The sequence below is a fragment of the Sceloporus undulatus genome, unplaced genomic scaffold (assembly GCF_019175285.1).
Source record: "Sceloporus undulatus isolate JIND9_A2432 ecotype Alabama unplaced genomic scaffold, SceUnd_v1.1 scaffold_12, whole genome shotgun sequence".
In the NCBI taxonomy this organism is placed as follows: domain Eukaryota; kingdom Metazoa; phylum Chordata; class Lepidosauria; order Squamata; family Phrynosomatidae; genus Sceloporus; species Sceloporus undulatus.
In genome coordinates, this window is record NW_024802934.1 from 6526174 (window position 1) to 6598262 (window position 72089).

Consider the following 72089-nt stretch of genomic DNA (forward strand, 5'->3'; position numbering starts at 1 on the left):
TGACACGAATTCAACTGTCATGGCTCAATGCTATGGAATTCTGGGAATTGTAGTTTTGTGAGACATTTAGCCTTCTCTATCAGAGAGCTCTGGTGCCACAACAAACTACAATTCCCAGATTTCCATAGCATTGACCCATGGTACTTAAAGTGGTGTCAAACTGGATTATTTCTGCAGTGTAGATGCAGCCTCAGAATCATCGTGTCTTCAACTATTTCTGTCATGTTAAATTTCAAGTGTCAAATCTTTTTTTTTCTAGAGCGGCTCCCTCTTTAAGTAAGTACATATAATTAGTGGTTAAACAAGCACATACTGTATTTCTCTTCAGTTGCACATACTGAATTCTGGCTAGTGTGAAAGGTGGGACAGTTTCTTCAGTTTGTTCTGATAAGAAGCTCTTTGCTCAACTCTGCCTTAGAAATGACAAAGAAACAAGAATTAAATGCTGGAGGGAGGGAAAGGTAGCAAACCATACATCTCTTCCATGCATTGAAGTTATCAGAAAGTACCCTGTTGTTAGTTGATTCAGCATTTGAAATTCAGCTGGTGAGCTGAAGTAATTGTTCATTGTAACATCTTCTTTTCCAAGTAGGTGTCCTTCAGCCAAGCTTTTACAAGTGTTGGTAATATAAAAAGTATTTAAAAAAAAAAGTGCTGTAAAGACACTCCTTTTTTGAAAGAACTATTATAGGTCATTCTAGTTCTAGTGGAGCCCGCATAATGCAGTGGTTTGAGGTTTGGACTAGTAATCTGAGAGATCAGAGTTCCAACAGGGTTCAAATCCCTGCCCAGCCATGGAAACCTGTTGGGTGACCCTGGGCAAGTCACACTCTCTCAGTATTAGATGAAGATAATGCAAAACTCCTCTGAATAAATTTTCAAAAACAAAACAAAACAAAACAAAGCAGGATATACTCACCACAAGTCAGAGTTGATTTGAGGTCACATAACAATAACTTGTTTTACTGAAGACACATTGATTGGAATCAGCCTGTGCTCTTGACTTGTGAAGATTTTTACTGTCTAAGTGTAGCATGGCAACTTTACCACAGTATGGGTAAAACAAATATAAAAACATTTGTTGATTATGGACTTTTCACACTACTACACAATCTTGAGAACCAATTTTGTTGAACTGGGGGATATAACAATAGGGTTAAAATCTTTACATTTTCCAAGAAAAAGTATGACACATCTCCTACTATAAATCACTATCATTAATTAATGCCTCATAGTTTTTAAGGCTGGATTAAAGCAATTAAATGAGCAACCACAATTAACCTTTGAAATGCCCAATTCTGACAGCTAATTAGTTCACAACATGTATACATTTGGGTTAAGTTGGAATTTATTCAGTGTACAGTGTCCACTTGCTGGATCAGATGTCTGTTTTGGAATTGTTTGTTATAATTGTGCACCTGGTGCTAATTAGAGCATTTGGGCACTCTGCTAAGAGATGCTTTTAGATAATGGACAAAGAACACCGAGTAAAAAAGAGGATTGCTTATTAGTTAGTTAAATCACTGTTACATGCTATCTTCTTAATCTAAATAAACATCCTTTTTCCAACCTCTGCCTTTTACAAATACCAAGGCATTCTGTTATGCAGTTCTAACAATTATATGATCATTTTTTTGCATCGTGCAGGAGGCAAGTAGTCTGTAATTCTGTATGCTGCTGAAGAGGTATTATTAGGTACAGCACATCTACCAACTTTGTATGTTTTTTGTTTTTGTTCTTAAACTGAGTGTCTGCCTAATGCAGGTAAATATAATGGAAACATTCAACAGAATATTCCAGACAGCAAAATGCACAAAATTATAAGTGCAGTCAGCCTTTTAGTGTCATCCATTTCCTTCTTTTTTGCTTTTATGGGTCACTCTCCAATTAAACTAGTGTGTATATAATGTTCTCTAATATTAGTATTAGCAGCAGCCTGATTCTGTGGCTTGCCTGCAAATGTCTGTAGATGTACTATGTAGATGTGCTAGCATTTTAGTCAGGCTGAGTTCATTGGAATTCTTCTATTTGGTATATTGTGGTCTGTCTCACTAAATACTTTAGTCCTGTATTTTTTGTATTAATATTCCACTTTTATGCCAAACACTGATGCAAATGAAAGTCCCTTTTGCCCTTTTTCAGATACATTCCTGGAACATAGAATGACTTTTGACCCTACCTCTGATTCCCCCTACCTCTGATACCACTAATGACAACTAAGAAACCTTGAGTAACTTGGCACATTTCTCGAAAGATGCACTAGCAGTCTTGCTGTCTTCCTGTCTCTCCCCATCACTATGATGGCTTTCCTGTACTTAGATTACAGTTCCCAGAATATCTCAGCCATCATGGCCACCTGGACAGAACTCAGGGACAGATGAAACATCTTAACCTCTGCTTGGTACTGGAATGGACAATCAGTCACCTATTTGATTATTATATTGATTATTCCTTTATTTATTGTTGTCATGGCAATGATGCTTGATTTGAAACAAAGTTGGAATAAGAAGAGAAGAGGTACATTGTTTTCAATTGCATGTGGCTTGTTTGTTACTGTAAAGAAAATTCATTTGTGGCTTGTAGAAAAGGCTCTCTACATAAACTGGGGGGGGGGAATAGAAGGAGAGTAGACATCTAGAATGTGTTTTGAATGCTCAGAAATCTTGTTAAAGCTTAAGCCAGTTTACAGTATATGGGTGGTGTCCAAACTCCAGACTCTGAATTAACATCACATGAATTTGTATCTCTTTGATGCAATACTCCCTTTCTTCTTACTGGGTATTGTTAGACTACTCTTAAAATGTGTCCTTCCCTTGCCTTCCCCATCCTCAAATACCCTAGATGCTTCATTAAAGTTTCAAGAAGACATTAAAAAAAAAATCCCAGTGCAGGGAAAGTGATAAAACCATTGTATCAATTTGCTACTTGATATTGAAATAATGGGATTCCTACTAGGTTTAACAAGTGACTAATACATATTTTCCTGTACTCATTGTTCTAATGCATTTTTAAGAAATTTTGTGTCCTATATAAAAATAATGTTTCTGACCAAACTGTTTACTTTAGGGAGATGTTATTGTTGTTTAACTGTTTCCCCCCCTCATCTCAAGATGATCTAAACATAAGCAGATTTCACCATTATGATAGAATTTTGTTATTGTTGTTAACTGCCTTTGACTCATGGTGACCCTGTGCATGAGAAATCTCCTATCCTTCACATCAGTTGGGTCTTGTAAATTTATATCTATGACTGCCCTAATTTAGGAGATTATCGCACTTCATTTTTTGCCCGATCTGGGCACAAACTGGGAATGGGCTTGAATGGGTGAAAAAGGGTGTTATCACACAGCAAAATGCCGCTGATACTGGCAGGAGACTACAAGTCGTCCCACTGCCACACTTTGAAATTTCCATACTTCAAAATTGGCAGGCTACTGGGTATTGTTAGACTACTTTTTAAAAATGTGTCCCCCCCCCCCGCCCCGATCAGGCAAAAAATGAAGTGCGATAATCTCCTTAGTCTATCCATGTAGGGTGTGGTCTTTCTTTCTACTTCCTCTCTCTTTCCTAGCATTATTCTCTTTTCTAAGGAGTCATGCCTTCTTATGATGTGGCAAAGCACCACAGCCTCTGTTTGATCATCTTGACTTCCAGGGAGATTTGTGGCTCAAGGAAACATTTGTTCACTATGGTATCCTTAGCACTCTTCTTCAATGTCCAGCTCTCACATCTGTACATGGTGATGGAGAATACAATGGCTTGGATCATTCTAACTTTAGTACTCAGTTGTATATCTTTACGCTTTAGGATCCTGTATAGTTCTTTCATCACTGCCCCTTCCATTCCCTGTCTTCTGCTATCCTGAATGCAGTCTTCTTTCAGATTGATGTTTGATTCAAGATACAGGAACTCTAACTATTTTGATTTCCTCATTGTTTAGATTGAATGTATGTCATTATTATGGACATTATTTTTATTTTCTTTATGTTCAGCATTAAGCTTGAGAGGATTACAGAAGGAAAAAGAATATTCTGCATAAGTGAAAAATGGTACAACTTCATTTGCAATTCATGGTCCTCTTTTTTATTCCTTTATATTCTTCATTTTATATGAAAAATACCTTTTAGCACCCCCCTCCATTCTTCTGATTCAGATACTTTAATAGTTTTAATGAATGGATGTCCAACAGTTATTGTTAAAGGTCCTTAAGCACTATAAGGTTTTGCTTGTATTGAATATGCTCCATTTATTCCTAACTGTAATTATGCCATTAACCAAAGTGTCAGGGCTTCCATTATTAACTTTGGTTAATGAGAGTTGATAGCATAGCCACAGAAGGTCAGGCCTGAAATAAAATGCCATAAATGATATCAGAAGAGGTTGCTTTTCTATGACTTTATTTTATTTTATATTTTATTGTCATAGGAAACCTGGGCCAGCTTTTCATAATACGTATTAAGTCACCAGGAGCCTTTGGTGTACTGTTCTCTGCTTACTGGAAATGTGAAATGTAATCCATGAGCTCTGCTAATTCTTAGTTTTAAAAAATTCAAAATCCAAACATATAGTTTCAAAAACATAAAATAATAAAAAACAAAAACAAAAATAACTACAAAAACTTACCAACAAAAATACCAAATATACATACAAAATAATCTCTATGTTACTTGCATGTCTTCCCAACAACTGAAAACCTTTAACTCAAATTATAATAAACTCTCAAAACACCATATCAAAATTATACTTCTGCTATAAACCAACTTATTCTTTCTTTTTTCTTTCTGTTATTTTTATCTTATCTTATAAAATCCAAAATTTATAGACTCCCCCATTGTTATCTCAAAGAAAATAGACAAACATATCTCAATCTCTCTTGACATTAACAAAACATTTTTCTCTCAGGGGGTGTTCCCACTTGGCAGATAAAACGGATTATATTGGCACGATTCTGATTCGGATTACGTTCCGGGAATAATTCGAATTTTTTCCATCATTTCTATTACCAAAAGGGGCAAATTACCTCGATTCATTTAGACCCTGTTTTCATTCCCATTTATTTTAAATCACTTTATTTTAAAGCGGATTAACTTGCTCACCATTCCCATTTGTGTTCACAAGCTGCCTAGGCTTCAGACGTCACAAGTCTAGGGTTTTTTGTTTTTTTTAGGGCAGCCAATGAAAATTGGCTGCATCCAAGGCTCTTCTGTTGTGTCTCCCCAGACTAGAAGGAGGCTTGGAAAATTGGATCAAGGAGGAGAAGGCAGCGGACTTCATTTATTGGGGAGAGAATCTTTGGGGAAGAGAGAAGATAAGGCTCAATCCCCCCCTCATATCCCTGGGTGTCCAGGCTCTCCTTTCCCCAAAATCGCTTTGCCTCCCCCACTGCTCCCTGGGCTGTCTGGGGGGCGATCAAACAGGGATGTCCTGCAAAGCCCATCCCATAGTTCCTCTGGAAGGAGCCTCCTTTCCCCAAAATCGCTTTGCCTCCCCCACTGCTCCCTGGGCTGTCTGGGGGGCAATCAAACAGGGATGTCCTGCAAAGCCCATCTGCTGCTCAGGCGCTCAGGCAAAGATTGAAAAAAAAAAAGAATAGTTACAAATTGTGGTTTAATGGCTTTCCTCATTATGAGGAGCAGAGGGGAAGTTGCAATCCACCGGCCATGCGAATTGAAGAAAATGGTGCTGGTGATGCAGAAAGAGAACAAAGAGGGTGACACCCCCAGGCTATCCCCTTGAGCGCTGCTCCTCCCATCTCCAGGTTCCCGCATCAGACACCCTTGTCATTCCTATTCGGATACAGAGAATCATACCCTGCTTTCAAAAATAACCTGCATTATAACCTACTATTTTTTAAAAACGGTTTATAGGCATCTAATTCAAATTATATGATAGAATTCGATTTTGAATTGAATCGCAGTGGAAACAATTCCGGGGCATTGAGGAACTAATTTGGGCATCAGTGGGAACGACACCTCTTAATTCGCTTCATGATCCGCTTTATAGGCAAGTGGGAACACCCTCTCAATAATGTTGTTAGTCCATTTCACCATACATCTTCACCACCCAATCCTCTAATGTTGGAATAACAGCTTCTTTCCATCTCTGAGCAGGCGCAGTTCTTTCCTCATATTTCCTTTCGATTTGTCTTTCTGTCATTCCCAATAAGTAAAATTTAGGTCTTTTTTGGAACTTTATTTTTAAAATGTCCTCCAACATTAATTGATTGTTAAGCAACCATGAACTAAAGAGACCAGACAGAAGTAATCAGGTTAAAACAAGGGCCACTTTATTGAACAAAAACTTATTTGAAAGGTTAAGGCCTGGTGTGTGTGTTGTTTTCCTTTAAGTAGTTTGCAACTTATGGTCATCATAAGGCAAACCTATTACAGAGTTTTCTTGCCATGTTTCTTCAGAATAGGCTGGTTATTGTCATCCTCTGAGGCTGAGAGTGTGTTACTTGCCTAAGGCCACACAGTTGGTTTTCATGGCTGAGTGGGCATTCAAACCCTGCTCTCCAGAGTCATAATCCAATGCTCAAGCCACTACATTACACCATGCTGGCCTAGTAATAGTAATAATAATATAAAAATAAAAAGGGGGCGAGGAGCAAGCTGATGCAGATCCAGCTGAGGACCAGATGTCAACCTATGACACTTACTCACCACGCTAAAGCAAGGAGGACATGTCCTGCAAATGGCAGGGTTTTAAATAGCCCCCTCCATTGCTCCCTGCACATGGTGTACCTTGGCACTCTATGCCAAATGCAGAGCATTGTAGTCTTCATCATGGAGGCAAATAGTACTCTCGCATCAGTGGGGGCTGCCATGTGGCTTCAGGAAGCAAATCTGATTCCAAAATTTCTGAATGTTATGGCATAATCCCCACATATAATAAAATATCCCTAATTGATTACACTTCCAGCATTTGTTAGTAACATTTTTGTACATCTTTCCAAGTATTTCTTGTGTTTCTTTCAATATTAGAATCAAGAGATAAAATAAAAAAATAAGATTTTTATATGTGATATAAAAGATACAAAGTATAACCACCATATAGAGGTATATACTAAACAGAAAAAACAAACATAGTTGCCAAAAAAAAAAAAACCCTATTTAATTAGGGGGAAATCATTCATTATAAGCTTCTAGGTAAGAGAGGGGGCATAAGGAGATTGCAAATATATATACATATAGATAGACAGATATACATATATGAATATACTGACAATAAGCAATAGACGATAATATAGGTTAAACTGAAAGATAGTACAAAGACAGGCAATCTCAATATTAGGAAGTCAAGAATGCAATTGTGAACAATAATCAAACGCATAAAGATATCAGGCATTCTTTGTTTATTTCTTTCCTTTTTGTACTGTTTTGTACTGTACATGCTTACCAGACCTATATGTATAAACTGAAAAAATAAATAATAACATAAAAAAGAAAAAAGAAAGTATTTCTGGTGTTCAATATCACCTATACATCGTTTTATAGAAATTTTCTTTCAGATCATAACTCATAAAAAATTCAAAGTCTTTGTCCATATATTGAGTACCACCATTTCATAGAATCATAGACTCACAGAGTTGGAAGAGACTTCAAAGGTCATTCAGTCCAACCTCCTGCCATGCAGGAATTCACAATCAAAGCATCTCTGACAGATGGCCATCCAGGCTCTGTTCAAAGAAGAAGACTCCATCACTCTCCGAGGGAGTGTGTTCCACTGGCAAACAGCTCTTACTGTCAGGAGGTTCTTTCTAATGTTGAGGTGGAATCTCTTTTCCTAAAGTTTGCATCCATTGCTCTGTGTCTTTGGAGCAGTAGAAAACAAACTTGCTCAATATGACAACCCTTCAAATATTTAAATACGGCTATCATATCACCTCTTAAATTCTTCTTCTCCAGACTGAATATACCCAGCTCCCTAAGTTGCTCCTCATAGGGCATGATTTCTATACCTTTCACCACTTTGGTTGCTCTCCTCTGCACACACTCCAGTTTGTCAACATCCTTTTTGAATTGTGCTGCCTAGAACTGGTGTAGTGTTCCAGGTGAGGCCTGACAAAAGCAGAATTTGGTGCTCATTTTATCATACGTTCTTCTACTTGTTCGTCTTCCATTTCTATTCTTAACAACATTTTGTACATTTTTGCGATTAAACAATCAACATCTGAACAAAGTTGCATCTCTAATTCTGATTTCATCAGTTCAAAATCATACAATTTTTTGTCCATCTTAAATCTCTCAACAAAGTTCTGCACGAGCACCTCATTGGAAGCACGGAACTTTGGGGACACTGCAAAGATGTTAAATTTAATATCTCATTTGTTGTATTGTTCCTAAATAAATGCACTGGGGTTTAATGCAGTACAGGCATTTAACCACTGCGCCACCAGGGCTCCTGATGATGGAGAATACAATTGCTTGGATGATTCTCAATTTAGTGTACAGTTATATATCATTATACTTCAGGATCCTGTGTAGTTCTTTTTAATGACTGTCCTTCCATTCCTAGTCTTCTTATTTCTTAACTGCAGTTTCCATTCCGATCAATGTTTGCTCTTAGGTCTAGAAAGTCTTTATTTCAGTTTCCTCAATTATCCTCTATAGCAATGCCTTGAGTTGGTCTGTTTAGGAAAATATTTTCTTCTTTCTTTCAAATCAGTGAGGAAACAGTGAGAGCAACATATTGACCACAATAAGCAAAGAGAAGGGTGTAAGGAAAAGAACATTATAGACTTTGAGGGCATGGAAGTAAAAACATTCAGAAAGAAGAAAAGAGCACTGAATATATTGCAAAGCCAAGAAGCACCTACCTAATGAACATTCGTAGTGTTCTGAGTTTATGTGATTGTTTTGTTGGTCAGAACAGTTGTTAGCTGGTAGAAATGTAAGCATCTTTTCCTCTAGCTACTACATCTGTTGTGGGGAAATTTCATTTCCCCAGAACTTATGAAGCAATATTTTATTACTGAGAACAACCTGCTATCTTAATAGTTCACCTTTGAATGTGCTTCCTGCTCTTGACAATCTTTTTCTTCCAGGTTTTGACTGAACAGAAAAGTGCAAACAAGCTGATGAAACAAATGAATCAAGACAAAGTAACTTTAAATAATGAAAATGAACATCTTTCAGAATGGGAATGCATGAAATATATGTGGTAAATAGCCTTCTTTTTCTATCTGTTCTGAGACAGAACTTTGTGAAGCAGATTGCTTCATGTTTTTGTGCATGTTTGTTGAGGACAGTGTATTTATGAAGGAAGCATTCAGCCAGAGAATTAGCTGATTAGTGCAAATTAATATACAAAACGAAGCTCTTCTCATTCAGGGTCATACTGTTGAACTGATAATCAAAGATTCAGTAGGGAGAATCTCTCTTCTATTTATCTCCTAAAAATAAAGTTGCCTTGACATGAGAGTCCATGAAACTATAGCTAGTGACACTGTTGCCAACTTTGTCATTTGGTTTTGCTTTGCCCTCACTTAAATAATCCATTCTCTTCTTGTCAATATGCAAAACTCTTCCTGTTCTGGAAGTAGATGAAGTTTTACTCCATGTCAGCTTGTGCTTCCTCTGATCCATCAGCTGCCTTTTTTGTTCAATTGCCTTTATATACTTTGTCTTGGCCAATCTATATGGCATGCGTCTTTTCTCTTCTTTTCAGACCTGTGTCCCTTACCTGTTCCAACCTTAACAATAAGTACTTTTTAAAACCAACCTCATTTCATTTATTGGTGTTTTTGGTTCATCTCCCAGTCTCTGCTGTCCTTTTACTTCATGCTTTCTTCTTTGCTATCCATGCTCTCAGGTTTATTTTTCTCACTCCACTGATTATTCTGCATCCTATTTTTAACTCCTTTATCTGGGCAGGGCTGTTTCAAGGAACTTTATTGGCTGATTTGTTGTTGTTGTGTGTCTCCAACTCATTTCTGACTTATGCTGACCCCAAGATGAACCTAACACAGGGTTTTCTTGGCAGGCTTTTCACAGGGATTCTCAGTGGTTTGCCACTGCCATCCTCTGAGGCTAAGAGAGTGTGGTTTCCAGGTCACTCAGTGGGTTTTCATGGCTGAGCTGGGATTCCAACCCTGGTCTCCAGAGTCATAGTCCAAGGCTCAAACAACTACACCACAGTAGCTTTGTTGTCCTGAGGTAGACAACAAAATGGCACCTTCAACTATTCCATGCACAATGGTTGACTGGGCTGACAGTTGAACTTCTCTTCAGTGCTGATCAGTGCTGATCCAAGGCAGGGGCATCACTAGGATTGGTGTCACCCAGTGCAGTAACTCATGGTGTCACCCCCCTCCATTGACCTCCCCCCCATTTCACACTATATAGAATCCTTACTAATGCTTTTTTCTTCTAATGTTACTCATAAATCATAATTCCCATATACCTCTGAATGTAATGCTAATAGTTCTGACATAAACATCTAGCAAAATTAAAATTATACCTTCAAATTACAGTATCATATGCACAACCCAAATGTATTTAGAAATACACACTGAAGATTTGGTTAAAATGTAATCTTGTTAAAGAAAATATAAAAATAATAAAAAATTGAAGGCCACTCCTTTCTCCTACCATTGAACTCCCCCCCCCACACCCACCATTTCTTAAAGCATTTTAAAGGGAAGCAGATGAATGCCACAGCCTGTTTCTCTCAATATGTAGGTATTTGAGGAGCAGTGGTGTCACCTCCCTTAGGGTATCACCTGGTGTGGTCCACACATCCCACATACCCCTAGAGATGCCACTGGTCCAAGACTCAACCAGCCACATCATGGAGACATGATGGTTGACTAGGCTGACAGCTGAACTTCTATTCAGTGCTGGTCATGTGAAAGTATCCTCCATGTTACTTTAACTGACACATTGTGAACCATTTAGAGAGGTCGTTTAGAAATGTAGCTGCTATTGCTACCTGCTATTTAGGGGTGCATCTACACTGTAAAAATAATTAAGTTTGGCACCACTTTAAGTTCCATGTGTACAGCCTACAGAATCCTGGGAATTGTAATTTTGTGAGACACCAGCATTCTTTGTCAGAGAAGGCTAAAGAACTTGTAAAACTACAAATCACAGGATCCCATAGGATGGAGCTATAGTACTTAAAGAGGTATCAAACTGCATTATTTTTACAGTGTAGATGCACCTTAAAGCAGCAAGCTAGCATAACGGTGCAGAGAAAACCAAGTGGCCTACAGGCCATGTAGACTATGGCAGATTATAAACAATACACACTATGCGCATACTAGGGTTAGGAAGGGCCATATTAGGGTTAGGAAGGTTCTTACCTTCCTCACGGCCTTTCCTCCCAGTATGCGCGGAGCGCGTCGTAAATGGCGGTGCCCATCCACATGGGTGCCGCCATTTTGATGTCTTGGACGCTGTGCGTCCAGACGTGTCGCAGCAGAAGTGACACCGCGAGGGCACGCTCCGCCCCTCACGGCGGCAATTCCGCGTTTCAAAAAGGAGCGGTCTGGCCACTGGGGCTTCCCTATGCAGCGAATGGCGGTGGTGGGAAAACGGCCCCTTGAGGGCCGTTTGTAACCCGCCAAAGGCTCTTTCTCCCAATGCCTCTTGCCATCTCCCAGGATATTCATTTGTTTGCCTCATTGTGTCTCATGGGGAAATTGGTCCTGATTCTGTGATTTCTTTCAGTTCTATAGTTTGTCAAGTTACTCTATCCTGTCCCTAATCTGTGATGGTTCTATTGTTTTAACTCCAAAATAATTGCCCTTTCCCCCTTCCCTTAATAGAAGCTGGGTTACAAAGACTAAAAATGTCATCAGTTTTATTCAGTCAGTCAGTCAGTCAGTCAGTCAGTCAGTCAGTCAGTCAAGTTTTAGCCTACTTTCTCACAAAGTATTAAGAAACAGTGGCAACAAATTAATGCAAGTTAAAACAGCTTGTCCAAATAAGCTGGTTATTGCTTAATGATGGGAAGAGAGGGAATTTTGCTGATGCTACCAGGGAAGTTATCTCAGACTGTTGATGCTCTCCTTAAAAACATCCTGTCCTTATAGTAGCTTCTTAACTCCTCAATGATGAATGGGACAAAGATCAAGGCCTTGGAGGCCATTCTCAAAGCTTGGGTGGGTTCATAGGGCTTTGTTCTCTGAGTAGATGGGTCATAAGCATTCTAGCCAAGCAGCAGCTCAGACAACTGGAGATCAGAGGATTCGCTGTCATGATACAACATGAACAAATTGAATGATATAATGCTTCCCTGAATGCCATACACATGCCTTGAATTTTGCATTGAGATAGAGAGGATAGGAACATGAATGGATTCTAAATAGCCCAATCCTTAGGTTGCTTATAGAAAGCAAAGCTCTTCCTTTCATTTCTATGCATTCGGTGCCATGACTCAAGGACACAATTTTGTTTTATGAGAATCTCATTCTAATTGCCAAAGAAAAACTGCAACTTAATAAATAAAAACATTTCTGTTACTGGCCCTGCTGCTATTACTGTCTTTCCATATTTATGTAGAACTAGCAGTGTGCCGACTCATATTCATTTCTTTACTTATTGAGTCTCTTCTTGAGTAGCTCGAAGGGATACAGAGATTTGAAATTTCTCTTATAATGTTGCCCTGTGGCAGCACAGGTGTTCTAAAAAACAAACCAAAACAAAAAACCCAGCTTCCTCCCAAGGCATGTGGAATTTGAAGCCCTAAGACAACTATCTGATTTTGCAAAAGTATGGGTGCTTCCTCCAAGCAAGAGGAGTAGAAACAATTGTTACAGAAAGCATAAAAACAAATACAAGTAAAGGTGGAGAAGGAATCCAATTAACTATTCCTTCTGATTGTTCCCGGAATAACCTCCTCTTAGAAAATACACACACAGATTTCAGAAAAAGAAGCAAAGCTAAGATATCCTCTGATGTAAAGTGCAAAGCAGATAGGACAAGCTGATCTTTCATGTTGGTGCAGTAAAATGCCTGGGAGGTTATATCGTGCAGCAAATCAAGATGCTGCAATTCTACATTGCATAAAGCAGTGATAGAAATACATGGTTCTTCACTTGTTTAACTGCAGTTTCAAACATTCTTCACCACACCTATTCTTGTTAGAGCTGATGAGACTTGTATTCCAACAACATCTAGTGGGCTGCAATAATCACGTCCGTAATATTAAGGTTCAACAGTGAAGAGGGCTTATGGGGTCATTACTCATTCTCGTGATGTAGTCAGAGAACCAGATTGGACAAGATTTTCTTAGCAGTCTTCTCCTGAGTGGTCCCAGAGGAGTATTGCCCCTCCCCACCCAATTTTGCTCCACCAATGAAAATTCTATCAGTCCCCAAATTTCCAGCATTGCAGAAAGTTGGACACACAAAAAAAATCAATCATACCTAAGCTGCTTCTATTTGCTGTGTTCCCATTCCCTTGGTAATTTTGCCTGACCCTTTTCTTTAGGTGCCTAAACTGAATTTCTAAATGCTCAAGTGAAGTTTTAATGTACTGCAATGCTAGGAATTTGGGGGCTGAAGGAAAATTTCATGAGTGGTGGAATTCTTATACGGGAGGGACAATACGCTCACATTGCTTCCTCAAGCCCCTACCCACTACCCCTCTGGGTCTATGTATTGTCTCCAGAGTTCCAGTGTCACTGTTCATTCAGGACTCCTTTTTGGACTCCATCTGTACATTCACCCATATGAAGAAGGCAAAATGCATAGAATAGCAATAGCAAGTATATTTCTATATAGCTTATCAGTGCACTTGGCCATTCCCTAAGTTGTTTACAATGCATAAGCTAATTTCCCCCATAAGCCGGGGACTTCTTATTTTTGCTTACCCAGCAGACCTAATGTCTTCTTATTTTTGCTTACCCAGAAATTTCAAGGCAAGTGAAAAGGTAGTGCAGTGAGGAAGAACAGCAACAAATGGGGCATCCTGACATCGGTGGCCCGTGCCACCCTCAGAGCCTACTATAGAGCCATGGCGAAGCTTCAGGTCTTCATCAAGGCAGTCAATCTACGAGCCCACTGGCCTATCCAGTCTCAAATCATTCTCAGATTTCTGGTGTGGCTGAGGGAGACGGGCACATCACCCCGGACGATGTCGGTCCACTTGGCCGGGATCTCCTTTTTCTCCAAAGCGGAAGTGCATCCGGATCCCTGTGCCTCCTTCCAAGCCAAGAGGACGCTGGAAGGGTGGAGAAGAGTGCATCGATCCATCCTGGATGGGAGGAGACCCATCTGTTTCGTGCTCCTTGGCAAGATAGTGGGGCAATTACCTTCTGTTTGTGTTTCTCCCCTGGAGGCAGACTAGTTCAAAGCTGCTTTCATCACGGCTTTCTTTGGGACCTTCAGGGTGGGTGAGCTGGTACCTGCCTCCAGGGCTGATGGATCGGGGCGGGCCTTACAAATTGGGGATGTGTCTTTTGCTCGAAATGTTGTCTATTTAGTTATTCGCAGGTCCAAGTGCAACCAACTCGGCAAAGGATCAACCGTGGAGCTGTGGAGGCTGCGTGGCTCCCACCTGTGCCCACTAAAGACACTTCAGCGGTTCCTGGTTGCACGCCCCAACAAAGGAACACCCCTGTTTATTCATACTGATGGAAAACCATTAATGCGCTACCAGCTGGTATCGGTACTACGGATGGCCTTGAGGAGCCTCAGCCTACCGCCACACGAGTTCGGGGGTCACTCATTCCGGACTGGGGCTGCTACATCCGCCACGCAATGTGGTCTGTCAGTGGACACTATAAAAAGACTGAGGAGGTGGAAATCCTGGGCTTTTGCGGGCTACATTCGCCCAAACAAGGACGCTTGCACCTCCGGGTGTTCTGGTTAGTAGGGTTGGCGGAAGGCATTGCCTTCGGTGGCGGTTGCATAGGTCTTGGATCTGGTGGGCGTGGTTTCCAGGGCTGCGTAGCACTGGATCGGGAGCGATGTGGTGTTGCCATTGCGGGGGCATCACCAGCACAGCGTCCCCCGGTGACAAGGGATAGTTATGCGTTGATGCGCATTGACGGAGATGCGATCAAGCGCTTGAGCGACCATTGGAGCGGGAGCAGTAACTGATAATCCCTTGTCATCCCAAAGCTTGGCCGTGACCAAGCACCTTGGTTCATCCACTCAGTACTGGGCTGATGGATGACAGATCCAGACCTCATGCATTGGAGCCAACCCTACATTGGTGTTTTGCTTGCCTGTGTTATGCTAATAAAGTTGTGGCCTTTTCTTCCAAAAAATATGCTGTCCTTATTTGTCCGCGGTGGTGTCCCTCTCAGGCAACAAGGCTGAACCCTCCTGGGCTTAGAAGGTGCCCTCTGCTGATCCAGAGGGTAAAGATACTGTCAGTACCGGTAATATGTAACCTGAACTCCATAGCAGGAATTAATATGATTCACTTACCAATTGACTTACAAGGAAAAGGGCCAATGAGGAAAGAACAAAGTAAGAAAAGGGCTATTTCAGACATATAGATGTGAAAATAGTTCCTATCCATTTTCACTTATTGTTTTCAGAATTTCACCATTAATCTGATTCCATCTCATCTGTTTTATGTTGTAAAATATTTTTTCTCAAACTTTTTCATTTTTTTGTACACTTTTTTTCTGGACTAGCTTTGTCAAATGGGAGTCACTGCCTTAACAACAACCACACACACACACACACACACACACACACACACACACCCACATTTTCCGACATCAGGGTAAAGCATGCTTTGGTACACTTTCAAATGTATGCATTTTTAGCTGTGTACATTTTTCAAATTTATATACACTGTGAATATTTACACTGTTGAATTTTTCTTCACTAAACACATTAGCAGCACTAGATATTTGAAGCAAGAAATACTTCATTGTATTGCCAGTTCCAGGAAGTGGAAAATAGGAATTTAGATATGAAACATCCGCAAAACAAATATATTTTCTGTTCTTATTTAGACATTAACTGCCCATTGCATATGAGGAAACACTGTGTTTCAGGAAATATATTTATATTATGAAGGTAAGGTTTTATCCAGACTTCCCTAGATGTCAGGTTAAAAGTGATTTCTGTGATCCCATTTGTTGAAAGAAAGTGTAATGGTGTAACCAGAAAGCTGCAGTCAGTTCCATTGGCATCCAAAGTCACACACATATTTTTCATGTATCCCTGGTGACAAGAGAGAATCATTTTGTGGGAAGATTGTGAATATGTGAATCATCTCAAACAAATACTTTCCTTAAGGGATCACTTCATCATACATGTTAGTGATCCAATGGGAATGAAATACCGATATGTATTCATTTCTCAAGCTTATTGTAATTGTCATGATAGATAAAGCTGGAAGGAATTTCTTGTTATAGGCTCCATTTTCAGACACTTGCTTTTTTACCCTCAGAAAACAAACTCTTGCCTTGAGATATTTCTTGTCACTACATGTTAAACTCACTCATAAGTGTTCTTTTAATTTTCCTTAGGGGCAGATCTCCCTGCTGTTGTAGCATACTTAGTACAACTGTGTGCTACTCTGACAGCACAAAGCTGCTTAATGCTCATTTTAAACTCTCCCTTGTGGATCTGTCTCATGGGGAGGGATCATGGGGTGCAGGAGTAGCTGCAACTTTCCTTACAGATTACTTTCTTTACTGTCAAAGCCGGTGTTGTAGGGTAGGACCACAATTGTGCAGGAAATCCAAAACCATAAGTCTTCATGGAATCTCAGGAGAACTTCTTCCACTTCATTGTAGGGAGGCAAATTTCACATCACTGGAAACCCTCACTCATTGATTAATCCTTATAAACAGTCAAAGGTAATCTATTGGCAAGTGAAATCATTGTGTTTGTATAACTTTAAATGATGAGGATGAAAAGGCACTTACAGTGGAAGCAAGCAACATGTTTTCACATGCCCACTGGGCCAAAAACTACAAACCAACTGGGCCCACTGATGCCCAACTCAGAAACTGCAGCTAGTACAAAATGAATCAGATAGACAACTGATCAGAACATCACATAAAAACATATAGCCACAGTATTAAAAGAATTGGACTGGCCACCAATACACTATCAATCTGAATTCAAGGTGCTAGTGTTATCCTTTAAATTCAAAGGATCTTTCATGCTATAAGGAGCACTACTCCCTATAAATACCAGTCTGAGGATGAATTGTGTGAGAACTTGGAAAGGATCTTTTTTGTTGGGGTAGTCCAGTTATGGAATGTCCTCATCTCATGAGTCCAGTTGACACCAACATCAGCTTCATTCAACACCAAATTAAAATATAGTTCTTCACTAAAGTCTTTGTGGTCCTGTGATTTTATCCATCTTGTACAATTACACAGTAGATTTTAGCATGTTTTTAATGTGTCACATAGCTTAATATATTTCAAGACTATAAATTATCTTTTCCTGTTTCATATTTTCAATTGCTCTAAATTGTTTAAACTAAGCTTATTTTATACTGCCTTGGCATCTTTGAGTAAAGAACAAGATATAAATGTTTTAATAATAAAGAAACCATATATTTCAATATTCTTTCTATTTCTAATCCCTCAACATTATTTACACTTCAGGAAGGTGTTCCAGGGATTTTTTCTGCAGAAATACACAGGTTTCCTGAATATAGAACAGTGTTTTCTCCACACAAGACATGTTTTCTGTACAAAAATATGTTCTCTGAATAGCAAAACCACATGTGTTTTTGAGTATATAAACACTTATCAATACACAAACAATCATAGCAGCCTTGTGGTTGTCTCTATCCTTGTGTAACCAAAAGTCTTTCTAGAGAAATTTCATTTAGCTCAAATTATTTATTGGGGTCAGCTACAAGGACTCACGAGACCAATTCCCTTATGTATACCGAGAGAAAAAGGGTGCCAAAGGAATCATGCAGATGCAGAATTCTATAAATGAAGTTTTTCTTTTATTGGGGGAAAATCACTCACACATTCATACAAGGCTCAGGAAATCAGGGGGTAGTGTGGAATACTTTCAGAGGCTGAACTAATGGCTATACTTACACAAAATGAGGCTTGCTTCTGAATCCAACTGATTGGTATGGCATAGGACACTACCACTCCGGTGAGCTGAGATGAATGGGCGTGTTGGAGCTAGTCAGAATTCAAAGAGACAGAATGTCTCCATGCAGTCCAAACTAGCACATTTAGCAAGGGTTTGGGTTTTTTTTAATAGGTCAAAACCTAGCCTCTGTGCAAAAGTGAGTCCACATCTGTAGGGGAAGTCATGGTCTGGTGGTATTCAAAGTGAGAATGGGTGTCTGATTAAGCCTTATAGGGCCCATCAGGTGAGACATCCTCCTGATAATGGAGATTTTAATGTCCCATTTGCAACTCCCAAACTATCTGCTTAGTCTACAAGGACCCAGGCATTGTTCCTCAATGATCCCATTAGTCTGACTTCATCTGAGTATAATGTGAACATGTCCCCTCACTTTGGGGATTGTGGCAGACTGAATTGCAGGGTCCATCTGGGGTCATGTAGAAAATTACACACAAAATTTCAGTCTGTCTAGGAGAATTTTATTTAGCTTAATATATTGGGTTAGCTTCAAGGACCCTCAAGACCATTTCACTTATGTATACCAAGAAAAAAGGGCATCAAGGAATATTGCAGAGGCAGAATTCTCTGAATGAAGTGTTTCTTTTATTAAGGGGGAAAATCACACAACAGTCCATATTCACTCACATGTACATGCAAAGACTAAGAAAATCGGAAGTTAGCTCGGAATAGCAATACTTACTCAAGATGAGGCTTGACTCTGGATCCAATTGTAAGGGGGATGACATTGGATATGGCCATTTGGGGAGCAAAGGGAGAACGGACATACCGTGACTGGTCACAGTTCACAGTGACAGAGTGTCCCTGTGCATTCCAACTAGCCCACTGATGAAGAATTTTGGGGATCTTTTATCAGCAAAAACTTGCCTGAAGGCAGAAGTGTTTGTCCTACATCAAATGAAATCAAATCTGCATCCTATTATGATTATATTATGATTAATATTATTAATTAATTAATATTTATTTATTAATTATGATTAATATTGTTAATTAATATTAAATAATTATAATTAATATTATCAATTAATAATTAATTAATATTTCATTCAAACCTATCTGCAGCCTGAAAAGGTTTAGTGTATTTTAATTTTGGCCCTCACCGCCAAGTTGTGCAGGTCTGCCTTAGCGTCTCCATAGTTTAGAAATGACTTGAGGGCAAAACTACACACAACAACAAGATGTTATGCTGTTAGAAATTAAAACTAACTCTTAAAATAGGGAAACAATTTTATTGAAAAACTCAATTACATTTGATAATCGTTAAGCGATATAGATGGAATAATTTAGGGGCTGTGTAGAGACCATAAAAATCTTCTAAACTCCATTTACCAGTAAACAGCTGCTGTAAATTACAGGAGCCTATTTCCTCCATTGATCAAGAAGCAGCTGCCTCATGTTCCCATCCACCCTGTTAATCCCAGCCCTGCTAGCAGTCTCTGGCATGAGGAGGTCCTTTTTCTGCCTGTTGGCCCAGAGATGGCTCACAGAAGGAGGGTGGGAATATCAGACAACTGTTTTTCGAGCAGTAGAGGAATGGACTCCTGTTGATCCTAGTGGCTGCTTACCTGTAAGTGGTATTGGGGCTTCATGCTGGAATTCACCATGTAGCAATGTCATTACTGATGCAGGGGTGATGTCCCAAGGTGGAGAAGAAACATATGGTCACAATTTTGGAAGAAAAAAAAAAAGGCTACAGCTTTATTGTTTACATCAGAGAGCAAACTGGGTTGGCTCTTAACATAGGTCAGGATACCGGCATTGACCACCCTGCCTGCTAATCAATGAACCCCAGCCTGGCCCAGTGCTGGATCCCAAGGATGACAGAGGTTACCACTGGCTGGTGTCCAAGGTGCCCCCTGTCACTGGGAAATGCTGGTGAGGCATCCATCCCCATTTGGCAACCCTTTTCGATGCCATATACTCCTGGGTCCTGTAAGAGAACTACTTACATTACCAGTGCCACAGCACTGGTGAATGATTGCCTTGGATCCCAACCCATGCTGCCACCCCCACCATGCTGTGATGAACAAAGCCCTACCCAATCCATGGAAAAGGAGAGTGCTCCCAATAGAAGAAGGTCCTAGCAGGACTGAAGGTGTGGAGGCCCAGGCATGGCTTAAAAAGGCATCTCCTCACTGGAAGGAAGGGTCTGATTGGCAGCTGTTGCTGCCAATGACTGGAAGGGGCAGGGAGTCATTCATTGGCTGCTGATACAAACCCCAGGCCATGTCAAAGCATGGTGCAGTCTGTGACGAAGACCCCCAGAAGGGCCCAGAACAGCGGTCATTGCTCTACGTCCCCCCAATCCTCAAATGGCACACATGGTAAGTCGTGCAGCCACATTTATGGTGCTACATAGTATGCAATGGTTGGATATTATTCTAATGATAGTAAATATGTTTAACTATTTTACGTGTGGATGCTTTTAGACCTTTCCCTCAGCATGACATTAGGGACTTAAGAATGTCTCCTAAGGGGAATAAAACTGATTTGTTTGTTTGTTTGTTTTAAATGACTGCCTATTCGCTTCCGGGCGCAATACAAGGTGTTGGTAATTACCTATAAAGCCCTAAATGGCTTGGGCCCAGGGTACCTGGAGGACCGCCTCTCTCCGTACAATCCGCCTCGCGCACTTCGATCTTCAGGGCAGCTATTGTTAAGTGTTCCAGAGGCGAAATATAATTCCACCTCTAGGAGGGCTTTTTCCATCTCAGCCCCCAACCTCTGGAATGCGCTGCCCTTCGAGCTCCGCTCAGCCACCTCCCTACCTCAATTCAGGAAGGGGTTAAAAACCCATCTTTTTGAGCAAGCTTACCCTGACCAGTAACTCTTCCCCCCCCCCATGTCAGCATCATGCTGCCGACATGTTATTTTTTTATTATTTTTATTGAACTGTTTTTAATGTATTTTATTTGGTTTTGTGTAATTGTATTGTAATTTCTTGTTGTTCACCGCCCTGATTTTTTAGAAGGGCGGTATATAAATAAAATTTTATTATTATTATTATTATTATTATTATTATTATTATTATTATTAAATATACATTATAGCTATTCAAGGGGACCACCAACATCAACATTGTAGTAAGAACTGTGAGATTCATCTCAATTATTATTAAGCTTTATTTATATAGCACTGTAAATTTACACAGCACTGTACATACAATCTTTTAATTAGACGGTTCCCTGCCCTCAGGCTTACAATCTAAGAAGACATGACACAAAAGGGGAAGGTTCTCTTTGAATTTTATATTTATGTTAAAACATGTGTTAAGTACAGTCACTGAATTGTCGAAGATCTTGTAATTTTTTATGCAATTTAAACAGAACACACAAAGGAAATAATACATTGTTAGAAATTATTTGTTGTTGTCTGTGCTTTTATGGAAGGGAAATGGTACTATGGCCATGGATTGGAGGTCTACTGACATATTAGAATGGACCCTGCCTAACTATTATTGAATAGTGGGTTATATGGTAATATGTCTTTTTATGGCACTGTGGTCCTGTGTGCACTGGTGTGAGGCAGTCTAAAGTACCCTGGCTCTAGAGCTGCCTCAACCCTTCTCCGTTGCAAAATCCCTCTGTTCCATTGCTGTGTGGCTGATTGCACACATGCTCCACTGAGCCACCCAGTGCATCTGCTGCTGCCACTAGTCAGAATGAGGCACCCATTTCACATTTCACTAAGAGGATGTAGCCAGATGCTTCTGCCTGTAGATTTACAATTAAATAGTAAAGGAAAAACTAGGGAAAGGGAGCGTATAAGAAGAGAAAAGATAATTTTAATTGTACAGCTGTGGGATAGAAGTGGACATCAAGGACCACATGATTCTCACAAAATTTGCCCCTGCTCATACTAAAGTTTTGATGTAGGTCTAGACATATAAAGACATTTACTGACAGATCCCAGAAACTGCCTGCATTTTTCTCCGTAACTCAAGAAAGTGCAAATGACTCTTGGGGTCATTCAAAAGTTGTCATTGTACTTTGATAGCATACATCTTCAAGATGGTTTTCTTGTCATCCTTCCTCAACAGTATCAAGTGTTCAAAACAGTACTTTCCCACATGAACAAAAGTTCAATAACTATTAAAAGAAGAATAAAAAGCTTTTTGTGGTTTTTAAAAAATGGTTTTAAGGATAAAAAGGTTTAATGTCTGAAAACCAGACTTTACATCATCTTGTCGTCAGCTGATTCATGAAGACTGGAGTATTGCTGTTCACGAGCTGCACTACAATGAACTTCCTCTAGAATGCCAAGGTCAGAAATGAGGTCCTAGCTTAGTTGTAGGGTTTTTTTAAAAAAAAAAACCTATAGCATTTTTCTTCTGTTTAAAGATTCATGAGGAAAAAAAGTATTAGGGAGGTGGGATAAATTAATTTAGTTTTCACTTTTAATACAAACCAATCTTTTTTGCATTTCACAGACTGCTTTAGTACATAAAGAAAAAAAAGTCACAATTCTTTTTTGTACTTCTTTAAATTCTGTTGCTAATTCTGCTCTTAAATTAAAAATGCATACAAAAATAAATATATTATAAAATAGTATACAAAAGACAAATATTCAAGAAAACTGCTTACAAAAAATAATATAAGAGGAAAACTAGACAGTGTATAGAAATGTTAATGAAGACCTTTTAAAGATTTGCAGATTCATTCGGAAACAGGATGATATGAAATTACACTTGAGAATATGCACATTATAGGAAGTGATTGAGACAGATTCATCTGTTCCTAACAAGGTTTAAAAAAATGCACTAACCATCTTTCTATCAGTAAAATCAAAACAAAATCCCAGACAATAGAATCATGAGGAGTATTGCTTGAGGCACACTGGTGTGACATTGGCAAACACTTTTTGTACACTTTAAGGAAAGATGAGAGACACTATGCCACCCACCTGCAACATTACGGAAACAAAGAGTGGTAAACAATCATACTTCCTTTTGCAGTAAGTGGCAATGGCAAATGTACAGTGTAGCAATGTGACAGATTGCTGTGATTATCACCAATTAGTTTCAACATCCTTCTGTGTATGTTTTATTATGATACTTTCCCAAGATGTCATTTCAGTGGCATTTCCAGAAAACAGGTTTTAAATGCATATTTTGTGATTTATTTATTTTTTAAAAAGTCATGGGTATATTTAAGTAGCTTTCATAAAAATCACTTGGTGCTATAAACTGTATGTCTTGATCAAGTGGAAAGGCTTTTACAGTAAGATCAAAGCTGCTTATTGCAGAAGGCAATAACCTCTTGGAATCATAGAAATGGAACATTCTCCAAGAGTCATTTAGTCCAGCCCCTAGTAATTCCACAACTCACAATTAAAACAAGTTTGATAGGAAGTTTGCAGCAGTCTTGACAGACGGCTATTCAACCTGTCCTTAAAAGCCTCTGAAGGTGAATCTCCCACTGTTGAATAACTCTTACTTTTGTAATTTCAATCCATTGGTCTGGGCTCTGCCTTCTGGAGCAGCAGAAAGCAAGTTCACTTCCTCTTTCATGTGTACATATGTGCTTTTAAGTTGCCTGTCGACTTATGGCAACACTGAATTCCATGTGGTTTTCTTAGGCATTGAATAATCAGAGGTGATTTTGCCTTCCTTCCTCTAAAATATAGTCCACAGCACTTGCTATTCATTGGCAGTCTCACATCCAGAGCTGACCCTGATTAGCAACAAGAAAGGGTTGAACATCCCCTCCAAATTTTGTAAAACCCTGCAAGACACTTTCACTGGATATGATAATCAACAGACAAGCTAACAGAAACTTAATTTTATATGTATTTTGAATCACCATTGCAATTTTGTTCAGAACTTTCGCAAGATGTATATATAGAGTTGTTTCTGTAAACTCACCACCATTTCCCTTTTTCAGTGGCACCATCACATTCGAGTGTAGTGTGGCTGCTGTGATCCTTTGGGTTTCCCATTTCAGGCAACAATGTTTCCAGGTATATCTCCGGTTCTTCATACCTGGCCAATGTAAAGGAGATGTTAGATCCCTCTCCCTTCTGCTTCCTTTAAAAACAGGAACAATGTTTCCAATTCTGTTTCAGAACAGAATGGACAGAGTACAATAATATACCACCACCCTTCTGTACAAACTGTAGCCTTTTACCCTGTGACCCATTGCAATACGTGCTGCTGTTTATGTGTGTTTGGTGAGTGAAGAGATGCAACTGGAACACTTTGTTTTTTTTTGCATAACAATCCTTGATTTAGGCAACTCTCCAACAAAGCAGAGGAAACAGGCTTTCTTTAACCACATTTACAGTATTGCTGGCCACACAAAGATCTGTAGATTAGTGGTATCCTCCTGACACTTTTCTGAATTCTTGAGTCCTTCTCTATGCATTCATAAAGATGGCCCTAAATCACCTCCATGGTAATTCTCTTGTGTTTAGCAGTGCTGGGAAGAAAGTCAGATTCATGGTGCTGATATTAGTTCTAGTTAAATGCGGAAGTTATATGCTGTCTGTCAGATAGGTAGACTGCATTGATATTAGGTAAGTGCCAACAGTTCAGTATTTTAAGTACTTGCTTAAGACATATTTTCCTACATAGTAGTTCAGGGATGGGGAACTTTGCTCCTTCTGGTGTTTTGGACTTCTGTTTTCAGAAGCCTCAGATGGCATGGCAAATTTTAAGGAATTATGGGAATTGTGGTCCAACAATCTGGAAAGCCAAAGATTTCCCACTTCTATTATATTATGATGCAATATGTGACTGAGATTGTTTTTTCTTTAATCTGTATATTTACTGTTGTCTCTTTAATATACTGTAATGATTTTCCATTGAGTGTTTCATAAACAAATGAAACTAATAAAAATATTCAAAGAGAATAAAAAGAGACTACACAGCCCAATGTAACTCACTAATCAAAATTTTGAAGATTCTAGTTCAAGCTTCCAAGTCTCTGACAATATTCTCCTTTCCCATCCTTCTTTCCCTTCTACCTGTCCCTCATGTTCTTAGCAGAGGATAACCATGAAGTTGAGAGTTTATGTCATTTTCATCATTCTCCTGTATTTTGCAGTAGCTTTCCAGTGTGAAATCAAAAGGAGGATAGAAGCCTCATCTGTCATATTCAGCAAATATGAACTTGTGTGTGACATTAAAGCAATCTTGAAAGCTGATAATCCCTGGTGCTAGGATAGCTGTGGAGAAGCCAGGTTAATCCCAAAATATTGATGCTGCTACTGGTGCTAAAACCCATCAGCTCTTATTCTTTATGCTGGATGTGACCGGATATGAACTTTAAAGCCATCTTTGTAGGCAAAAGTTATTTTGATCTCAAGATGTTTTAGTTTAATATTGAGGTTTGTATTTTGATTTATTTTCTTGAGGTCTTTTGGGCAAATGCAACTTATTAACTAGCACTGAAGTTAATATAAAGCAACAAATGCCACAGATCTTCTTTTCTGATGGTTAAGTTATCCTAAAGGAATTTATAATTTCTTATTTGAAAAATGGAGCTCATTTGTCGCTTTGAGTGTTTAGCTTCTCACTCACCAATTCTGGCACACTCTCTCTCACATAAAAATGCAAGATGCTTTGGCTGAAAGTTGGAAATGGTAATAAATCACAAATATGAGGAAACTAAAGAATGCACCCAATTTTGAAACCTCTGTTTGAAAGGATTAACATATATTTGAAAGGTTGCAAAAGATGTTCCAGTCTTCATACGTCTTTAAGGCCCTGACTGAATGTTGGAGAACTGTCCCAGAGAGGATTGGCTGACCCTTGGTCCAACATCAGGTCTCCAGGCTGATATTCCTTTCATGGAATATTACAGGCTGGCATGGAAGAGTTATGGATCCCACTTTTCAAAGCTATATCAAACTGCATGATATAGTGTTACTCCAAGATACTTGGGAAAGGGGGGAATTGGAGTTAGACGGGTTCACAAGTTATTCACTTAAAGCAGAAGCTAGTGCTAGAGGAGGCCATACTAAAGGAGGACTCGGGATCTTAGTCTACCAAACTCCGAGCCACTCATGTTAATTTCACTTTATTTGTTAATACTGCAGTATGATTGGTTATTAAGTTTCAAACTAGTTCTATATTATTGATTAATGTTTATCTATCACCACTCCAGGATAAACATCAAAACAAGTACAGATGGGTTGAATTACAAAAAATTATTAGTAAAATGCCATCCTTATATCCCAATGCATCTATAATATTGGCAGGAGGTTTCAATGCCAGTACTCATCAAAACGATGAAGCTCTCTATAACCATTTCAGTGAATTTCCACCTGAAGTAGAAAAGGCCCACTGAATTCCTGAGAGGCAGTCCAAAGACCCGGTTTGTAATATCTCAGGGCTTTATCTCTCTAAGATGATAAATAGTTTAGATTTAGTTCTACTTAATGGTGGAATGGAGGGAGATAAGACTGAAGAATGTACATTTTTGACTGGATGTGGAGCTTCTACTATTCATTATTTATTGCATCATATGAGCTGTTAAACCTGGCATTTAGTTTTAAAATTGTGGCACGTACAGAGAGTGACCATTTCCTTTTAATAGCATCTTTTTCTGTTCAGAATCAGGTTGTTCATGCAGATTACAAACCATTGCTGACTATGGGATTGGACATAGGAGCACCTAGAGTAAGATGGTCAACCAGGGTAGAAAATATGGTAACTGCATTGCTTAACACAGAAAATAATCTCAGATTGCAGGAGTCTCTCATGTTAGCAGGAGCTCCTGAAGAGATTCTAAAATTATACCAGGAAATGTTGCAAACATACAAAGGTGCCTGATACGTAATAACCCCTTAAAACAGAATCTAGTTTTTCAGAGATCTAAATCATGGTTTGACCAAGAGTGACTGGATATGAAGAATCTATTGATAAGTGAATATAAAAGATATAGGGAAATGAACCTGCCATCCTTACCATCAGACTGTTTTTTGTTTAAAAAAGGATATAAAAATTAATTCAAGTCAAAAAGGAGTTGGCGATGAAAACAAATTGGGAGAAAATAATCAATGCAGCAATGTCACATGATTCAGTCACTTTCTGGAAGATTGTGTCCAGGGGGTTAGATAATAAAGTAGGGTTAACAGAATCATATATTCCTGTTAAAATCTGGGAATCTTACTTTACTAGGTTGTATATGGTAAGACACACTGGACATTGGAATTCACAAATATCATTGCAGAGGCTCATTTCTAAGATCAAAGAGCACCAGGGTTTGATAACATCCCCCCAGAAATGCTTTAAAAAAACAGGAATTGGTGGGTCCCAATTCTTGCAATACTTTTTACATGCATTGACCGATTTGTATTAATACTGAAAGACTGGGGACTTGCCATTATTAATCCAATATATAAAAAAGGTGCAAGATCAGATCCAGCAAAATATTGACCAATTAGTCTATTAAGTCTTATTAGCAAATTGTATGCACACCATTTACTTGAAAAAACTATTAACTGGGATGGAAGATGTAAACCTTTTGAAAGATGAGCAAGCAGGTTTTAGACCAGGTCACTCTACAGGAGATAATGGTATAATTTTACAACACCTTGTTGACAAATATTCAACCAAGCCCAAGGGGGCTCTTTACACATCATTTATTGACTTTATGTCTGCCTTTGACATGATTCCCTGAGACAGACTATGGCAGAAACTAGAAACAACCAATATCGATAAACGTCTGCTGTTTCTGATTAGTAGTCTTTATATGGATACATGTCTGAAAGTCAGATGTAATAGGTTAGGACATCTTACTAAGGCCATTCCATTATCCACGGGTGTCAAACAGGGTTGTGTGTTAGCCCCCTCTTTTTTAACATCTATCTTAATTCTCTGGTTGAAAGTTTGTCTGGCTTAAATTTCCATCCGCCCAAATTAGCAGGTAGACCCTTGTCAACTCTCCTTTACGCAGATGACGTAGTGCTTCTCTCTCTAACTCATATTGGTATGCAGCGATTACTAAAACCTCTGGGTAATTACTGCCAACCCGAAGAGCTAGAAATCAATTATAACAAATCTAAAGTCTTGGTGTTTACTAAGAAACGGAGCATACACAATTGGCAAATAAATGATCAATCAATTGAACAAGTAAGATCCTATAAGTCCCTAGGAGTGATTTTTCAGTCCTTAGGTTCTTGGAAAGCTCAGTCTATAAATGGACATAGCAAATGTGCAAAAAGTATCAAATCACATCCTTTTTTTCACTAAAGGAGGCCATCTGGGTTTTTAATATGAAGGCCCTGGCACAGATGTTATATAAGGTGCAGTGGTGTGCTTATACTAATTTTGACTCAATGGAAACTATGCAGACAAAATTTTTGAGATCCATTCTTGTACTTCCAAGGTGTGTGCCTAATGCAATCCTATATTTGGAGACAGGTCAAATGACAGTTGAATCACAGGCATAGGTACTTAAGTTTAACTTTTGGCTCACAATGCTGTTCACCCCAGTAGGATTAGTCCCTTTGATATTGTCTGACGGGTTTCTCTCCAGATGAAATAAGACTCTGAATGAGAAACTAGTTAAATTGGGTTTTTCACACACCACCATTTTGGCAATGGGATATGAGAAAGCAAAATGGGAAATACATCAATGAATTATAGATAATGAGTTGCAACAACATGTAAAAGCAGCCACAGTATGCCCTGATTTCAGGGACAATGGCAATGTTTTTGTTAGCTAACCATTTGAGTCTTCTAACCCTTCCAAAACATAGGATAGCATTCACTTTAGCAAAATTTAATGTTCTACCTTCAGCCTTATTGGAAGGGAGATACAATAATATTCCCAATGATCTACGCATATACCCCTGTGGAACTGGTACAGTGGAGACTATAGGTCATGTATTGTTGTATTGTCCTTTTTAATATGGCTATCGCCATATTTTTATTCATCCAATTCTTATTTGTTTTCCTGGAAGAACTGATGTATTTTATGTATCTTATTTGCTGGCAGACCAGTGCCCAGTAATAACAACAAGGGTGGCCAGTTTTTACGCAGCAGCAATGGTCTGTCGGTGTAAGATGGTTTCTTAAAAGTTCATAATATTTTTTAGTCTTTATTTTAGTCTAATTTATTTTAGTTAAAATTTCATAATGATTTAATAAATTTATAATGATTTTACACTTTTAAATTTTATGGTTCTTTTAATATAATTTTATAAGTGAAATTTTAACTATTTACTTTTACAATTTGATTTATTGTGATGTTTGTTGATTGACTGATGTTTGTTGATTGATGTTTGTGATGTTTGATCATAATAAATCTATATATTTATGTCAAACCAGAGCTCATATGGTTGTCAGTCAAGTGGAACTTTATATGAGAAAAACTGAGTGATCATACTGCTTTGATGGGATATCTCTCTGGAGATAAAACTCTCAATGGTTCTGATTTTTACTAACATGATGTGCCTGGATGATGTGACTAAGGGGAAGGCCTCTATATGGATAGTCTTCCCATACAAGAAACACTCGGTGACCTAAACTGGGCGTGTGAACTTGTGCTGCCTTCTCCACTGTAACTGCACAGAATTGTAAACTGAAATCCTAAACATTCCTAACCATTATTTCTGCTGTCTATCACTACTGAAGTTGTGCACTATCAACATCTAGAGGGCCACATGATACCCATTCCTGATCTAAATCTAATGGTTAGTGCCAACTAGACGAGAGATTATGGGGCTAACCAGACCTGAAAGGCTGGCCTGTCGGCAGAGTCAGTGTGCAGTGTCTTGATGATTTAGGCCCTAACTCCATCCCAGGGCACCATGATGGCATGCGCCACTCCACATGGTGTGCACCATCATGACACACATCTGGTGCTGCATCCAGATGACACAGAGCTGAAGGGGCACCATACAGCTGCATTGCTGTGGCTATGATGCCCTTTGGAGGGCACAAAAAAGGAGCCATTTTTGTGGCTCTTTTTTGCATCCTCCAGAAGCCGGATTGGGGCTGTGGTGTGAGGTTGCCATTACCCCGATTCAGTCAGGAAAGGGGTGGTCTGTATAGCCCCTAAGTTAAGGGGAACAGTTGCAGGATTTCTATGTAAAGAAATAAGTCTACATTCATTTGAACGGATAGTGTATTTCTACCATCAGTTTCACCTTGCTAATACATTTCTTTTATTCCTTTTCCCAATGGTAGCCAGGATTGCTTTTACCAGTTTTTACTAGTCGCTGGCTTTCTGAGAAGCTATGAATCTGTCATCAGTCATACATGCCCTAGTTATTTTCATATTGTACTACTCTGGCTGAGATCCTACATCACCAAGGATACTGTAAAAAATTCAGCAGATCCAACTACATTATAGCTCCTTTCTCAACACTCTCAGGCCACACTGTTTCACTGCAACCCCTCTCTCCATGGCCATTCAGTGGATGGTGAAGAGGAGGTATCAGAAAAGTATCTAAATAATGATGGTATTGTTTGCTGAAAACCACTAGAGTCCTCCAGAGGTCTTGGTGGATGATAGAATCATTGTACACCTGACTACAGGGACATAGCCAGTTACTTCTCTGGTGCTGCCATCCTCCACCAGTCACTGACTGATGATAAGGGGTATCATCAATGCAAAACTCATTGTATCAGTAACACACTGAATCCTGTAGTGGTTTTGCTCGTTGCTGAGGGAGGAAGAGAATGTCAGCCTCTAGGGGGAAAAAAGAGATGCAGGCATACTTTTGACTTATACTTGCATATGTCACTAACAGAATGGATGAATGTTGTCTCCATCTTCAAAAAGGAAAAAAGAAGAAAAAATGGGGGGGGGGGGGGAAAAGGAATAAAATGATTATCACCCAGTCAGTCTAATAGGATTCTATAGCAGATCGTTAAACAGATACTCTATAAGCACTGTGGCCCGGAATAGACGGGCATTTCGTGACGCCCTCGTCATGTGCAATGTTTGGCTCAGGGCAGCGCACCCACACACCCCTCAAACCTAGCACATGATGAGGGTGTAACAATGGTGGTGCCCTGTATACATGGGTGCCACCATTGTTACATAAGCGTCGCGTGGCATCTGCATGGTGCCACACGGCACTTATGTAATGAGTGCACCAGTGGTGCACTTGTTATGCCACTGCTGTGGCATGAAAAGAACCCACTTTTTGAGGGTTCTTTTTCCGCCATTGGGAAGCCACATGGTTTGGTGGCTGTGGCTTCCCTCCGGTGAAAAAACAGGCTCTGCCAGGCTGCCCTTTTAGGGTGGTCTGTACCATGCCTTAGAAACCAATTAATCATCTACTGACAAAGCACACATATCTTTTGCATTCCCATCATTGGGAGGATATTGGTAGTGTCAGATTGTACCACAAGAGGATTCCCTTAGAGATGTATTCCTCATTCATCTGGCTTGCAAATTACCCTCCTATCAACTCTCCTATCTAGATTCTTTATTCATAGATTCAAGCATCCACAAAATACAACAGAATTAGCTGAGAAAAATGACATGCTAAGACAAAATTGTCTTCTTTCACCATTTTGGAGCAAGCCTCTGCAAAGATAAAAAGGACAATAAATGTCATCTGCTCCAACTCTTGGAAGTATACTTATGTTAGAATCAATTGTTTAAAGGCTGAGTGGTCCAGTAGGGATTAAATGGTTTAAAGGTTTACAAGAAAGTTCTAGATTTCTACTCAGATCTGCTCCCTAATATTCCAGATGTTTTTCTTCCCCATGAAAAAGGCTTATATTTATATACTTCATTCTCAAAGCTCTTTAGAATTTCTTTTGGATTATGATTGATCATATAAAAACAGATAAATACAAATGTTTACTATCTGCAGAGAAATGTGGATGCTCCTTGATAATACTTTAAATGGAAAAAAGGAAAAAAAGAGGGGGGGGGGAATTTAAAAAAGAAACAACAAAACAAGCACTTGTCTTCCACCTGGCAGTAGCTTTTCCAGCTTTTTTCAATCCAGTTGAAGCTGAGGGAAGATATCATGTGGTAACCTTTCCCATGGGCCCTTTTCAGACCAAGGAGCTCAGGCAGTAATAGAAATAGACATGTAATAGAAGAAGAACACACAAGCACACACACTATCTTTGGCCTCCTCAGAACAATAAAATAAGTTCAAAACCCCTGTTCGCTTCCACTGGAAACCTTTTGACTGCAGTGTCTTTTTTGAAAATAGATGACAATGGAGGAAGAAGGAGAAAGAGGACGAACAACAATGAATTGGCATGGTGCTAAAAAAAAAAAGCTCTGGAAAAATGTAGCCCCAAGGTTATATTATTTGCTGCAGTACTTGATACACAGGCAATGTAACACATGGTACCTTTGTGTTCATGTCAATACACTTCCATGCATGGACACAAGAACAAGATGTACGTATTCCATCATCATTATTATCATCAATATATGTGGACATCAAAATATATTGTACAATAACATCCAAAATCTACAATAACATTCAAAATCTTTATTGCACCAACCAAAATGCACAAACTGCAAGATACAAGCTTTCAAAGTTCCACTTCCTTCTTCATCAGGCAAAGGTGTTAAAAATCACACAGGAGAAAAATATTTTTTTGTATATAAATGATGATGTTAGTTGCAGACCAGCATTTTGTTAAGATGTTGATATTGTTCTGAATTAAGATGGTATGAAGGGATTTGTGTTCTGGCAGGCCCTTCCTCCTTCTGGCCATGTTGCACTTCTGGTCATATGGCCAGAAAGAGGAAGGGATTCCTTCCTTCTAGTAAATATCAAGTGGATATTTGTTGTAGAATGGGTTACTGGGACAGGTGATGGCAGTTGGTAGGAATACATTTTATGTCCTCCTGACTGTCTCATGTGCATCCTCCATGCTTTTTGGTGGAAAATGCATAGCAAGGTGGGGAAAAGCTGAATGAGGCCCCAAGGGACTTTTTGTGGCCCTATGTGTTCCCACAGGATCCACAAATAAAAAAAAACACACACATTTGGGGCTTTTAAAATCCACAAATAACCCTAAGACCTAAAAAAGCACTACTCCTGGAACAATTAATCCCCGAGATGCACCCTAACCTCTTGACCTTTACCCGATCCTCAAACAGCCAAAAATAGCCATACCTTAATGTGGAAGTTTTTTTTGTTGAAATTTTGGCCTATCCCTGGTGCAATTGCTACTCATGTCCAATGTCCAATGTAGACTCATGGCAAAGAGCTGAACCCTGACTGTACCAGCAGGTTGTATTAATGTTAAGATGTCATCACCAAAATCCACAAATCACTCTGATGAAACAAATAAGTTTATCGCACAGGCACTGGAATGGGACTGTCATGTTACAAAAGGGAGCAGGATGGGAACAAGAGGCGGCATAGAATGAAGTTTACCACACAAGAGAACACCGCCACTGCTGGAAGTTCCCATTCTGTTCTGGATGTGTTCATCGAGGCCGATTTTTAGTAACACTTCTAAACAGTTCCCGAAAATTGCATCCAGAATGGAATGTGAACATCCAGTGGCGTTGACGTTCTTCTGTGTGGTAAACTGCGTTCTATGCTGCCTCACGTTCCCATCCCACTCCCTTTTGTAAAGTGACAGGCCCATTCCAGGGCCTGTGTGCTAAACTTTATTGTTTCATCATAGTGATTTGTGGATTTTGGTGATGCCATCTTAACATTAATGCAACTTAAGAGAATGGAAAACTATGACTCTCCCCCCACCCCAGGGAGGGAGTAATTCTAAATACCAAACTCAGGCGCGTTACAGACGGCCTAAAAGCAGTGGTCTGCCGGCGCTGCTGGTTGCTCTGCGAGGGAGCCGCAGCAGCCAAACCGTGCGGCTCCGGCGCAGAGCAAAAAAGAAGCCCCAAAATGGCACTTCTTCCCACGGCACGGTTATGATGCCATGAGGTGCCAATGGCGCACTTGCAATATCATAAGCGCCATGCGACGTGTGGACGCTATGCGTCCGGCACATAATAATGGCAGCGCCTGTGTGTATAGGGCACTGCCATTATTACGCCCCCATCACGTGCTGGGGGTGAGGCTGGTGTGGACGCTAGGTCCCCGGCCAACCCCTAGCACGTGACGGGGGCGCCTCAAGAGCCCGTCTGTAACGGGCCTAAATGTTTGGCATGGTTGTTCCTTAGGTGCATCTGATCTCTGCTCTGAACTACTTCATTAGTTACTGCTATAACCAAAGTAAGATTATGACAGCACAGAAGGCATCATTTTCAAAAGAAGTGGGCATTAATTGCCTTTCCCATGTTTCTCAAAGGAAAAAGGAACATTCATTTCAGAAAAAGAAGGTTCACCCTGCTGCAATGTCAGAAGAATGGGCTTTACAGGGATGTTCTTCTGCTCCCTGTTTTAACAAAAGCTTTATATTTATCTGAACCACTCTGCAAAATAGCTCAGTATAAAAGAATACACCAATCCTCAGCCATGTCTTCCATTTGATGTCACCTTCACTTAACCTTATTCAATTGGTGGCAATTTCCTGACATGATTTCTCCTCTCCCATTGTAGGTTTGTCATTTGTACTAATTTCCAGTTTCATTGGGAACATCTGAACTCTTGAACGACTCCTCTCTTATCATTTCCACACCAAATACCAGCAGGTTTGAAGGAAGTGTGAGGCAGACCTTTGTCATTGCCTATCTAGCAAAATTGCTGTTAGCTTTTAATTTATAAAAAGCAGGGAGTCATACTTTAAGCAGAAACATGATTTATTTACCTAACATTTATAAGATATTAGTGAAAGTGAAGAACTCAGAGATAATACTTGTTGCCTAGAGCTTTGCATCTAATGAGTCATATTATTCTCAGTACTGCTGTGAATGTTTACTGTGAGGCTGATTTTTTTTTAAAAGTACAGTTCTTGGTGACTTCATGTTTGCTACTAAATTTGGCTATATTCCTAATTATTAAGTAAGATACTCATTCATAATCTTGAGTTCTGGTACTTACACAGGAATTTGACATTGTTTATTTGCTTCTTAAAATAGTTGTAGTTTAATAACATAACACATTTGTCAGAAATATAGATAAAATGAATCTGAAAATATTTTGAATGCATTTTAAAACATCATTATTGAAAACTCTCTCTTTCCCCACTTTGCACATCTTATAAAAATGTTTCCTGGGGCCCATTCACACTACACATTTATAGTGCTGTGATTCCACTTTAACTGCCATGTTTCACATTCTATGGAATCTTTGTGGTTTACAGTTTGCTGAGGCAATAGAATAATTCTTAATTATAGTTTGTAAACTTAATTGTAAGTTTCCAGCTTATGGTAACCCTAAAGCAAATCTATCACCGGGTTTTCTTGGCAAGATTTGTTCAAAGGTTTGCCATTGCCTTTCTTTGTGGCTGTGAGAGTATGGTTACCTGATTGAGAAAGATTACCCCTTCCTAAACCCCAGATCCAAAGATTCTATTGGATGTTGCAATGGCAGTCAAATTAGAATCATGTATTAGTGGGAAAGGCCTGTGTTGGTTTGCACTGCCTGTACTTTTCTTATTTCACATTAATGACATTTTTCCTCCATGACATTATCATGTAGTGAAATCTGATTGACTCCATCATGCCATGTCATCAGTCACTTTTGCTGTCATCACATGTCTGACTATAATTGGGGAGGGAGGGATGAAAATACAATCAGGAACATATATAATGCTGTAGCAGCTACTGCCTAGAGAAATAATAAGAACTAAAGAAAGGTAAACATTTACAAATCTGTGTCCTTCCATCAAGAAAACTCCACTAAAATAGCATTTTAACAAATATGAAGACAGTAACATCATCCTAATTTCTGAAAAATTTTATTTGTTTTGATTCTTTGGAAATATTTTGCTCCTTTAAGCATGTTTGAAAAATTTTCAGGGAACTTAAATGCAACCCTCATTTCAGATATTGTATATATATTGAGGTATTTTAATCTTTGTACGCTGCTTTGATTGTCTTGACAAAAAGCAGGATAGAAATAAAAGTTTTATTATTTATTATTATATCTGTCAGAACTGAGGGTAAAAAACATTCTGAAATGGTTTAGCTGTTCCTCCTGCATGATAACAAAAGTTAGCAAAAATATCACTCTTCTTGTCTCTGTCATATCTTCATCCAGTGTCATCATTCACTCCTACTGCTGCTCATACCAAAGTTTATCCATGCCATTGTATCTCTAGTTTATATGTCTGATTGAAACAGCTGTTCAGTGAAGAAAGCTGCCAATAAGAAAGTCAACTTGTTTGAAATGTGTTGCTGGAGAGTTCTATGGCTATCATGGACTGCCAAAAAGACAAATAAATGGGTCTGAGGGCATGTTAAACCTGAACTCTCTTTAGACACCTTAATGAAGAAAATGAGCCTATTATACTTTGGACATTTCAAGAAACAGTATTACTTACTGGAAAAGACAATCATGCTTGGTAAAAAGAAAGGCAGTAGGAAAAGAGAGACTGGTATTGCAGGTAGTTGACTCAAAGCCATGGCTTAGAATTTGCAGTGCCTGAATCTTAAACCTTAATCACACAAATATATGGATGGGATGACTGGGGCTCCTGGATATTGCTCATTCATAGAGTGGCCATAGATCAAAGCCCAGGTGATGGCAAATAAAAACAACAACGACTCATGTTTTTTGTGGGGTTTTCAGGCTATATGGCCTGAAGAACCCACAAAAAAGTATGGATGCTGGCCATGAAGCCTTCAATTCATTTATCCCACAGACTGCTTAAAAGGTGTGTAAGCATGCTTAATATGCCAAGATACATGGTGACAATAACAGCAACAGATACAAGTTTAATAATGATAGAAACAATGTTTTAATTTGGGGCTTATCTAGGATCAAATATATTACATGTAGGCTTTCTATATTTAACTTATTAAATGTGGTTGATAAAAGGGATCATTTGTCCTCAGATATTCTAAAAGGGGTGGACGTGTTTGAATGGTTCTTTGCACCTCTGATTATGAAACCCTTTTACTTCAGGGAGCTTCTGACTTCCATTTTTGGCAGCTTGCAAAGTAATTTAGTGGATGCATTGTCTAAGGCAGATATATCTGGTAGAGCATTGGAATTGAGGGATGTCCAGATATCAGGTCAATAGGCATACTTCCAAAATGTATACAAAGGGGCAGGGGTAGGGTACATGCACAGGCTTTATGCCCTGTTGTACATTGCAAAATTATGTACAGGGTAGAAGGGTTCCAGCCTGGAACTTTTCTTTTGTCATCTAGACTTTTCTCCTGCCACTAAATATCAATACTCAACAGTTAAAGCCTTGCCATCTGCCAGGACCTCAAGAAGTTAATTTAGTACTCACTCATTGGGTTTGGGTTTCAAATCAATGGTGTTGGTGGTCCTCTGCATACAAGAAATATTCCTGACCTACTGAAGCTTGACAAGTTCAATGAGAAATCGAAGGTTTTCATGGCTGGCATCCATAGTTTTTTGTGGGTTTGGGGGGCTATGTGGCCATGTTCTAGAAGAGTTTATTACTGACATTTTGCCAGCCACAGATGCTGGTGAAGCACCAGGAATAAACTCTTCTAGAACATGGCCACATAACCCAAAAAACCTACAATAAAACTATTGACAAGTTCAGTTTGTCTTGTTATTGTCTTTTTCATATTCAAGCTTATGTTTGAAGAGGTGAGAGATCCTGATTTGATTTGATAGTGTGATCTATTGGCCAACATGCCAGGTCTAAAACCAGCCACCTTTGGTCTCAACTGGGGTTGAATAACTTAGCCATGATTGGATAGTTGGGGAAGAGGGGCCATCATTGGCATGGTTTGTTGACACTATTATTTGGAAAAGCAAGGATCTCTCCTTCAGAGTTTGGTCATTCACCTGGGGGATAATTACCTGGTTTGTTGAAAGGCACGGCATTTGTTATTCAAGCTGTCATTCAGGCTAGTTGGCTAGGGGCAACTTTACTGTGATCAGCTATTTTGCCTTGTCATTTTGATGGGGTGAGAAAAATTTGTGTTGTGCAGAAGGGTAGAGAATTGAAATGTCTTGACAAGAGGGTTAGGCCAGTTCTTCCCACATCCACAAAGAGTCTGAGCTTCTAGCAAGTGGTTGTCATACATTCATTTGAGGAAGATAACATCATGTTCCTGGGGGATTAATAGGGGATTTGTGAGGTCCCTTTTGGGAAGCCTCATGGGGCAACAAGGCTAAGCATATTTGCAACTTGTCTGTGAAAGATAGTGGGGGCAGGAAGGAAAGCAGGAACTATGGTAAATACCTTGTCACCCATTTGTTGAAGAGGATGAGTCTGAAATAGCCTATTTGGGTCTTGAACCTGGAGGATGAGGAAGGGGGCTGGCCTAGGAGCTGGACTCTCACTAAGGTCATGAGACATGAGGATGGTGTCCTTGGGTCTTCCTTCCAGCAGAGGGCTGGGTAGGGCTTGCCAACTTAGCCCACATATTGAGTTGTCCTTGGGGCTCAAAAGGAGGCTGAACCAGGAGACAAGATCTGCACCACCTGGTCCTGCAGTACATTTCTCTTGCACTTTTCCAAAGGCAATACAATGAAATAGGAATAAGGTTAAATTCAACTCAATTTCTGGGTATGGTCTTGTTATTTCATAGTGGGTCAACAAATCCTTTCTTTCTCCTACAACATGATTTCCTCTGAGATGCATGCCTCATCCACTCAGACCTTCAACTTAAGCCAATGTTTCCCTTTCAGTCAATAATAAAAGAGGACACACTAAATATAATTGCAGAGGAAAGGAAAAGTGTGTGCTACAACAACAAAAAATCTTTCACCACTTGTAATTTGTGACTACCTGCAAAACAATCACTCTTAAGAGTCCCTTGTATACAGTTAGGTGGGACAGACAGTTGGTGAAAAAGTCAAAGCACAGTAATATCTGAACAATTAATGCTGAGGATATTGGGGGTCAATGCTACTGATCTCCAGTTAAGGGAAGATCCTCAAGGGCTGATAATTATACAGGTGCCCTTCTACAATCCTCTCTCAAGGTAGATTCAGAGGATAAAAATATTATGCACTGTTATGAAAGCAAAGCAAGCATGTTCAGACATACATATTGTGAAGTAACAAAGGGTATACCTATGTGTTTCAGTATTATTACACTGTTTGGTAACATTCCATAGTTCTAAGACTACATCTACACATTTTAATGTTGTAGAAAGGAAGGTATCCTTTACTAATAATTCTATATCAAAATACATAAACAAACTGGAAGAGTTATTACCGCATGCTACATTTCAGATTTCACTTAGAAAAGGCACTTCTCAGTGTGAGTTGAATGTGTTTCTCCAATGTTCATTTCAAAATCCAGAAGAGATCAGTCCAACCGACTATTTACAGCATGAGGTACTAGCATGTAAAAACCTGGGGCAGTGGAGAATATGTTTAAGCATCAGCAATAGTATTCCTGCAGCCATGATGACTCAGGGAGCATGTATTACCCCAGGTGGTGCTTTGTAACTTTTAGATAAATCATACATCCTGGAAAAGATCCCATGGAAGTACTTTTCTATCTAAGAATGGAAGAGTCAACCGGTTTGACCATAGTATCATTCTACAGCATATGCTCAGCATGAAGAAGATGCTGGGTTGAATCCAGAGGTTCTCTTGGTGGGACTGAAAAAAAATTCTAAGGAGCTGCTGCTAGCAGGCTGACAACTGAGCAAAAAGGGCCAATGGTTAGATTTGGTATAAAGTAGCTTCTGGGCTCTGACCTTGCTTTTGACAAGGGAAATTGTGGACAAGAAGAGCATTACAATTTCTTTCATGAAACCATTCAAAAATGGATTGGAAATGGAGAATGTACAGAATCAAATGCTTGGAATTATGGATAAAAATTGCTTGCTGAATGGTGGTAGTGGCCTTTCTTTTCCCCAGTAGATGTATAAACTGCACTGTCTTGTCCCATATATGTCTGCAATATTGTCCTGTTATACAACACATGCAATAACTCAGCATGCATTAGATGCATTTAATCGTGAAGCAAGAAATCTATCCTTAGTTTGGAAACAGAAGGCAACCTGGAGCACTTGAGAATGTGCTGCCATGAGATCTGAAAAGTTCCTCTAAAAGTGAGACAGGATTACTTGCTCCATGGTAAAACAGCCACCAGCTGCTTCTGTTCAGTATATGGCAGCAGTTTCCATTCTCTTTCCCATACCTTTTCTATTGACCTCCCGTAGCTTTCCCATCTCTGTATGGTACCTGTGAGCTATTATATGTCAACTGATGTGTTCAGATGAGCTGTTTAAAAGAAGTCAAGTCTGCCATAAGCATATTTAAAAAACCAAACAAAAACAAGGAGGAGTGGTAGCATCACACTACATTCCAAAATACTTATTCAAGATGAAACTTGCTTTAACACTGAATACATTCCATTCTTTTCTTGATGTGTGAAAAGTGTTCTAACAGTGCAGATCTAAAAATAAAAAATAAATAAAAATCAAGCTGCTCATACTAAAGTATGGAAATGTGAATAAATGTGGTCTGCATTGACACAGCTGATTTTTTTTAAGATGGCTATTTCTGCAAATGCTTAAGCAAAGAATGATACAAAAAAGATTCTTCAATGGATGCATAATATGTATGGGATTTTGTGACATGTGTTGCAGGCTGTCAGGGCGCAGTGATTAAGGTGGTGTCAGTACTTAATTGGACAGGTTTACCCTCGTGAATAGAAAAAAAAATGGTACCATCAGACCTTATAGAGTTATAGCTTTGATCTTAGAAAAGGCAATTTGATATCAGGTCAGAGTCTTTAAACATTTAGAGTTTTATGACATAATACAGAATTTACCTTTATATTCAAAGAAAAATAAAATAAAAAAGTAAGCAAGAGCTGAATTAAAAAGAATAGTTGGAAACTATGACTTAGAGCAAGGGCTTGTAGGGGAAGAGAATCCAGCTTCCAGGCAGATGACTTTATCTGAAATTTGCTCTTAATCCTCTGACTTGCAGCAGAACAGAATATTCCAAGAGGCTATCTGGATGTTCTTTCTTGGTTCTCACACATGGAAAATCATTTTTATTATATTTTAAAAAAAATATATTATACCTGCTGTGAAATGTTTAGTTTGGATGTGGTAGATGGAAAGCACTCTGAGGTGGGTTACAGACCGCCCATTTGGGGCAGGCTGTACCTGCCCCTTTCCCCGGTGTATCGGGACCTCAGCTGCCAGAACGGCAGCCGCTGCCCCGATCCGCCTCTTTTCAGGCTGCGGGGAAGCGGCAAAACGCCGCTTCCCTGCAGCCTGAAAAGGGGTGTCCTTGGGGCCCTTTCTTCCTTGCTTCGCTGGGCGCAGCCGTCTGAAGGCTGCGCCCAGCGATGCAAAGCGGCGCCGCAAACCAGGAAGGAGCTCCCAAATGGAGCTCCTTCCTGGTCTGCGCTAAGGGCGCACTAGGCACCCTGGTGTGGAGTGAGGATGTCACGTCTGCGCCGCCCCGTATAGAGGTGGCACGGCCGTGACGTCCTCATGGTGGCGGCCGTCTGGAATGGCCACCGTCATTTTTTACGCGCAGAGCGCATATTAGGGTTAGGGAGGTGCGGAAGCACCGCACCTCCCTAACCCTAGTACGCGCTCTGCGCATACTTTCATGGCGGTGTGTAACCCACCTGAGTATATGGGTCAGTTCTGTTCTAGCTAGGGATGTGAACAGACCATATGCTTTCAGCCTAACATTCTTAGGCTGTATCTATGCTGCGGAATTAATACAGTTTGACACTACTTTATCTGTCATGACTCAATGTTATGGAAGTCTGAGATTTGTAGTTTTGTGAGACATCTATCCTTCTCTGTCAGAGAGTTCTGGTGCTACACTAAAGTACAAATCCCAGGATTCCATAGGATGGCACCATGACAGTTAAAGCAGTCTCAAACTGCATTAATCCTGCAGTGTAGCTACAGCCTATAGTTCTCAAAAATCGCCTCCTCTGGGATGGATTGGGAATGGAAGGAATGGGAACAGAATGAGTGAGGGACTTCTGTGTGCAGTAAAATGCGTTCCTCACTCATTCCGTTTCCTTCCTGGCCCCTTTTGGACCATTCTCATTCCGTTCCATGGAGCCTGTGCAGTAAGGTCCCAGGTCTCTCCCTAAACAGATGGTAAAGCCTAAGGTGTAGTCTGTGGAAAAACTGTTTCACAGCTATTGCTTGAGAGTAACATACAAACATACCCCCCTGCCTTTGTGATTGTTTAAATACAGCTTTAAAGATTTCAGAAGCAAACCCTCATCTGCTGACTTTAGCAAACCAAGCTAATATTTTCACTAGGTGAATCTTTCTCTCCCCCCCAAACCCAGACCTTCTGTAGCTTTCTCTAGAATAAGATAAAAGAATAATAGAGTTGGAAAAGACCACAAAGGCCATCCAGTCCAAACACTTGCTATGTAGGAACATACAAGCAAAGCATCCCTAACCGATGGCCATTCAGCCTCTATTTAAAAACTGCCAAAGAAACAGACCCCATCACTCTCTGAGGGAGTATGTTCCACTGTTGAACAACTGTTACTGTCAGGAAGTTCTTCCTAATGCTGAGGCAGAATCTCTTTTCCTGTAGTTTGAATCCATTGCTCCAGGTCCTATTCTCTGGAGCAGCAGAAAACAAGCTTGCCCCATCCTCCATATGACACCCCTTCAGATATTTAAACAAGGCTGTCGTATCACCTCTTAACCTTCTCTTCTCTAGGCTAAACATACCCAGCTCGCTAAGTCTCTCATTGTAGAGCATGGTTTCCAGGCCCTTCACCATTTTGGTCACCCTAACATCCTCCAGCTTCTCAACAGCTGTAACAGAAATTTCAGGAAACTTAGATTTCTAGGTTTGGCAGAGCAATAGAAATTCGCAAGAGGACCTAGTAATTGAAAATCCATAAGTTTATTTCCAGTTGTCGACAAAGGAAAACAATGAACTCAGTGGAATTCAAGTTCCAAAAAGCTGAGAACCCCGAACAAGACAAAATGGCTCTTTTTATATTATTCTAGACAAAAAAGCTTCTTCAATACACCTGATTGGCTAATTACAATTTAAACATACAGAATTCTTACAATCAGAACAGAAATACATGCATACATTAAAACTGCATCCTCACTCCTTACCCCTCCTGTAGGAATTCAGTGGAATTCATCCTAACCTTGCTTCTGAATGTCAACTATGTATCCTTATCTCAGTAGTTTATGTTATGTCTTTCTACTGGTGCCAGCTTCCATCTAGGTCAAGACGCACTCACTATTCCTTTGCTCTAGTAACTCCAAGACTTTATTTCAAAAACCATCTCTCTGGCTGACAAAGGTGACTCCATCTTTCTATTGTTTTTATATTTCAACAAGGAATTTCCACCACACAGCCTTTTTGAATTGTGGTGCCAGAGCACGACACAGCATTCCAGGTGAGGGCTGACAGAAGCAGAATAGAGTGGCACTATTACCTCCCTCAGTCTAAACACTATACTTCTACTGTGATGCAGCCTAGAATCACATTGGCCTTCTTAGCTGCCGCATCACAGTTGACTTATGTCCAACTTCTGGTCTACTAGAATCTTTCACACGTATTCCTTTGAAGAGGTGTCTCCCATGTCCCATCCTATATCTCTGCATTTCATTTTTCCTGCCTAACTGCAGTACCTTATATTTCTTCTCTAGATTTGGCCCAGCTTTCTAATCTATTATTTTGTCATCCTCAGCATTTGCTTTTTTAGCATAAAAGATACAGTACCTTCTAGTGCCAAATCTTTCAGCAGGACCATGATTGGATGATTTGGTCAATTGTGAATTTGTTCCTATTAGCTGCCTTCAAGGCAACTTTGACTTATGGCATCCCTATGAATGTGTGACCTTCATGTCATTCTGTCTTCTACCACCCTCCCCTGGTTTTGCAGATTCAAGGCTGTGGCTCCATTGACTGAGTCTATCCCTCTTGAGTGCAGTCTTCCTCTTTTGCTACTGTTCTCCATCTTACTAGGCATTATTGTCTTTTCTAGTGAGTCTGTAAATAATTCTTTTGAAATTCTAACAAATAATCTCTTGTTTTAGAAATCCTAACATGATCTCTTTTTTGGAGGTAGCAGAACCTTATGGTGTCCTCATAAACTCTTTTCCACACTTCCAGTGGATTAGAATTATGAACATGTACAGCCATTGCTTTGATAGTATAGTGAGAACTATTATTATTATTATTAGAAATTGTGGTGGTATGGCAATATAAGAAAATGTATTGGCCGTGAAATAGCTCCATGTTGTTTATAAAGTTGTTTGAAATCATTCAAAAACCCAATTTTGTCTTTACTACTGGTGACAAAAGTTATGAACTTAATGTTGTTTTAACAGGCTACACAACCTTGTTTCTCACCTCATGGCCATAATCTGTCTGTAATTTGTCAGAATTTCTTCCATTTTGTCTGAAAATAGCATTAAAGACCTTGGACAATTCCTTACTTCTCTTGACTTTTACAATCAAATTCCAGGCATATTTAGAAATAATATATGTCACTGTTAAAATGTACTTGTAACCCTCGTTATACTTAGAAAATTGCTGCATGTCAAATAAAATGGCCTGCCATTGAGAATCCACATCAGACAAAATAATCTTGTTTGTTTTAAAATAGATTCTGGTTGGTCTGTACAGTATGTAAGATTCGTAATCTAAAAGCCATTTGTTAACCATTCCTGTCTTAAGTGTTTTACTTGGTCTTTTAGTTCTTTGCTTGATTCCCTCTAAGACTCCAGCTTCTCTAGACATCTCATCTAAATTCTTTAAGATATTTACATGTTCTACCATTTTGTCTGCTAACACAATTATGAGATGTGTGGTAGAGCAAACTACTTTTGTCAGTTAAATGCAACAAACACATCTAGTTCTCATAACTGAAGGAAACATATCTATGTTTATATTGTGTGATGGGAAGGTCCTCTATACTGTACAATGTAGAAGTAATGCAGTTTGACACCATCTTAAATGCCATGGTTCAATCCTACAGAATCCTGGGATTTATAGTTTTGTGAGGCAGCAGCACTCTTTGGCAGAGAAGACTAAAGACCAGGAAAAACTACAAATTCCAGGATTGCATAGGATAGATCTACAACATTTAAAGTAGCGTTAAAGTGCATTATTTCTACAGTGCAGATGCATCCTACATCACAACTATGCATGTTATTTTCCATTGTGAAATATATTTTAAAAACATTTAGTATGTTTTTACTCTACTCTACCAGCCACTTTCTTCTCAAAACAACAACAACAACAACAACAACAACAGATATAAGAAATAAAACTTTTACTAGTGAGGTCTCTTGTCCTGTCTCATATTTTCCAGGTTTCCCAATAAAGCCGACTCTTCTTTATTCTCCAACAGATAAAGGAGTGACAGTCAAGCAGACAAGGATCTTCTACTATCATTTTCTCTACACTGTGACTAGTTTGAAATGCATACCATTGTTGCCATATTCAGTGGTGGAAGCTCCCCACACTGCCATTCTTGGCCTTTTGTGAAAATGCTTTTAGTTCACAATCACAATCAAACTCTGGCCTGAATCCTGCTCATTACTCCCATCTAGTATAGATCCACTGAATGGTGGGTCAACACAGAAATCCCTATGTTTCTATTTCTAAACACTACAAATTTTGCTACCTGTAATTGACTACAGGTAATCTCTCTCTTGCAGGAAGTAAACACACACACACACACACACACACACACACATTCTGGGGAGTTGAAGCAAGGTTTCCCTTTTTCTCATTTTCAAACCTGCTGTAGCAAAGAGAAGATTCTGTGTTTCATCAAGATTGTTTAATGCTTTGCTTCTTTCTTGGACTCTGTCTGCATGGGTCAAAAGGCCTGTTTTCCCCTGCTTCCATTCTGGTATCCAAACTCTGGTTCTGGTGCGAGCAATCCAAATGGTGTCTGGCACATTCCACACCAGAACTGTGGTATAACAGCCTCTATATATGTGTGTGTGTGTTTGTGTGTGTGTGTGTGTGTGTGTGTGTACACACACACACACACACACACACGCCTGTTATTCTGAATCCTTTCAGAAGATCCAGAGTCCTCTGTTCCCATGGGGTGGTGGCTATTTGCATAGGTGTCTCCTTGAGCCATCCAGTATGTCATTCTGAGATCAGAATGAGGTACACAGCCATCTTATACCTGTGCAGACAGGCATGGCATGGTGGAAATTCAGACCAGGGTACTCTAGGGGCAGATGCCCCCATTGACTTAAGGTCCAGGCAGGACCTAAGTTATATATGAGTCCTGATGGCACAGTGGTTAAATGCCTGTACTTAGGGATGTAAAGAATATTCTCCAAAATTCAAAAATTAGTAGAAATATGTCTAATTCGAAAATTTCAAAAGCATTTTATAGAGAAGAAATTCTGATCACTTCTCGATCATGAGTAAGAATTTTGATTTTTAATCATTTCCAAATGAAGTGAAAAGACGAAACTTTCATCTGACAATTGGATGGTCAGGATTTGGGTATTTTGCGTAAGAAAAGCTACCATTCATCCTGGGTTTTATCAGAGGCTATTTCCTTTGTTAGGGTGATTCCCCCCCTAACTTTGCTCACTCACAGCTTTGCTTTGAAAAACAAAAGAGAACAAAAGGGGAGGCCTTCTGCCCTTTATGCCATGCTCTGCCATTCAAATTCTCACAGAAGAGAAGAAGGGTGAAATCTTAGCATTGGATCATCTCATCCAACCCCATTTTTGGATACATCACATTCTCTTATTCATGGATATTTTGAACTCTCCTTGCCATATATATATATATATATATATATATATGCAAAATAAAAGTAGGTTTGCCTTAGCACTCCTTGGGAGAGCTGGAGAGAGAGGTTTGTCATGCCCTGCCTCTGAGGCTGAGAGAATATGCACTCTCCCTGCCTATTATTATTATTATTATTATTATTATTATTATTATTATTATTGCATGACCTTAGCATCACCATGGGAGAGGTGCAGAGAGAGAGGGCAGGGAAATGTCTAACAATTTGTAAGCTGCTCTGATAGCCTTTTGGCTGAAGAGCTGGGCAACAACAACAACAACAACAATAATTAGAGTGCTAATCCCAGCTCAACCACGTAAATCCCTGGGTATGTCATATTGTCTCAGCCTCAGGGACATTCTTAACCATCCTTGCCCAAAAGCAAACCAATCATAGAATAAATAAATAAATAAATTGTAACTTTATTATTTAAAGAGGCTTTCTTGAAATGAAACAAAACCAAAGGGCAGAACCATAAGCATTTACATGGCTGAGCTGGGATCAGGACTCAAGCCTCCCAGTTCACCATAGAAATTCACTGGCTGACCTTGGACAAGTCACATGCTCTCAGCTTCAACTCCAACTCCTAGGTATTCCTTCATGGTAGAAGAGGGGTGGTGGTTGGATGACCTCTTGGAATCCTTTCGAATGCTAGGTTTTATCCATCATGGCAGAATTCCTGCCATTGCACTCCACCCTGCCCCTTCTTCTCTTTTGTGAGGGTCACAGTCTCTCAGCCTCAGAGGCAGGGCATGACCAACTCTCTCTCTCTGCACCTCTCCCATGGTGATGCTAAGGTCATGCAATAATAATAATAATAATAATAATAATAATAATAATAAATAATTGGCAAGGAAAGTGCAGAATATCCATGAATGAGAGAGTGTGACTTACCCAATGTCATCCTGTGGCGTTAGATGGCTGAGCTGGGATTACACTCTAGCCTCCCAGTTCACCATAGAAATTCACTGGCTGACCTTGGTCAAGTCACAGGCTCTCAGCTTCAACTCCAACTCCTAGGTATTCCTTCATGGTAGAAGGGAGGGTTGGATGACCCCTGGCCATCCCTTTGAATGCTAAGTTTTATCCATCATGGCAGAATTCCTGCCATTGCACCCCACTCCACTCCTTTTTGAGGATTCCTGCTTGGCAGAAGGGCATTGCCATTTGACACACCACCCTTCCCTTCTCATCTGTGAGGGTCACACTGTCTCAGCGTCAGGGGCAGCCCATGGCAAAACTCCTCTTTATGCCAAGAAAACCCTTGGTTTGTCCCATCTTCCAGTGCCATCCTGAAGTTGAACAGGGCTCAGACTACATGTCCTCTAGGGTCCCATGTATTCCTATGTATTACTTCATAGCAGAAGGGGTGTGGACTGGATGGTCCTTGAGGGTCCCCTCAACTCTAGCATTTCTTGTTGGGGCTTCAATCACAGTTTATTTGTTGAGACTGGGCTCCCCCCCCCTTTTGTGTGTGTGCCTTCAGGTTTTTTTAAGCATAGGAATGTTCTTTAAACATCTGCCAAACTTCCTTTTGACATGGTAATTGAGTTCGAAATGCAAAGTAATTAGCGTAATTATTCGACTTATCTTTTATTGTCATTCGAGAAAACTGTGAAAAATATTTTGCTAGCTTCTGGAAGGGAGAGAAGAAATCACCTTTTGAAAGGGGGACTTGTGGAACGAATATTTTTTTAAAAAGTTCTCCTCAAGTTCTCAATGAACGAGAAGAAAAACATGGGTTTCTCAAATCACTACCTGTACTGCAGCCACTCACTCACAAACCACAACATTTTCAGTTCAATACCAGCTGGGACTCAAGCTCGATTCAGGCTTGCATCCTTCCAAGGTCACTAAAATGAGTACTCAGATTGTTGGGGGCAATTAACTTACAATTTGTAAACCGCTTAGGGATTGCTTAAGTGTACTGATAAGTGGTATAGAAATGTACTTGCTATTGCTGTTGCTATATATTCAAAGGTAAAAGGGTATGGAAAAATTAGCCAAATTTGGTTGTGATCATAATAAAATTGCAATAAAACTGTTTTCAAATATACATTTGGAAAACAGAAGAACCACTTCCTTGTGGGGAGGGGCATTTTGTTTTCAATACTCTGTGTTGCCCCAGAAAGATCCAGTCAGAGGAAATGGCACTTGGACCTACTGCAGTTGCCCACCCTTGTTCTAGTGCAAGGAGCACTCAGTCTGGAAATGCTCAAGTCTGTTTATTCCTTTTTGCTGCCTTTTAGTCTCTATTTTTTGAGAAGGCCATTGTTTTCTTGTAAATTGTACTTAAATATTGTTTTGTCTATTGCAACCTTCCCCGGAATCCAGTGGGTGAAAATTTGCTTAGGAAATAGTCTATTCTATTTTATTTTATTCTATTCATTAATTTAAATATTCATATAAATATTTATAACTTGCCTATTATTGAGGATCCCAGGCAGCATACAGTAATATCAATCTGAACAGTTTAAAACAATTTACTATCTGGTGGCACAGTGGTTAAATGCCTGTACTGCAGTCACTCTCTCACAAACCATAAGGTTATGAGTTCAGCACCAGCCAGGGGCTCAGGGTCAACTCAGCCTGCATCCTTCTGAGGTTGCTAAAATGAGTACCCAGCTTGTTGGGGGCAATTAGCTTACACATTGTAAAGTGCTTTGGGAATGGTTAAGTGCACTTGTAAGCGGTATAGAAATGTACTTGCTATTGCTATCATAAGAATAATTTCACTTCTAAGACCATATTAAAACATTTAACACAACAGGACAGATCAAAGGCAGGTAAAACGATTTAAAACCACTCACATGTGCATATTTGGATGAGATTAATCAGGCTCCCAAAGCTTTACCAAACAGCTGTGTTTTTACTTATTTCAAGCAAATAAAGTAAGATTCAACAGGTTTTCATGGCTGTTTATACTCCTCTCCTGAATATTCAAGACAAAAATAATTTTGCTTAATTGAAACCAAACACCCTCAAGAGAAGTATCTAACAAATTGCACAGTGTTCACTCCTTTGTTTTGGGTATCCATGTTCTTGTTGCAAAAATACATTTTGAGCCAAAAAGAATAATGAGATATTATTGGTGGAAAATGCAACTTCCCTTCGATTAAAATTCTAAATATCCTTGTATTGCATTTCAGAGTACTGTTTTCAGTTGGAGTTGGTATAGATCAAAGGGGTGGATTTGAAATAAATAGGAAATAAACAGGACGTTATACTAAGTCATGTCATTCATTAATCTCTGGGCAAACATTATTGGTTTAGCCAATTAGCAGAAATCTAAGGCTTCCCACTTTGTTGGTAGAAAAGTATGGAACAGAGCTGAAAATCTGCCATATGTGAAGCATGTGATGCACTACTGAATGGAACTGCTTCTCTTTCACACATTGATGTTTAATTGTACCATCATTTTGAGGAAATACATATTTCTGACCCTATCCCCATCACAGTATAAAATGTAAAATAATAATAATATCATACCAAATCTTCAGATATCATTCTTTAGAATCCTGTCCCAGAGTAATAATGCAGTTGCTCAAATGTGCATGTCATATAGGCATTTTAAGACAAGGGATCCTTCTCTGCATTGATACATTGGAGTTAATCCCATTTTGGGAGAAAGGTGGGATATAAATCCAATAAATAAATAAAATAAATAAATACAATGTGAGAAGACTTTGGCCCTGTCTGCATGGGCCAGGATACTGTGGGGGCAGACCGGAATATCCTGTCCCCAGAGTTGCCTTGACCTCTCCCCATTACCTGGCCCTTCATAGCCATAACAGTATGATATAATTAAAACAAATTATGGCAAATCACAGGTAAAGACATTTGGTATCATCCTTATACTGTTTTTTTAAGCACCTTTTAATAATAATCTTCCTGGAAGATCTGAAGCCTTTCATTCTCTTGCCAGGGTGGCTTTCTGAACAGGTATTATCTGTACAGCATGTCCACCTCCACCATGGGTTACTTGCTTCTGAAGTAAGAATGAGATGCCAGAGATCTGAATATCTGAAGTAAAAGTTAGTTTAAAAAAAAAATGGTGTAAGAGTGTTATACCTTGTTTCTGATGCTAAATGGCTCAGACGTTGTCTGGACTGCTTGCACCAGAACCAGGGTTTGTGCTGTACACTGCCCAAACAGGACACTTCCAGAAAAAGAGGTTGAGGGAAACAGGTCATTTGGCCCATGTAGAAGAGAGTGCTCTCAGTTGTGGCAACCAGGTTGTGGAATTCTGTCCCTTTAGAGAGCCAAATGGTATAGACTCTGGCTTCATTATAACTCTAAGTAAAAACAAATGTTTTAACAAAGCCTTTGGGGTCTAATTAATATACAGCATGCCTGCGTTATATGTGGGTGTGCCATACACAGCTTTCAGCATATGCTGAAAGCCGCATGGCAGAAGAAGCAATGGTGCGTGCATCCATGGTGTGTGCAATGCACTGCATTGCAGGCACAAGCCCCATTGTTTTCAATGGGGCTCCACGATACGTGGTATTTCCCTTGTGTGTGTGTGTGTGGGGGGGGGGTGTTTGGAACAGATCCCCCGCGTAAGGGAAGAGTGCACTGTTTTCCAAAATGGATGCACATATAATTTTAATCTTGTTTAAACTCTTTAACTTGTTTTAACTTGTTTTAACAATCTGATAATGTGTTTAATGTGCTTTTGTTCTAATTCAATTATTTTGTTTGTTTGTTTTAAACTGCTTAAATTAATCTTACTTTTAGGTATGCCTCACTGTGATCTCATAAGATGGGGATGGGCATAAATATGTGAATAAAGAAAAACGAGTTTCATGTGATCCAGGGGTGTCACTACGGGGTGTGGGAGTGCAGGGGCGCAGGGAGTGTGGGCTGCACCCTAAGAGGGGGTGACAACACTGCTCCCCAAATATCAGCTTTTTGGAAAAAATGGGCTATAACATTTTCCTGCATTCGTTTAAAATGCTGAAAAGTGATTGCGGCAAGGCTCAGTGGGAGGAGAAAGGAGATGCCCCAGGTTTTAAATTTAAACTTTTAATTATTTTAAATAAAATTTTTAAATTCTTTTATAATTTTCTTTAAAAAGCAAGGCAGCATACTAAATTTTCATGTCATTCATTCATTCATTCATTTAGAGTATTTATACCCTGCTCTTCTGCCACAAGGCTCCCAGAATTGCTAACTTTAGCTACATGGAATTAAGTACATGTAAATACATTTAGGCTGTCCATATGATATTGTAATTTAAAGTATAACTTACATTTTGTATTTGTTTATGTCACAACTACCATAATGTTCAGTGGTATATGGGAATTAAGATTTATGATTAACATTAGTACAAAAAACATTACTAAGAATTTTGTATGTTGGGGAATGGAAGGAGGTCAAAGGGAGAGGTGACACCATGAGTTAGCATACTGGGTCACACCAACCTTAGCGATGCCAGTGCTGTGGACATGTATTTTGTTTGGAATGGTCTAAAATATGATTATTTATTTCCTTCTTTTCTGGCTGAACTGCAAGACCATTATCAAAAGCCAAGGTGAAGTGAATCAGATTTACGTCCCTCTCTCTCTCTCTGGAGCTCCCCTGTCAAACAAACTCAGAGTGTGGTTTGTTAGCTGTCAAATGACATGAGTTACTGTTCCTTACATATATTTTGACACTTTGAATGGAAACCATCAGGGTGGTTCAGAGAAAGAGAAGGAAGAAATCAAGATAAATACAGTCAATTCTGACTTTTGGGTGAGTTGTATCTGAACAGTCCTAAATCAGGCAGTTCAGTACAGACATGGGGATCATTTAAATGCTAAACCTTAGCCATTAATTTTACTTAAAGGAAACATATCATTCGAGCCGAGGTGTCATTCTGGTCCCAGACCTATTGTACTGCATTCCTTCTGTCACATTTTACATAAAATTTTGGGAGCACTTAACTTTAGACTGCTTGATATTTGAAATGTGCTAGGTTGTGAAGCCTGTCAGTTTGTTTTGAAATGGCTTTTCAGATTAATGGATAGAACAACAACTATTTTCCTTCCAATAACTTCAGAGCTGAAGGTTTGTTTCAAAGGCAGCAATTTTTTTTAGTCATAAGTAATTATGTTCTTTTTATACATATGTAGCTTTGTATGAAGAAACATTATTAGAAACACAATTAATTTCTTTGAGATTAATTTTACTTCTATGAACAGAGTTTAAAAAATAATAATGTGATGACCATGAACATAAAGATTAGTGCCCATTTAGTCTGATTTTTTATGCTCTGGAAACCAATATTTTAAAAGTTGGCTTTTGTTTTGTTCCATTGCATAGGGATCTATGTTGTATCACATCAGCATTAGAACTGGCAGTAGTGTCCATTTCAACCAAACAAGATAAAAGTGAAAAAGTATATATTAATGATAACAACTTCAGTTTCATTGCATTCAGCTATGGTTTCATTATTGATAGAAGTGGAATGTGAATGGCTACCAGGATTTTGAACTGAGATTTTTGCAGGAGAGGCTGCATAGGGCCCTTGACAGACCACAAAAGATTATGTCCCCTTCCAATTCTTGTTTCTCAATTTACCTCTGCTTTTATGAAAAATGCTCCCTTCATATTTCTTGGGAATATGGGAAAATGTTTGCCATATTTTTAGTTTGCCTGGGATGTCTTAGATTCCGGAAAGATGTCTCATCCAGGATGTAAACAAGAACTTTACTTCTAGTTTAGTTCCTTGTTGGATTTCTTCCTTTCCCAACATTTTAATTTAATAGAAGCAAAGTATTTTCTCCTAGCAGTGGAGTTATTTTTAGTTTCCTCCCATTTTTTTTTCAATTCAGGGGATCCTTTGGAGGTCTCAGAAATAGCATTTGGAGGTTGCAAGTGGCCTACAGGTGTACTTTACCCATCCCTGGAACATATGGCCTAGATTCTGTTCTCTTGTCCTCATGACAAGGGAGAGGAATCTCAGTGAAAGAACTGTCTTGAAAAAAACGTGTTCTCTTTCTCTCTCTGCATGTAATAATGGCTCTGAGTGAGGAAAAAGTTGGCTTATCTCTGAGGTCTCCTGATTCACAGGAGAACCCACTAAGCACAATGCTGACTCCCACAATGGGCTGAACACTGACAGGCACTCTGCTTTGCCCCCTTCTCCTACAAAGACAGACCAGCCAAGGTGTTGTTGATGTTGTTGCTGTTTTGCAGGTACAAGCTGCACCAAAGTATTATTGTTTTTCTGTTCCACCCCAAACACATGTGCACCCATGCACAGACATGCCACAGCATCCACCAATCATCTTCCTTGTCCCACCCAGCTGCTAGCCCATTTGACACAGAAAACATGGAGTACAGAAAATGCAATTTGTGCAAAAAAAAATGTGGATTTTGTGCAAAAAATCCATGTCTTTCTAGCTCAGAACAGTCCTTTAGAACAGTTTGGAACTGTCTGGAACTTCTGAATAATTCCCAACTATTGGGAAACCCATTAAAAATAAGTCTCAGAAAATCATTAAGAGAGATTATTCTTTCCATCATTATTAAAATCTCATGTGATTCCCCTGACCTGCTAACCTATGTACAGAATAGGTTGCTTCTTTGTAAAAAACAGAGATTATATATTTAATGTATAAAGAAATCTCATTAAAGTGCTTCAGAGGAGATCCAAATAAACTATCTGTCCTATTTCTACCAGGTTTGTGAGTTTTAGCACCCCTGAGCACTCTTTAAACATAAATGCAATCACTGCATCCTGTTAATAAACAAGTTCAGTGTAAAAATGCAGAGTCTCACTGCACATTGGAATCCACTTCTATGGCAGTGTAGATTTAGCTATTGGCAATTGGGACATTCTATTTATTTATTTATTCATTTATTTCCCACTTTTCTCCCAAATAGGACATTTTGGCTGAACAGCCCAAGCTGACATAGCAAGCATCAGAAAAATATGAGATGGAAATATCAAAGACTTTATATCCCAGGTGTAATGGCAAATCTTTTCCTACCAAAATACTGGTGACAAGGCAATAGGAGTGAAGACTTTTCCCAGTGGATTGTACTAGAAAACCATTTACTGATTTGTGTAAGCAAGCTTTCATGATTGGAACATGCTTCTGCATATGTATTGTACGTGCTTGTTCTGTTTGTCACACACACATCTCTTTTTATAGTCCCCATTGTGTCCTTTGAATGTTTCAAAGCTCTTTGGTGCAAATAACACAGGGAAAAGAAGGCAAAGGAGGCCCAAGTGACATGTTACATGTTCAATTTCCCTTAGTTAATTTACTGACAAGAAATGTTTGGCTCATGATGAATACACTTTCTCTAAATACAAAATTCCCTTCCCTGTATACAGGCATAGCTACCCACTTCATCCACTACAGATCCCTCTTATAAGGCATCCCATGGAGAGCAGCAATGAGACAGCAGTATTCAATGGACTTCAAAGAATTTTTACTTGAAATTTAAATGCAAGATCAATGGAGGAGGAAAGGCTTATGGCCAACAATGGAGCTAGGAAATGACTTTACCTAAAACACTGAATATTTTTTAGATAATTTTTGAGCCAGTTGCCATAGAAAGCATAATATCATTCAGCAGCAATCAATTTATTTCCATTCTATGCCACTTTTTCAAGTTCTTACCTTCATTCCAAAGCCACATTTATTTATTGTATATGTATATGTATATGCATATGTGTGTGTGTGTGTATTTTAAAAATGAACATGGAAAATCACATTTAAATAACTACAGACACATGTGGTTTTGAATGTATTTTCTTTTTTCTTTTTTTCTTAAACCAGTATTCTATTGCGATAATTTACCAGACTATTCTCTTTAACTTTTTAACAATAAAAAGCTATAATTTTCATTCTCTTGTACCTTGTGTCAATGATTCGATTAGTAAAATAAAATGTAATACTAAAATGTATACTTATATACTTATATTATATACATATACATGTAACATTTCTGCAATTACATATTTACAAAATCTTCCTAAAACCAACCTTACTTCTTACTCACCATTGAATTATTTATACCAAAATTGTAATGTCCAAAACACCCCATTATTATCATAACTACTTACAAAAGTAGTTGTGATTGTATTTTCCTTCAAAATGCACATTTCTAAATTATATCTATATATAGTCAATATATTTATTATAACATATGCTATATATATAATAATAATTAATAATTTGTTTTATTTATATACCGCTATTCCAAAGATCATAGCGGTGAACAGCAAGTAAGCTAATTAGCAAGTAAGCTAATTTGCCCCCAACAGTCTGGGTACTCATTTTAGCGACCTCAGAAGGATGCAAGCCTGAGTCAAGCTTGGGCCCTTTTGCTGGTCTTGAACTCGCAACCTTGTGGTCTTGAGTGAATGGCTGCAGTACAGGCATTTAACCACTGCGCCACCAGGGCTCCTTTATATATAGTTTCAAACTATGCATTAATCAGGAATGTGTGTGTCACTGATAGTGTCATAGCAAAGCAGCCCTAAAACTCAATAGTTGGTTAAATGAATTGGATGGATAGGAGTAGATTGGGTCAGTGTCCTTGTGAATGCAGGTGAATGCATTTTGCTCATGGACAGAACTCTCACTGTCTATGCTTGGTTGTGTCCTTGTATCTGAATGGGCTGATGGATATAGTATATGCATGTGTAAATGGATTCTTTGTATGTTTGCATGTGTGTGCGCGTGCATGTGTGTGTTTTTACATGGACTCCATTCATCCTTCTCCTCCTCTACCCCCCCACCCTTTTTCCAGTATGGGACTCAAGGCAGCTTGCAACAGTTAAAGGAAATCTTCCCAAAATATTTTAAAAATCTTAACTTGCCTGAAGAAAGATATTAATGAGAATGTCAGTTTAACTTCTCTCAGAAGGCTTTCCAGAGTCTGGGAACAGCCATGGAGAAAGCTGTCTCCCATATTTGTAACACATAACGTTGGCAGGTTTTCAAAGTAACAATAAAGGACAGTTGAACATCATGACATGCAGAGTTGACAATCAGAAAGTGACTATTAAGTGTTCAACCAAAGTGCAAATGAAAACATTGATTAAGTCCTGCAACCCCATACCTGTGACCTCCTTAACAGAGTCAATCTATCTGGCATGTGGCCTTCCTCTCCTCCTACTTCCCTCCACCTTTCCCAGCCTTATTGTCTTTTCCAATGAGTTCTTATGTGATGCACACTCCTCTTATAACTGATGTACATTTTCTGGATGACAGCACTCTGGGCCTTCTTCCCCCAATGCTGTCCCCAAAATAAAACAGACCCTTTTAAAAAATCTCTGTTAAAATGGCTTTGTAATGGTAACATGGACGTAATTCAAGATGCAGACAAGCTTTTTCCAGAACACGATCAAAACTTTTGTATAGATTTTTCTAACAAAAGTTATTTAAATAAATGTAAATAAACAACTGTTGTTACAGACACGGGCAATTTTTCTTTCAGATGGTAAGGTTTCTTCTTAGTTATGATTGTTATAGAAATGGTTTCCTTACACAAATCTCCACAGAATTTCAGTGTTACCATCTTTAAGGACATTCACACTGACTTTATAAAGAATATTTTCTTAAGTCAAACTAATATCTCTGCTACTCAGGCTAACTATATCTCTCAGGATATTTCTTTAATATAACTCCTTTACTTAGAAATACAGGAACTAAGGGCCAAAATAAAGCTGCTTCAGTCACTTTGGAGGTATGCTGTTCCTAGTGTCTATGAAAATACCCTGGAAATTCCTTTCTCTCATAATGCAAAATATTCCATCAGGCACCATTCCCAAAGTGATGTGCACCATGCAGAATAAATGTCAAAGATTCTCTCTTCAGCCTATGGTCCCATATGTATTTATTTGCACAGAAATTATAAGATATTATACTTATAATGTGTATATTGTCATATAAATTGCACAGAGAAAGATAAATGGGATAATAGATCTGTCATTTCCATTTTGAACAAAATTTGGTTCTGTAGAATGATCGTATACAACAGACCCAAACATTAGACACATAAACAAATATGTAACATATTCTACTTTTGTGTCAATAAAATGATTTGGGGGGGGGAGGAAAAATAAATTTATTTGAGATGCCAATAGTTCTTGGGTATAGAAAAATTCTCAAAAATTTCAGTTGGTCCTTACTCTTAGGTGAATGAACTGGATTCACAATTCCTAAACCAACATGCAGATTCAAATGTGGTCATCTTTCACTTTTTCTATTTGTATTACAAATCTGGGTTCAAAAAAGAAGTAGAGAGATTCATATAAAATATATGCATTTGACTAAGCTGTGTATAAAAATACATATTTTGCAATAAAATACTATAAATGTGCATGTATGTGTGAGTGTGACAAAGAAGTCTAAACACCCTGGAGGCACCTGATCCTGTCTGATCTGGGCAGGGTCAAGCCTTTTAGACTCTGTTTCAGAGGAAGGCAATGACAAACTATCTCAGAATATATGCAACCTAAGAAAACCCTATGAAATTAATGAGGTCTCCATAGATCATTGGATGACTTGACAACATATATGAACACTCATCCACAAACACACATATAAGGATAAAATCCACACCAGAATATTACTGTAGATTAAAATGCATAAAATAATGTGGTTTTTTTTTTCCTTCTTCTTTTTTAAAGGTTTATAATGGCTAATGCACAGTAAAGACACTGATCTGTCCACATTGAGAATTGGGAATAACAGATGGCTCAAAAATGGACTTTAGAAAATATAGAGATAGCTCTCCATGTCAGATCCATGTCAGTCTGGTTTTAGGCCTAGTTATGGGACAGAAACCGTTTTGGTTGCCTTGGTGGATGACCTACACAAAGAACTGGACAGGGGGAGTGTGTCCCTCTTGGTTTTGCTGAATGTCTCAGCAGCTTTTGATACTATTGACTATGGTATCCTTCAGAGTAACCTCTCTGGGATGGGGCTTGGAGGTACTGTTCTACAGTGGTTTTGCTCTTTCCTGGAGGGATGCTCTCAGAAGATGGTGCTGGGGGATAGCTGTTTGACTCCTTGGCCATTGGCATGTGGGGTCCCTCAGGGCTAAGTCCTGTCCCCTATGTTTTTTAATATCTACATGAAACCTCTGGGTCATCTGGAGATTTGGAGTAAGGTGTCACCTGTATTTTGATGATACCCAGCTCTATCACTCCTTTCCACCTAATTCCAAGGAAGCTGTTTTTGTCCTAAACCAGGGTCTGGCTGCTGTAACGGACTGGATGAGGATGAGGGCAAACAAACTGAAGCTTAATTCAGACAAGACAGAGGTGTTCCTGGTCAGTGGAAAGACAGATGCAGGAAAAGGGATTCAGCCTGTGTTAGATGGGGTTACACTTCCCCCTGAAAACTCAAGTTTGTAGTTTGGGGGTACTTCTGGATTTGGCTCTGAGCCTGGAAGCCTAGGTATCAGCAGTGACCAGGAATGCCTTTGCACAGCTAAAACTCATGTGCCAGCTACGGCCATTCATGGAGAAGTCAGACCTGGCCATGGTGGTACATGCCTTGGTTACTGCCTTTGAAAAGTGCTCAGAAATTTCAGCTGTTCCTAAAAGCTGCAGCCAGGCTGTTAACTGGAGCTAGTTACAGGGAGCATAAAACTCTCTTGTTGCAACAGCTCCATTAGTTGCCAGTCTGTTTTTGGGCACAATTCAAAGTGCTGGTTTTGACCTATAAAGCCCTTTATGGCTTGGATCCAGACTATTTGAAGGACAGTATCTCCCTGTAGAAGCCTCCCAGAATAATGGGATAATCTGGAGAGGCTTTTTTCTTTGTCCCACCACCCTCTCAGGCATGTTTGATGGGAACAAGAGAGAGGGCCTTTTCAGTGGCTGCTCCCAAGCTCTGGAACTCATCCCCAGGAGGTCAGAATGGCTCCATCCCTGATGTCCTTCCGGCAGCAGGTAAAGAGGTTGTTATGCCACCAGGCTTTTGCATGACATGCATGTGGTTTTGGTTTTGTTTTAAAGAGTTTTTAACTTTAAATTTTAATAATGGAATGTTTTTAATTGTTTCAGTTGTTTAGATGTTTTTTAAACTTGTACTTTGCATGTTTTATAGTGTTTTAACTTGGACTGTTTTAGATTTGTTGGCACCTTGAGACCTTGTACTGGGAGGAACACAGGATATAAATAAACATAATAATAAAGGCGGGTTACATACCGCTGAGAAGCGGTGGTCTGGCTCCGCCTCCGCTTGCAGTGTCTGGGAACCACAGCCTTTAAACCGCGCAGCTCCCGGACGCTCCGAGGAAGGAGCATGGAAATCGCTCTCCTTCCTGGGTTCCAGAAAAGACGCCGCGAGGCGCTAGTCGTGCACTCGTGGTGTCACTTCTGGGGTGCGATGTGCGGACGCACAGTGTCCGCTACCTCAATATGGCGGCGGCCTTGTGGAATGGCAGCCGCCATTTGTCATGGACTCTGTCCATGATAGGGTTAGGGACGTCCGGAAGAGACGCCCCTTTTTCAAAATGGGACGTCCTAAGGACGTCCCTTATGGTGGTCTGTAACCCGCCAATAATGTGTGGGCCACTAAAAGAAATTAGTGCATTTTAAAGTGATATAGTTATGGTGGGGTACAGACCACCCAAAATGGGCGGTCTGCCGGCACCTTGTTTTGCTGTGCAAGAGAGCCACAGCGGACAAACCGTGTGGCTCCCTCATGCAGCAAAAAGGACCTGCAAAAAACGGGTTCTTTTCTGCGGCGCCATTGTGATGCTGCAGTGTGCCAATGGCGCACTCGTGACACCATAATGGGGGTGTGACATGCGGACACTAAACGTCCATTGTGTCAAAATGGCGGCGCCCATGTGAACAGGGTGCCACCATTTTGACGCCCTCATCACGTGTTAGGGGTGAGGCACGTATGGACGGTGTGCCCTCGGCCAACTCCTAACATGTGACAATGACGCACTATAGGCCTGTCTAGATTGGGACTATGAGACCAAAAAAAAAAAGTCTTCCAGAAATCTTAAATGGGCAAGATATTGGAGGGAGGCAGAAAGCAGCTCATGTTAGGTGAAACCATGCTGAGATGAAATGGAGATAGAAGCATCTGCTGATCACGTCACCATTTTCAGCTTTTCCCATTCCACCTAACCTGTTTTTTTAGCAGCCTGCCTACTGAGGAGGTCTGGAGAATCTGAAAACATACACACATTTTGGGACTACTTTGATGAATCGGATGCAAGTATTACCTTTGATATTTTAAAAAGATATCTGAAAGGATAAGTATAGAGTGCTGAGTCTATAAATATCACTAACATCCATGCTAACCTTGTTGCCATTTGTCTGATATGCTTGAATACATTTATGAGATGACATAGGCACACAATTCCAAGGTTCTTTCAAAGATATCGGAGATTTGTATCATGAAAAGAACTGATGATAGAAAGGTGATATGTAAGCATTGGTAAGATTGATAATAAGGACTAAAATCTATGATCCAAAACACACTGCAGAAATAATTCAATTTGAGACAACTTTAACTGCCCTGGCTCAGTGCTAGGGAATCCTGGGAACTATAGTTTATTTTGGCACCAGAGCTCTCTGACAGAGAAGACTAAATGTGCCACAAAACTATGGTTCCCAGAATTCCCTAACATTGACCCAGGGCAGTCATGGCAATCTCAAACTGGATTATTTCTGCAGTGTATTTTGGACCCAAGTTATTAAAATGATTTAGTGTGTATTCTTTTAAAATATTTAGTAATGTAAAATATGTTTATTATTCAGCCAAGTCATCTCCAAAATGTAAAGTTAATACTTACTGTAAAAAGAGAAAAAAGAACATATTAACACATAGTCTGACTTGACCTCATCAGAGCCATCTTTAATTTGATCTTTGGAAGCAACCAGATATATACAATATATGCCCCCCTCTAATATTCTTATCCCCCATGCCGATGTAATCTATGCACTTAATTTTGGTTTCTAGGATGCAATATGGTTAATCACATGAGAACAATATAGTTGAATAAGTAAATTTTTCCTTTTTAAAATAATAATTTGTGGCACATCAAGTGCAATAATGTACATTTAATTTCTCAAAAAGATAATTATGCTAATAGAATTATTTGAATAAAAATTCAAATTCACTTTGCAGAGCATAATGTCCTACCTCCTAATTTATACTAATGTAAATCTCTAAAGAATCTTTAATGAGCCATTATTACCCCAGGCTGGCACAAGCTGAGAATGAATCATTGATAGTATGCTGACTCCTAGTTTATGGAGATTCATGTAGCTTTATAGTTAATCTAACCAGAAGGACTAATACCTAATAGACCCTATGAGAAGTTCACATTGTCTCATATAGCTCAAAGACCTTTCAAAATGCTTCCCTAAGTAAACAAAGCTGATGGACATTGAAGGCAAAATTACTTTTTGTGAACTGTGTTTGGGAAAAGTGCTAATCATTCCTTCAAATCATAGGAGCATCAGAGCTCGGAAGTGTTCTTGGGGAAAAAAAGGAATTCATTCTCGCTACTCTTTATAGTTTTGGGGAAGTAATTTGTTGGTTTTACTAATCAAAGTATTGGAAAAGTAATGTCGAGCTTCCATTTGCGGTTACTTAAAAAAACACCATAAGGAGTACAGTATATGTGAATGACATAAAACCTAAGAAACTCCTGTTAACATTCCTCTAAAATGACTGAAGGGACTTTGAAAAAATTACTTCCAAAAGTAAATATAAAATATTGCCCGTTACACTAAGAAATAAGGAGACCAGAAGCAAGGTATCAGTTTAACTAGGAGCATTTCATCAAAACTTCAAAAACACAAAACTGTTCAATCTAAAATTACAGTCAGCCCTCCATGTCCATGGGTTCTTTATCCACGGATCCAGCTATTTACACCTCTAAAATATTTAAGATATTTTAAATTTAACTTAATATTTTAATTTGAAAATATTTTTAAAATAAGCTTTTTTCCTCTTGGAAAGCTGTACAGTTTCTCAAACTGCACAGTTCACAAAGTGTATGGTTTTTCACTGTGCCAAGAATAAAACAAACAAACAAAATGTTTTTGTGGGGTTTTTTTTGAGTTATGTGGCTGTGTTATTCCTGACAAAAAATCAAGGAACTCCTGGATCCTACAATATACAAAAATCTGAGACAAGATCTGACCAACTAAATCACCAAGGAAGCAAACATCTTGATCAAGAACTCCTCAATTCAGCCAACCACATGCCAATGTTTATGCAAATCTGAGGCTTTCCTGCCCAGACTGTATAGAGATTCACAAGGATTGCATTCCACTCTGACACATAGTGAGCACCATTGGATCCCCCACATATGACCTGGTCAAGTTTCTGGCTACTTAATTGCAAATCCATATAGGGCAAACCCCACACTACTCAAGGACTTAATTCACTTCATAGAAAAAAAATCAACAATATCCAACTCAAACCTGGAGACATACTAATCAGCTTTAATGTCTCCCTGTTCACCAAAGTCCCCATAATGGACACCATGGCACACATCTGACTATTTTTTTCCATAAGACATCACAGCCCTGTTTGAACACTGCCTCACCACAAGATACTTTGAGTGGGACAATGGATTCTATGAGTAGAGAGATGGGGTAGCCATAGGAAGCCCTCTGAGCTCTGTGATATCAAACATTTACATGGGACATTTTGAAAAGCAAGCCCTGGAAACAGCACCAAAAAAGCCCACAACATGGTTCTGAAATGTGGATGACACTTTCACTATTTGGAGCCAAAGAGAAGATCTGACCATGTTTTTGAGGCATCTGAACAACATCTACCTGAACATACAATTCACAATGGAAGAAGTAAAGGAAGAAACATTGCCATTGTTGGATGTCCTGGTCATCTGCAAACTGAGCCAACATTTGGGCCATACAGTATACAGAAAACCAACATGCACGGGCAGATAACTACACAAGAAATCCAACCATCACCCAGGACAAAAAAGAAGCACAATATAAACACTGGTAGACTTGGCAAAAAAGTGAACCCCACTTCCTGGAAGATGAATTGAAACACCTAGACTGGGCTCTACAGGCTAATGGTTACTCCAGCTCAGACATCAGAAGGGCTAGGAAAACTGGTGAGAAAACACAACCTCCAAATAATCTACAAACTGACCAAGAAAATCCAGCAAATGCTGTGCTCAGTGAAGGACAGGAGAGACTCACAGCCGCAGGAATTTACTGCATACCATGCAGCTGTGGACAAGTCTACATAGGGACCATCAAATGCAATGCTCAAACACAAATTAAGGAACACAGTAAACACTGCAGACCAAGTCAACCAGAAAAATCAGCAATAGCAGAACACTGTATAAACCTTCCTGGGGATAAAATGCTATTTAAAAACACTGAAATTCTGGACCATGCCAACATCTATCAGGTCAAAATGCACAGGGAAGCCATTGACATCCACAAACACTTGGACAACTTCAAGAGAAAAGGAGAAATCCTTAAAGTAAACAAAGACTGGATACCAATCCTGACAAACACCAAAATCAAGACTCAGCATATGTAAATGAACATCACCTAGGGTCAAGGGGTTTCCTAGCAGACAATGGCTCACTAATTAAATAGACACAAAGCATTCTCACATGTTTCTCCCACTGCAAGGCCTGTCCATTCATCAGCAGGTCAACACATATTAACATGTAAATCACTTTCCCTCAAACAAAGGTCACACAGTATATATACCCCACACACCTCCATGCCAGCATTCTGTGAAGATGTGAGCCATAGATGCAGGTGAAACATCAGGAATATTGGGGCTGTTCAGACAGCCCTGAAAGGATGGCCTCCAGCCTCCTTTTTTACAGTCAGATCAGGGCTGCAGCAATCACACGCTGCATCCTTGATCTGGCCTTTGCAGGGTACAAAAAGGAACCACTTTTTGGGACTCCTTTTTACTCCCTGCATAGAGCACAATAGCTATGGTGCCATGGCTTTATGGTGCTACTATGGCACTTTGTTGTGTAGATGCAGCACCAGAGGAGCACAGTGATGCCATGTGCTGTGTGGAGTGGTGCACGGCATCATCCTGTCCTTGGGGCAGAGTCGGGGCATTCATTATGTGGAGGCTACACCTTGACTGCCCCCAAGCCAGCTTTTAAGGCCAGTCTGCACAGGGCCAAACCCTTCCAGAATATGGCCACATAGTCTAAAAAAACCCAGAAAAAACTATGGAGGCCGCTGTGAAAGCCTTCAACTTCACATTAAACAAAAAGTTCCTACAACCTTGCTCTTTTTTGTTTGTTTCTGGATGCTATTTTGCTTCCCTCTAATGTTACCAAGGTGTTCGGAATACCAAATTTCTGCCCCAGTAAGATGCCGATTTGTTAACTACCAATCCATCCCTAGTTTTTAGTTTCACTAAAGGAAACATTTTGGACAGAGACATAACTCCACAAGTAACAGAAACCTAGACAGAAACAAAATACTTTGCATTACTTTTTCATGTAGATGGAAAGACAGCATTTCCTATTGGGAATAAGAAAATTTGCAATTTTTTTTTCATTTCTGCAGCCCTGCTGTATTCTGTTGAGTGAAAGACTAGCTTAAAAGTGAAGTACATTCTATCTTAGGAATGTTCTCATATTATGGTTGCCATTATTTAGTACAATTGCATAAATTTTTGAAGCTGAAATGGAAAATAAGCTAAACTGATGTGAAGTAAATATTCCATTTTAAAATAATAATAATAATAATAATAATAATAACAATAATAATGATTTATTTATAGCCTGCCCAATCACAAGGAATCCAGGCGGGTTACAACAGTAAAAATAAAGAAAATAAAATACAATAAATAAATAAAATACAATAAAATTAAAGAGAGCAAAGTGAGTACATTCACAGTTAGGCCTGATGGAAGTTGGGCCTCTCTTTTTCACTCCCTCTCAGGTCTGATGATGATGTCATGGAGGGAGGGCTCTTCTTCTTGAGGCAAGGATTTTATTTTAATTAATTTTAATTTTATTCTTCTCATTAAATTTAAGAGAAGAATTGGTGGACAGAGTGACATAAGTCACAGTAAATGGGGAGTAGAACTAGGTAGGGAAGGCCTGCCGGAAGAGATCCGTCTTAAGAGCCTTCTTAAAGGCTGTAAGAGTAGAAATGTCACGGATCTCCTTCGGCAGGTCATTCCATAGCTTCGGAGCTGCGATGGAAAAGGCCCTCTGGGTGACTGAACTTAGCCTAGATTTTATTGGCTGAAGTAGATTCTTCCCCAAGGACCTTAGAGTGCGGGACGGACAGTATGGAAGTAGGCGATCTCTTAAGTATTCTGGACCCAAGCCATGTAGAGCTTTGAAGGTAATCACCAACATCTTGTACCTTGCCCGGAAACTAATTGGCAGCCAGTGAAGGGATTTCAAAACCGGTGTTATGTGATCGGTACGACGAGTACCTGTAATTAACCTGGCTGCCATATTTTGTACAAGTTGAAGTTTCTGAACTTGGCACAAGGGTAGCCCCATGTACAGCCCATTACAGAAGTCCAATCGAGAGGTGACCAGCGCATGTACAACTGTTTCAAGGTCTCCCTGCTCCAGGAAGGGGCGCAGCTGGTGTATCAGCCGAAGCTGATAACAAGTGCTCCTGACTGTCGCATCTACCTGAGCTGTCAGGTGAAGCGACGAGTCAAGGAGCACCCCTAAGCTGCGGACAGAGTCCTTCAGGGGAAGTGTGACCCCATCCAGAACTGGCTGACATAATTCCATACCTGGGCTTGGGTTTCCTATAACAAGTACCTCCGTCTTACCTGGATTCAGCTTGAGTCGGTTTTCCCTCATCCAGTCCATTACCGCCCCAAGACAGGCATTCAGAGGAGCGATGCCATCCTTAGTCACTGCATCAGTCTGAGACATAGAGAAATATATTTGGGTGTCATCAGCGTACTGATAACATCCTGCCCCATGTCTCCGGATGATTTTTCCCAGCGGCTTCATGTAAATGTTAAACAGCATAGGAGACAATATTGCGCCCTGGGGTACACCAAATTTTATCTCTCTTTTAGAAGAGCAACTGTCTCCTAGTGCCACCATCTGGAATCTGCCCGAGAGGTAGGACCGGAACCACTGTAGAACAGTGCCTCCGATACCTAACTCTCTCAGGCGTTCCAGAAGGATACCATGGTCGATGGTATCGAAGGCCGCTGAGAGGTCTAAGAGCACCAGCAGGGTCACACTTCCCCTGTCGATGCCTAGACGGAGATCATCAACTAAGGCGACCAAGGCCGTCTCAACTCCTTATCCTGCCCTGAATCCGGTTTGAAATGGGTCCAGATAATCAGCTTCATCCAAGACTGCCTGTAGTTGATTGGCGACCGCCCTCTCAATCACCTTGCTCAAGAATGGTAACAAATGTATTTTGTCATTGATTGTAATATTAGATTAATATGAACTGGACTGATTGATACCACAGCTGTCAGAATATGTCACAATTTTTGAAATGCAATTTTACAAAGTTATAAGGAATTCAAATTACATTGGAAGAAGAGCTGCCTTAAAAACTTCAGTCCATTTCAATCATGTACCTTGAGTATACCTTGAGGACAGGTATAGGAAGTGCTGAGTTCTTCCACCTGCTATCTTCACCTTCACAGCCACTATATTTTCAGATATTTTCTCTCACCTGGGCTGTTTTCTGTTTTGGTATCCAGCAGGCATCTAAGGGACCAGTTAAGGGAGAGCAGAAATTAGGAGTTGTAGGGGAGGGTTTGTTGCACTTCTAACTCTCCTTTTGTACTTATGTTTGAAATTTAATTGGGACAGACATAGGTTTGAAAACATGAGCCTTCTGCTGTCACATGTAGTTTGGGCTTACATTTATTGCCAGGAAAATGTGTTTGACAGGTAGCTTTGGAAACTAAAATCTCTCTGGTATATAAGGATGATAGATGAATGGCTCACCATGCCATTACAATTGTAAAATTTCTAGGTCTCCCACCACTTCACTGGCCAACGTTAGCTCACTATACTCATGGCAAGATTATGGGCAAAGGGCAGATTTGCAGTATCTTTATTTATTCACCTTTCAGAGCTAAAGCTGTAGAACTGGTCAAACCAACCTGTCCTGAAAATAGTTATGAAAGAACAACTGTTTGCATAAATCTTTGTAAACTCTACAATACCACCAAGGAGGGTTGAAATGTAAGGCATAACTGACAACAGGGATAGAATTAGTATTGAACCCTGCACTGTCTTGAAAAGTAATGAAGTGGAGGAAAATAATTTTGTAGAATTCAATAGTGTTAAATAAAAGTTGCCCATTCACACCTCACAAATCTTCTTGCAAGAAGAAATGTACCCCATCTTGAAAATTAACATATTCACAGTGTATGAAGTATTATATGTAGGGGAGGAAAAATATCAGTTTCACAATGTGGTGATAAACAAGTAGAAAAAGACTCAGAGAAAAGTAGGACTTTTTGACAATGGTTGGCTATAGTTGTGATATATACAACTAGCAAAATGTCATGTGCAAAAAAAATCAAAACAAAATTGTTTGGGGATGGCATATGGCCCCAGAAGTAGGTGAAGTGTAGTATAATATCAGGGGGAAAGACTGAATCTGGTCCTCCTGGGTCCTCAATCTAGATCTCTGGACTTTCCCAGATTACTATGATTCCTTTCTCATGTCATCATCATCATATGGTGGTTATGCAGCTTTTTCCTGTGTGTTGCATGTGGGTTTTTTCCATTATGAAACGTTGGAAAGCCTATACTTATATTACTCACACTAAGAAGGGGAACCTGCCAGTGGTATACGTACACATTCGTACATGTGTATGTCTAATTTTGGATAGGGCACAGACTATTCTCTAGTCTTCTGTACTCTGTCCAAAAACCTGCCACCTAAATACCTGATGACCTTTGAGGGACCACTGCTGCAGCTGCTTATTAGTGGGGAGGAGAGGGGAGGGGAGGTGAGGAGAGATGAGGGAGGAGGGAGCAGTAGTCCAAACAATGAAGATGTGGTTGCTCTGGGCTCCAAAGGGAAGGAAAAGGATAGCGTACTCCATTGTTGAGTTTATGCTTATTTCCTCTCCCCCTAAAGCTGAGATCAACTGCTTCTTCATTGTTTCAGTTTTCTCCATGCTTCTTCCCCTCTCCACAATTAAGCAGAGGGGCAAGAGGCATTGCCTTGGATGAGTAGAGAAGCAGGGTCCTTACCCTGCTGCCAGGGCAGAAGGGAAGACATAGGATTGTGTGGGGAGAGTATTAATTCTTACTGCTCAATGTAGAATGTCAGCTAATGAGTGTTGAACTAAAATATGCCAGGATTTTTGACCCCATCATTTCTGTTTTGTTCTTTCCTACCAGTGGAATGTAACCTCTGAGAAATTTTCTGAAAACTGAATTTGGCTCTTGAAAACTGAATTTGGCCCTGTCCCTGCCCCTTAGTCTAGGTTTTGGCCAATAGCACATAATAATAATAATAATAATAATAATAATAATAATAATAATAATAATAATAATAAATTTTATTTTTATTTCCCGTTTCTCCCTGAGGATCAAGGCGGGATTACAACAAACAAATTATTCCAGCAATATCTCTCTCTGGCTTTGCTTCGCGAATGAAGATTCAGGAAGGACTCATCCCGCACTTTGTACAAGCGCGTTGGTGACTAAAAAGGCCAATTCGGGATAAACAGGTACAGTTGCAGAAAGCACAGCAGAAAGTCTCCTTGGGTGATGTTTCCAGGTTGCAGTTCTTTCTGCGTTGTTGTTTCTCTTCGAGGCTCGTTCGGCGTGAGCTTTCGAAGATGGCTGCAGCGTCATGGATAGTGCGTCTCCATGCCTCCTGATGCGAGGCCAGGGAGGACCATTGTTGGTGATCTATCTGGCCAAGCCTGAGATGTTGTTTCAGGGAGTCCTTGTATCTCTTCTTTGGGGCGCCCCTCTTACGCTGACCCGTGGCGAGTTCACCATAGAAAACTATTTTGGGGAGGCGATGGTCCTTCATCCTAGAAACATGTCCTGCCCAGCGCAGCTGTGTCCTCAATAGCATGGCCTCAATGCTGGTGATCCTTGCTTGCTCGAGGACAGCAACATTCGTCACATAGTCAGTCCAGTGTATATTTAGAATTGTGCGTAAACAGCGCTGATGAAAACGTTCAAGGAGTCGAAGGTGTTGGCGATAGGTGACCCATGTTTCAGACCCATAGAGGAGAATAGACAGTACAATGGCTCTATACACACTGATTTTTGTGCTTTGCCTCAAGTGTTTGCTACTCCAGACTCTTTTGTGAAGCCTTCCAAATGCACTATATGCCTTTGCCAGCAATAAAAGCATATCAAATACAGTTGGCCCTTCTTATACACGGATTTGTTATACATGGATTCAAGCATACACGGTTTGAAAATGTTAAAAAAAAGTATAAATTTCAAATATCAAACCTTGATTTTTCCATGTTTTATAAGGGACACCATTTTGCTACGTCATTATATTTAATGGGACTTGAGCATCCATGGATTTTGTTATCCACAGGGGATCTTGGAACCAAACCCCAGCGTATAACAAGGGTCCACTGTACATTCAATAAAAACAATAGCATATTATCAATACAATAAGGTTAATAAAATACAATTAAGTTTCATAAATCATACAGTACTTATGAAGGTGGGATATTTTACAGCAAATTTGGTGGATAGGCTCGCCGGAAGAGATCTGTCTTGAGTGCTTTCTTGAAGGCATCTAAGGTGGTATTAAGGCGGATCTCTTCCGGCAAGTCGTTCCATAACTTGGGGAATGTGGCGGAAAATGCTCTGTGGGAAGTTGTCGTTAACCTAGTTTTTGTGCTCTCTAGTAATTTCTTCCCAGATGTCCTGATAGTGCGGGGCGGATTGTGCAGGGAGAAGCGTTCCCTCAAGTAACTCGGGCACAAGCCATATAGGGCTTTAAAGGTAATAACCAACAATTTGTATTGAACCCAGAAGCTGAGCGACAGCCAGTGAAGAGATTTTAATATTGGTGTTATGTGGTCAAACCTAGGTATTCTGGTGACCAGTCTGGTCACTTAAGGATTTAATGGTGACGTGAGGCTCGCCTAGGCAGATATCTGGGTGAATAAACAATTATGTCAAATCCTGGATGTATTATAGGTTTAAAGCCAATCAAATTAAATAGGAAATCCCCATTATTAAAATTCACCATCACTGTGTATCAGCACAGGAGCTCTGAAAGCCATGTCACCTTTCAATAAAAAGGAATAATAAGAAAATTCTTGACTAAATAAAATTGACCTTATAAAAGAGAATCAAACTCACCTCATCACAATTACATGTAGTAGGATCTATCAAGGAAAATGTAATGCCTGAATACTACTCTGTATGCTGTGGGAGATCTTTCTTTCACTCTGCTCAATCTTTTTGTTCAGAGAGCATGACCAACTGTAATCTGGGAATATGCCTAAAAATTCTGGACCAGCTCCATCATTAAGAAGAATATTACAGTCACCCCAGGAAGCTGACAGAGGTATGCACAATGGGGCTTGATGGAAGCAAATTGTTCAATCCATCTTTACAGAACCCCCTCTGTACCTGTAAAATTCTACACAAAGGTACAGGAGGATTGATGGATAAGATAGACTGTGGTATGGAGTACTGAAGAAGAAAGTAGTCCTGAAAAATCAGACAATAGTACTTTCCTTTCAGGGACCACCATAAGGAGTAAGGGATAAGCAAGTCTACTTCTGCCAGCTTCATGGCACATGCTAAAATATGGATCCATCCAATGGAATGACTTTGTCTCCACAACCTTCAAGCATATTAGGAAAGAGCCAAATTACATGATGATTTTTAGAAAGCACAATTGTATTGCCAAAATATTTGCCCCTTTTACCTTTTTAAAAAAGCTTTCTCAGCTTCAGACTAAATCTCACTTCTATTCCTTGTTTTTCCATCCACTGATTATTTATCCTGAAATTCTATATACCTGTATTCAAAGGTTAAATATAAATAGGTATTGGATAAATAGGGCAAGCCTTTACATGTATACAGGTACTCACAGTTACCACCATATCCAGGTGGTATAGGACTGAGATGTTAGTTTTAACTTTGTTGGGTTAGCATTTACCTAACCAAAATATCCACTTTGAATACCCAGAGACTCAAAAACAACACAAGCATTTCTGAGTCTTGAAATACATTTCAGATGCAAATACAAAACCACACAAATGCTTGAAAAACATGTACAACTACAAATGGATACATTTGAAGAAGAGGCACAAATGGGGAAATGCATACACCAGAAAAAAGATTGAATCATAACATTTTGTATATATTGGAAAAATTGCATGAAAATATGCACAAATGTCCATGGGGAAAAAGTGATGA